The sequence below is a fragment of the Sarcophilus harrisii genome, chromosome 2 (genome assembly GCF_902635505.1).
Source record: "Sarcophilus harrisii chromosome 2, mSarHar1.11, whole genome shotgun sequence".
NCBI classification, from domain to species: Eukaryota; Metazoa; Chordata; class Mammalia; order Dasyuromorphia; family Dasyuridae; genus Sarcophilus; species Sarcophilus harrisii.
This window is the reverse complement of record NC_045427.1, coordinates 605,566,369-605,638,457: the sequence shown is the minus strand read 5'-3', so window position 1 is coordinate 605,638,457 and position 72,089 is coordinate 605,566,369. Positions and strand designations below refer to the sequence as shown.

At 36.0% G+C, this 72,089-nt stretch overlaps 1 protein-coding gene across 1 annotated transcript; it reads left to right on the top strand.

Annotated features, from left to right (window-relative positions):
- Window positions 1-34,073: 34,073 nt before the first annotated feature.
- LOC111718802 (golgin subfamily A member 6-like protein 7) lies at window positions 34,074-42,743 on the top strand. Its single transcript, XM_023495404.2, has 3 exons — window positions 34,074-34,583; window positions 37,715-37,869; window positions 41,335-42,743. Exons 1-3 carry the CDS (start codon window positions 34,538-34,540, stop codon window positions 42,493-42,495), a joined length of 1,362 nt encoding a protein of 453 aa, XP_023351172.1. The 5' UTR covers window positions 34,074-34,537; the 3' UTR covers window positions 42,496-42,743.
- Window positions 42,744-72,089: the final 29,346 nt, after the last annotated feature.

Sequence of the window (72,089 nt, the reverse complement as noted above, 5' to 3'; positions counted from 1 at the left end):
AATAGTTTTTTGGGAGTCTGATTGGTATAGCGCTAAATAAATAGATTAGTTTAGCTTAAAGCCTTTTCTAACCGAGGGGGAGACAGACCCAGAGCAATGACATGACGCGCTGAAGGTCAGTGAGCGAGAAAGCGTCTTCTATGGATGGAACGCGCTCTGCTGTTAGGTCCCGCAACAGGAACAATGAGGGGCTTTCATATATGCCTTTTCTTATTTTAGTGTGCTGATCTTTCAGTTTTGTGCTATTCTCGGGGAGATCAATTATCTAAATGGAAAAAGTCACGAGCAAAAATATCGAAAGATAACCAAAGTACTTGTTAGAATGCCTTCTGTGGGCCAGACACTGTGCTAAACACTGAAAATACAAACAAAAAGAAAAAAAAATATATCCCTCCTATCAAGAAGCTCTCAAGGTAAGACAACATGCAAACAACTATGGACAATGAGGTTTTTGGTCTTTCCTTTCTTTGTCCCACCTACAGGCCTCTGGAACAATTTTATTTATAGATTGAAGAATGAATGACATTTAGGGTTTGTCTTAAAAATTTAAATATATTGTATTCCTGGGTTTCTTTCCTTCCCACTTTCCCCCCTCTTCCTTTTTCTCCAAATGAATTTTGGCATTTTTTTTTCTCTATAAATAAATCTATTGACAGTTTAATTGGTATGGAATGGAATAAATGAATCGATTTAGCAGCATTGTCATTTTTATTGTGTTGCAGCTGCCCAATCATGAGCAATTTATCTCTCCAGTTATTGAGGTCTGTATTTTTGTACTTGTAGTCATGTAGTTCCTGTATATATTGTGGCAGGGTGATTCATACATATTTATATGTTCGATAGTTATTTTAAATTTGATTTCTCTTTCTAGTTCTTCCTGTGGGTTTTATTTGTAATACATGAAAAGAATTTCTATGGGCTCTAAATTTGCTGGTTATTAATTGTTTTAATTCCTTTTACTTGGCTTTCTAGTGTTCTCTAAGTAAATGATCATCTTGTTTCTTCTTTGTTTATGCTTATTCTCTCAATTTCTTTTTCTTGTATTATTGATATAGCTAGCATTCCTAGATAAAACTATTTACCATATTAAGAAAATGTCCATTTAGTCTTGTGCTTTTTAAAAACAGAAATAGATGTATTTTATTAAAATATGTTTCTTCATCTGTTGATATAGAAGAAGAAAGATATGATTTTCTTTGTTTTGCTATTGATACTTTCAGTTATATTTAAAGTTTTCCTAATATTGAACTGACATTGCATTCCTAATAAAATCCTGCCTAGTAGGATTTAAATCTTTTCGATATGATGCTATAGCCACTTTATTAAAATTTTATGCAAGTTTTTTCTGTTAATGTTCACTTGATGTATTTTTCTATAGTGTTTTCTCTCTGCTCTCTCATGAGAGACAAAGGGATGGTTTAGGTATGAAGATTATATTTAAAGCAGCACTAGTTAAACACTAAATTTGATTCTCAGCTATAGTATTTTATGTCTTGGAAATATTTGTCGGTTTTATTGGCATATATAGTTTCTCATAATTTTGTTATTTATTCTTCACTTATAAATTCTCCTTTTTCATTTTTTATGCTGACAACTTGATGTTCTCTTTAAAAATCAGGCTATCTAGCCATTTATTTGTTGTATTTTCTTTTGCAAAAAGAAAATCTTAATTTTGTTTATTAATTTCATTATTTTGTCTTGGCTTTGCTTTCAATCTTTAATCTTTAAATTTTTTTTTTTTGATTTTTGAATTTCTATCTGGTTATTTAGGGTCTTTTTTTTTAGTTGTTGGTCTCCTAGATTTTTTTTTTTTTTTTGTTATACATCAGTTCTATTGATGTTCTTTTTTTTTTTTTTTTTTTTGATGAGAGTATTTAAAGGTATAAAATTTTCCCTAGAATTATTTTGACGTATCCCACAAATTTTAGTATTTTTTTTCTTTCATTGTTGTCATTTTGTTTGATGAAATTATCTATTATTTGATTTGTTCTTTGATCCACTATTTCTTTAGAATTCTTTAGTTCTTGTTTAGCTTTTAATTATTTCTTCAATGATCTTTTAATAAAGGATTTTATTGTATCATGGTCAACAAAATATATATTAAATATTTCTATTTTTTGCACATGTTGATGTTTTGTGTTGTAATATATGTAATTTTTGTAAATATGATTTATATATTCTTTTGTACACCCATTCAGTAATTGCCAGAGTTCTATTATGTCTAACTTTTCTAAAATTCTATTCAACACCTTAACTTCTTTCTTTTTTATCTTTTTCTTAGATCTGTATAAGTTTGAAAGAGGTACTTTGAGACCTCTAATTCTTACTGTCTTACTATATATTTCTTTCTGCCAATCAAATTAACTATTTTATTAAATATTTATTCACTTTTTGTTCCTTACCCCTATTTTTCTTTTTATAAAAATGCTCAATAATAGTAAATGACATTTCTGGTCCACTGCTTTTCTTCTTTTCATCTTGACCAGAAGACAGTTATACTCCAATTACCCTTACGTTATTTTCTTTTACTCCCTCTTTTCCCTTCATAACCCACAGTTCAAATTTGGAGTTAGCTTTCCTTATGATGAATCCTAACGTTATTCTATTCTATTCTTTTTCTTACCTTTATCCTCCTACCCTTTTCCTGTTTTATTTCTGAGTTTAATTTTTCTACATAAAACTCTTTATGTATGTAAGTATATGTCTCATTAACTCTCTTTTGACCAGTTCAGATGAAAAGGACTCAGTTCCTCTACTTCTTCCTCCACATTTGTAAGACTTCTTATACAATTTGAATACATGAGATATTAAATTTCACCTTCTTCCTTTATCTTTTTTCCTCAATATATTCTTTTAACATTTCTTTTTTCTTTCTCTTACGGTAATATCACTCTTAAGACTTCTATCTTTCTAATTTACATTTTCTTGAAGATTTTAGGATATTAGGATTAATGAAAGACACGCATGAACTGATGCTGAATAAAATGAAAAGAACCAGAACAGTTTTTGCAATAGAATCTTTCTAAAGAAAAATAATTTTAAGAACTTGAATGGAGGTTGAATTAAGGTTTTATAAGATAATTTGTTACATTAAACATGTGTGTTTTTATATATACATTTATATAATATGAAACATGTTATATATATCTAGATTGTATATAGATATATGTATAAACTGCTTCCAGGTTTACTAAGAATTTTAGACATAATATCTCATTTGATTCTCAATAATCCTTTGAGGTAAATGTCATAATTATTTCCATTTTACATATGAAGAAATGGAAACTGAGACTAGTTAACTGACATGGCCAAGATCATTCGGTTAGTAAAAGTTTGAGGCCAAATTTGAATTCAGATCTTTCTGACTCCAATTCTGGTAATCTGTCTACTACCCACCAATCAGTCACTTCAGCTCACTGTGACTTTGCAGTTCACAGTACTTTCTAATTTTGGTATTTTTACTCATTTAAATATGCTATTTCCAAATATAAGGTGCACATCAAACTCTGCCAGACTTTCTTTTCCTTTTTCTGTCACAAACTCTGGAATAGGGATTCTTCACCCTTTTGTGATATAATATGACCTTTTGTAACATCTGATGAAGCCTATAGACACCTTCTAAAAATATATTTTTAATTCATAAAATTAAATATGTAGGATTACAAAAGGAACCATTCATATTGAAATTCAATATAAAAAAAAATTTAAGCCCAAATTCTTGAGTCTCAGATAAAGAACTCTATCCTTAGAAGAACTCTATCCATTTTTATAGGAATGAATTTGAACAGGAGCATCTAAATAGCATATTGGAGGGCTGGACCTGAAATCAGATAGGCTTATCTTCCTGTGTTCAAATATAGCCTCAGACACGTACTTGCTGTGTGACTCTGGACAAGTAACTTAACTGTTTGCCTCAATTCTTCATCTGTAAAATGAAGAAAATGGCAAACCACTGCAGTATCTTTGCCAAGAAAATCCCCAACTGAGTTGGACATGACTGGAAAAATGACTGATGGGAGAGTCTTAGAAAATAAGGTATATCAAATGTTTTGCATGTCTTAAACCACTCAATGAATTCCAGTGTTTGCCTTATTATTATTATATATGATTTTCTTTCTTGTTATTTATGTTGTTTTTTATTTTAAGTAAATATCTTTGCTATTGCTTTCTCCGATATGGCCATGCAACAGAGTTATATGTTAGAAAAGCTCCCAGGCTCTGAGTTGCACAAAAATTTTCCACCAAATAGCTATTATAAATCTCAAGGTCATCCTCATATTTCACTATTCTCCATTACATTAAATCATGGTTATCTCCACAACATTTCTGGAATATATTAATTAAATAGTCAAGATGTAGTTTAGAATTTAGTATTGCACTTAGTAAGTATTTTGATACCATGATTTTTAAATCTTAAAGGGGTTTTTGGCAATCTCATGAAATTTATGGGTTTCTTCTTAGAATAATAGTTTAAAATGCAAGTCAAATCAGCAAGCATTTATTAAGCACCTCCTATGTGTCAGCACTGTATTAATGTAGGAAAAAAATTATGGTCTTGTTTGAATCTAGCTCTGTGTTGACTGGGAAACCAGACCTATTGTTTAGGGACCAGATTATATTAATGCTTATACTCAGGACCAAAGTTATGCTAACCAGAAATCTAGATTCAAAGACTGCATGCAAGCAATGTAAGGAGTTTTTTTTACCATTATACGTCTTTAACAACCTACCTGTTTTATCTAAAATCTCCAGCTTGACAAATAATATGGTATTTTCTTATTACTTTGTTCGAATTTTACATAATTTGTAACTTAAGAGGCATCTGGGGTTATGCGAACTATACTCTTTTTTTTTTTTTTTTTTTTTTAAATAATTTGGCTTTCTCTTCTGTTGGATGACTTAATAAGCTTCTTTCTAAATTATTTCAGTTTAGGAATCTTTTGTCTTCAGCTCACAACTATTGGCAGATGTGGAATTTTTTATGATTGACCTGAAAATTTGACCTAGACAAGATAACTTCCTTCCTTCCTTCCTTCCTTCCTTCCTTCCTTCCTTCCTTCCTTTTCCCCCTCCTTCCTTTCTTCTTTTTCTCCTTTCCTCGTTCCCTCCCTTCTTCCTTCCTTCCCTCCCTCCTACCTCCCTTCCTTTCTTTTCTCCTTTCCTTTCTTCCTTTTTCCCTCCTTCCTTCCTTCCTTTTTTCTCTTCTTCCTTCCTTCTTTCCCTCCTTTTCTCCTTCCTTCCTTCCTTCCTCTGCTACCTTGGAATATTTCTAGTGGAAAATGAAGCCAAGCAGAAAGATTAAAAAACTTCAATCTGTTTAAAATTCTAAGGGAAAGCAATGAAGTTTCATAATTGAAATAGTTCTCTCAGCTTTCTATAATCTGATGCTAAACTGCACTAAATGAGGAAGATAATATTTTAGGAAGAAAGAAACAAACAAGCCTGTAAAGAGATAAAGAGAAGGGAAAACCTTTTTTTGGTTTGTAAAATTTTGTGGCATGATAAGCCAATGAGACTAATTTCTAAACTCAAATGTAATATCTTGACTGCAAATCTTCAAGCTGGGCTTTGAAGATTTTTTTGTAATTGCTGAAATATTTCAAGAGCACATAGAAATATGACACTGACGTTTGTAAATCTTTAGAGTGGAGCTAACTTAAAGCAGTGGGTTTTTCTAATTTGGGGTGCTGGGATCTGATGGTCCTTGAGAAAATTGAGATTTTGAAAGACACCATCTGTGATTATAAATCCAGATTTGATCTGTTTGTTATAATATTAAATTATGACATAGTCTTATTTAAAGTAAGATGTGTTTCTTCATTAGGAAAATTGTGGGAGGATTCTGGAAAAATGGTGGAGCAGGTTAGTAAATTTCAAGCTCTTCTGATTTCCCCTACAAATAGAACAAATTTGCATTTCAGGGCAAACATATAGTGATGAAAAATCACCAAGTCTTGGGATAGAACAGGGATCCTTCAGATACAACCTGAGATGATCTGAAGAAAGATCTGGGGCTGGGGATTAATTTGTGTAAGTGCAAATACCTCTGGGCTAGCTCCTGAGAAACACTAGTCGGGAGCCCTGGGGAGAGCTGGGTATGGGTGGAGCCTCCGCAAAGACTTTCACAGACTGGACAGTTTGTGGAGTCTGGGTCTAGTCTGGGAAGCTTAAGGGGACCTCATCTGATTAGTAAAGGCCAGCTCCAATTGTGCTGCAGGGATGCAACCCTGGGCAAGAAAAACCAGCACACCTGTCAGTGCAGAGGGAGTGGGACAAGGATGCTACTGTCTGTGAGCACTTGCTGTGGAGGGGAGCTTGATTTCCAGTTCCTGGTCAGAGAAGGGAGCTGAAATAAATTCAGAGATACCATCTCTTCCTCTCACTATTAGAGGTACTTACACTAGTATCTCTTATTTAAAATAAATAAATAAATAAAGATCTGGCGCAGCAAAAAGAACACTACCATAGAAACTTACTTTGGGAACAGGGAAGACAGGGTTCATTTCCAGAGGAGGACATTGAAGTAAAAAAAAATTCTTCTACCTCAAATAGTAATGTGAAATGGCTCCTTGCCCAGAGAGATTTTATAGAACTCAAAAAATGAACTTAGAAATCAAATGAGAGACATCAAGGAAAAGCTAAAAAAACAAACAAACCATACAAGAAAAACAAGATTATGGAAAAAAAAAAAAGTTAATCAACTAAAAAAGGAGATACAGAGTTTCAAAGATGAAAATAACTCTTTGAAAATTAGAATTGGGCAAAGGGAAGCTTGTGAATCTGTGAAAGAATGGAAAAAAAAATAGAACAGAATGTGAAACATAAGAAAAACAACAGATCTGTAGAACAGATCAAGACAAGAAAATATAAGAATAATTGGATTGCCTGAAACTTGTGACCAAAAAAAGAACCTTGACACAATCATGCAAGAAACAATCCAAGAAAATTGTCCTGCAACTCTGAGATACCACTACACACCTGTCAAGACTGGCTAGAATGACAGGGAAAGATAATGCAGAAGGTTGGAGGGGATGTGGAAAAACAGGGACACTAATACATTGTTGGTGGAATTGTGAATACATCCAGCCATTCTGGAGAGCGATTTGGAACTATGCTCAAAAAGTTATCAAACTGTGCATACCCTTTGATCCAGCAGTGTTACTACTGGGCTTATATCCCAAAGAGATCATAAAGAAGGGAAAGGGACCTGTATGTGCACAAATGTTTGTGGCAGCCCTATTTGTAGTGGCTAAAAACTGGAAACTAAATGGATGCCCATCAATTGGAGAATGGCTGAATAAATTGTGGTATATGAATATTATGCAATATTATTGTTCGGTAAGAAATGACCAACAGGATGATTTCAGAAAGGCCTGGAGAGACTTATATGAACTGATGCTGAGTGAAACGAGCAGGGCCAGGAGATCATTATATACTTCAACAATAATACTATATGATGATCAATTCTGATGGACCTGGCCATCTTCAGCAATGAGATGAATCAAATTAGTTCCAATGGAGCAGTAATGAACCAAACCAGCTATGCCCAGCGAAAGAACTCTGGGAGATGACTAAGAACCATTACATTGAATTCCCAATCCCTATATTTTTGCCCACCTGTATTTTTGATTTCCTTCACAGGCTAATTGTACACTATTTCAGAGTTCATTTCTTTTTGTATAGCAAAATAACAGTTTGGTCATGTATACTTATTGTGTATCTAATTTATACTTTAATATATTTAACATCTACTGGTCATCCTGCCATCTAGGGGAGGGGGTGGGGGGAAGGAGGGGAAAAATTGGAACAAAAGGTTTGGCAATTGTCAATGCTGTAAAATTACCCATACATATAACTTGTAAATAAAAAGCTATTAAAATAATTAATTAATTAAAAAGAAAGAAAGAGAGAAAATTGTCCTGGAGTGATGGAACATGAGGGGAAGGTAGAAATAGGAAAAAATCCAAAGATCACTACTTCAACAAGATCCTTTGTGGAAAACACATAGGAACATTATTACCAAAATTTGAAATCTCCAGATCAAAGAGAAAATTTTGCAAGAAACAAGACAAAAAAATTCAACTATGCTGAAGTTAATTAAAATTGGACATGATTTATCAGCAGCCACAATAAAAGACCACAGGTCCTGAAATCATATCTACCCATAATCAAAAGAACTAGACCTGTGGCCAAAAATATATCTGGCAAAATTATCTATTATATTGAATAAGAAAAATGGACATTCAATGAACTTGCAGATTTTCAGGACTTTCTATCAACCAACTATTAAGAAAATTTATACATATATGTCTATTTTTGTAGACATGCAGAACATTTAACATCTAAGAGCCAATATTTAAGATCATTTTGAAGGAACTCAGCATGGACAAATTGTTTATGTTTTTTTTTTAACTTGGGAAATGTGTTTCCCCCACCCTCTAGGCAATTGAGGTTAAGTGACTTGCCCAGGGTCACACAGCTAGAAACTTAAATATCTGAGGTCGGATTTGAACTCAGGTATTCCTAACTTCAGGGCTGGTGTATAGCATATGTTTAAGATTAACATCAACAATAGGGCAGCTCAAAAGAAAGATTGGGGCAGAGTTAAGGTAAAATTAGTGATTAATCCATAACAAATGAGGTGCAGAGGAAGAATAGACACAAAAGCATTAGAAGGAGAGAAGGGCTTGTAGTTCTGAAAACCTAGTCATATCAGGAAAGGTTTAAATAGGTAACTATGAAGGGTATAGCACCCTCCAAAACTATAAATAAATAAGGGAGGAGGGATAAGTGGACAGGGAAACAAAGGATTTGGGTAAAAGACATTGGGAGGGATCCATGGGTGGGGGGAGGTTAAGGAATAGCAAGGGAAGTTAGGAGCAGAATTAAAGCATAGAGTCAGCAGGGATAGGAAAGATATGCATGTGTATGTATGTATCTATTTATATGTAAATATCTAAACTCTAGCCTGCTTGGGGGTAAGAGGGATGAAAGGGTGAAAAAAGAATAAAGTTTGAAAGATGTGCAGCAGAGAACAATAGAACAGTTTACAAGGGAGTAAAGAAAAAAATGGACACTCATGAATATAATTTCTTCTACTAATATATATACTTTCTTGAACTAGTATTTGTTGTTACATATTTTGAATCCTCTTTGATATTCTATTGGGCACATGACAATGTTCTTTTTTGTTTTGTATTCCTTTTCTGTTTTTCTTTTTTCTTATTCTGTTTTTTAAAATAGAATAAAAAAAAAAAGAAAATTGTAATGTTTGATGTAGACAAATCATTCCTTAGCAGAAAATACACATACTTGGAATTAAGATGATTTAGAAACTAATTTAGAAATTAAGATGTTTAGAAATTGCATGAATAAAAGATAAAACTTAAGTGCTATATGCTGATCTTTCAAATGTGATTAGTGTAGAATACCAAATTAATAGGTGGATAAAATGATTTAATATGTAAAAGGATTCAGACATGCATTCAATAGAATTAATGTTTTCGCCCCCCATTGGCAAAAGGTTTTATGATATGTTTTTAAAATGCATAATATTGTTTATTTTATTTTTAGGCTTCTATTTTTCTTATGTTATAATTTTTGGGAAAATCTTTGTTAAAAAAATTCTGTTAATTACAAAAACAATATCCAGAGAGTAATAAATTGTGTCAGTGGAAAATTAACTCCTTTTTTTGATAAAAATTGTTGTCCTGATGGTTAAAAAAAATCAAGTATTTAATTAAGCATGTTTTGCTTAGATCAAATAACATGACGATAACAACAATAACAACTTAGAATTTGAGTACTACAGAATTTTTGAATATTTGAGTTCTTTAGGACCTTGCCACTTTTTCAGTCCCCTATACCTTCAGCCTTTATGAAATTGTTGTGAAAGAAATTGTTGAAACAATGTTGTGGAGCTCTAAAATAATGAAGGATTTAATGAGAAAATAGGATCTCTCAAAGCTGAAGTAAGGGGGCTTACTAGTCTATTTTGTAAAGTGATTTTTATCCAATAGATTGTTGCTTATGAAAAATTATGAAAGTGCATCTGAAATAGTATGTATCAAAATATCATCTTTGGGCAATTTAGTATCAATAGATTCCAGACTGAAAAAATTTATATGTGTTAGGGGTTAATATTAAATAGCTTCATATATGAATGAAATATATAAATATAATGCATTCTCTGTATGTATATAGTCATAAAAATGTTATTATTTTCTTAATTTCTAATTATTCATTTCTGCTTCAAGATAGATTTAAACTAGAAAGAATATATGAGATCTATTTGTGTCTATTGTTTAACTGCTATTACATCAACATGAAAAAAATAATAATATACCTACACCTAATTTGTGATTAGTGATTTAAGATAAAATCTTTTAAGACTATAACTTGATATTGGTCTGAGTTTTGATTTCAGATATATGGACAATGAATTGTCACTAAGTCAATAATCTACTACTATGAAAGAGAAAGTTCTGAGAATTGTTACAGGTAGATGACTGTGCTCAGCAGGATTGAAGAGATGACCTTACACAAGCAAAATAGGATTCTCTTGAGTCTAACAGGCATATATTGTGGCGTGTGTGTGTGTGTGTGTGTGTGTGTGTATGTGTATGTGTGTAAAATTTTCTAAATTCAAAAAGAAATAAGAGGGCAAGGGGGAATAGGGTGGAAAGGAGAGAATAAGGAAGAGATTTTTGGGAGGGTGGATTGGTTAATGAATAGGAGGGCAAGGTAGTGGGTAGAAGTAAAACAGGAGTGAGGAGAGATAGGAATAAGATGAGAAAGATAGAGAGAAAAAATAGGATAAAGGAAAAATATATAAGTAATTATAACCTACAATGTGAATAGGATGAATTTACTTACAAAATGGAAGTTGATAGCACATTAAACATTTTAATTCAACCAGTATGTTGTTTTCAGGAAATGCTATTGCAATGAAAGATAAACACAAACATAAAATAAAGATCAGGAGTAGAATTTATTATATAAAAAAAGTAGGAGTAGTATTCAGGATTTCAGACAAAGTTAAAGCTAAAATAGATTTAATCAAATGACAAAAAGGGAAACCATACTATGTGTCCGCCATATTATTCAATATTGTTTTAGATAATTTTAAAAAGTAGGCAGTATAAAATAACTAAACACTATATAACAGTATACTTGTCAAAAAACAGACACAGCAACTGTACAAATATTAATACAAAATGCTTTTTATACAAACACATTTAGGTCTAAGTAATTGAAATATTGTTCATAGGTAGGCAAAACCAACATAATAAAAAATTTTGACAACTTTACTTAACTAATCTATTTATGTATTGCCATCTCAATTACTAAATTACTAAAAGTTTTTTATTGAGTCAGAAAAAATAATAAAAAATAGAAAAAATCACAACAAAAAATCACAATTAGAAGAACAAAAGGTCAGTAACTTCAATGAAATCATGGGATAAAAGATGTAAAGGAAGAAGATTCAGTAGTATCACACTTTGAACCATTTTATAAGGTGAGAGTTGAAGGGTAAAATGGATACTTTTTGTTATTTTAAATTAAAATTTTCTTGTATGAATAAAACCTATGCAGCCAAGAATATAAAGAATGCAGAAAAATGGAGGGGGGGGGGTACCTTTCATAGACAACTTGTCAGGTATTTTGTGATTAGATTGGAATATTGCTGTGATCTATGAAATGGATGAACTGCTCAATTTGGGAAAAAACATGGAATGACTTGGACTTATGAAAGAAGATTCTATGCACCTCCGAAGAAATTGTCCTCCAGACAAGTGGAAATAAGCACAGTATAGTGAGACCTATGTGTGTATGATTGTATATGTGTGTGTATATGTGTGTGTTAATAGATATCAATGTATATATATCTATATATATGTATATGTGTTTAGATTTGCATGCGTACTTATATATATGTGTGTGTGTGTATATGTAGATATGTACATATTTCTTTATATTCTTACTTGATTGTAGCCTTCTGGGGGGGAGGAGGTTTTTTAAAAAATTAAAAATGCACAACAGAGAACAAAAGAAAATCTACAGGTTTTATTGAATAGCTTTAAATACTGAATAACTGAATAAAGTTGAATAGCTTTAAAAACAATGTATTATATTTATTATACAGGTTTTCCTGAAATGGAAATTTATTATATCAAATCTTCTCTTATGATCTAGATAGTAACATAGGGAGGAGGACATGACAATTTTTTTTCTTATTTTGTACTTATTTTAAAGTAATTGTTAAAACTTTTTTTTTTAAGAAAAAATTAATTAGATTTGAAGTCTGAAGTAGGGGTAAGAATCAAGCATGATTTAGGTTATAAATCTAGTATATTAAAAGGATGGCAAGGTATCTTTGAAAGAAATAAGGAAATTCTGAGCAGCACAATATTCATGTGTTAGTTCTGTTCTGGACATATCAAATTTGAGTTATCTATAAGACAAATATCCAGGTATTGGATAACACAAAAACTATATTCATGTGTTTATAGTCAGATGTATACTTGTGAGAGTCAGCGATAGAGTGAAAATAATTGGAACTGGTAAATTAAATGACGAGATTATTTAAAAAGTAGTCAAAGAAAGAAAGGCCCCAAACAGAACTTTATTCTTAATGATGTTCCTTTTTAAATAATCATGTTGTTATTCAAACTAAAAGCAATGCAGCCTGAAAAATAAGTGGTTAGAGTTATCAAAAACAGACTTTTTTCCAACTCCATTTTACAAGATATTCCCTATTGTGCCTCCCTCCTCTGCTTTCCTGACTTTCTGTGTTGTTTTCTCTTCTCACGTTAGATTGTAAACTCTTTGAGGGAAGAGACTTTTTTTTTTTTTAAATTAATTTTATCTCTAGGATTTAGCATGGTACCTGGCATATATTAGGTACCATGGAACATAACATGTTTATTGGAGTGGATTGGAGAAATTAATTTCCCCAAACTTAAGGAAGTAAAGATAGAGTGATTCATTGCCTTTTTGGGGAAATTTGTTTGGCCAGTGTCAGTATTCAATTAAAGCAAAAGAAAAGAAAAAGAAGCAACTTGGTACCTCATTTACCTTATCTGTAAAATGAGAGGTTCAAAGTTAGTAACCTCTAAGGTCTTTTCAAGTTTTAAGTAAGATAAAACTATGATATTGCAATCTGGAACACAGAGATCAAAAACAATTTAATAAACGATTATTCAAGTATTTTTCATTTCTAAATTTTGTATTTTTTTGGCATATGAAACTCTATTGTAACTTGTTTTAAAAATGTATATTAAATTTAGCACACTAGTACTATCTGCTTTTTTCTATTAAAATTATTGTTTAGTCATTTCAGATTCTTTGTGACCCCATATGAGGTTTTCTTGGCAAAGATACTAAAATGGTTTACTATTTTGTTTTGTAGCTCACTTTACAGATGAAGAAACTGAGGCAAATAAGGTGAAGTGACTTGCTTAAGATCACATGGCTGTAGTTTGTCTGAGTGTCTGAGGCCAAATTTGAACTCAGGAAGATGAGTATTCTCATACTGAGTTGAGACTTTCCACTATGCCATCTAGTTGTCCTTGTATTCAGGTAGTTACTGTCAAAATCTGCAGAGAGATTAAATAGTTGAGGACTATAGTGTCCTATAAGTGTCACATATATGTAGTATCCTTATAAGCGAAGGCAATTGGATTTGACAAATGAAGGGATCATTGAAAACTGTAGAAATTAATTTTAGTCAATCAGTGAAGTCAGGAACCAGAATGAAGGGACCAAAATGGAGATATCTAGCATAAATGCCTCTTTCTAGGAAGTTGGCAAGAAAAGGGAAAGCTAGAGATGATAGCTTGGAGGGATGAGCAAAGTTAAGCAGGGTAATTTTTTAAATGGAGCAGGAACTGGGGAAAGAGTCAGTATAAGTGGTAGAAGTTGAAGAAAAGAGAGTTTAGAAGAGCAGAATAATTTAAGACAAGTTCTTAAGAAGGAACAAGAGAAATTTGGATAAAATCTTGGAAAGAAGGACTATGTCCTGCTCAAAAACTGGAGTAAAGGAAGAGAGAATGGGTGAATATGTAGGGAAATTTCAAATAAGACTGGGAAAGGTCTCTCCAACAGGTGGATTCAATTTTTAAAGTGGAAGCGAACACCAATTGACAAAAGGAGTGGGTGGAACTAGTTTGTAGCAAAAAAAAAAAAAAAAAAAGACTTAGAATTTAGTATTTAGATTAAATGAAAGGATTTCTGAGTAGGATAACTACTTGAGATTAGAACAGAGCTGTTCTTTAGCAAAAGGAGAGGGTGACTATGCAATTCTAGAATAAAAGCTAAATGGTGGGTTTGATCAAATGTTCAGAATTTGTAGAAACCAAGAATGGAAAGACAAGGAGTGAAGGAAGTAAAGGGTTTAGAAGAATTTATAATTGAATAAGCCACAATTAAGGCAACCATTAGCGGCAAACATTTGCAAACTACCGGTCTTTTACTTATCCCACTACTGGGAGTTCAGAATAAACTCTCAGAAAAAAAACAACAACAACAACAAAAAACTCCTTGCTCTTAAAGTATAGTGAGAAATCTTAAGTTTGTGTTAGGGACCAATCCATTGCCATGGGGAAAAATAGTTCTATTAGCTTTGCTGTAGTAAAAACTGTTCTTTCCAATAGCATGGAGGGAATGAAGTGAAGATGATTTCTTTGAAGAATGTACTTTCAATTTACTGTGATATATTTCCTTGAGATAGCAATGTTAGTGCCTCAGAAACCCAAGCCTGGAAAAGAATAATAAAGACAAATACAGCAATTAAAAGTTTGTAGAACATTTCACCTCCTTTATCTTCCTCAGTTCTGGAAGGTAGAGATAGTAGATAGGCAGATGGGTACTTGGCGATATATCTTCTGGGCATATCAGTTTTGTTAAGTTTATGGAAGCCTCAGATACCTGCTTTTTGGGGGTTGGATCTATTGTCTGGCTCTTCTATTTTGAAACCAAACCTGAACGGGGAGAAGAAATGTAATGATGTCCATTAATATGGAATCAATTTTATTTTTACCTTGTCATAAAAGGGTTAAATACTAGACTGTATGTATGCCAAAGAGATTTTTTAAAAAACAGCAATGAGGAGAGGGGAAGGACCTATTTATTCAAAAATATTTGTAGCAACACTTTGCAAAGGCTAAGAACTAGAAATTTCAGGGATACTCACCAGTTGGGGAATGGCTGAATAAATTGTGATAAATGATTATGATGGGATACCATTGTGTTATAAGACTTCAGTGAACTCAATGATTTAAAAAATGATTAGAAAAAAGGGGGAAATTTACATAATAATTTTGTTGTATATTTGGAAGGACTAAGTTGTTCATCGTGAATTTGCAGTTTCCTGTACAATCTCTTTTATTATATTATGTTATTGAAATGTTTATTTTATTACATAAATTAAAAATAAAGTTAAAAATTACTCTCTCACTGTAAAATTTCCTTTGAATAAAAAACTAAAATAAAAAATATTTATGAGTCACTTAAGAATTGTGTATTAAATTGGGAACAAAAGTCAAATTTGTTCATCTTTTGGAATTGATCGTGTTTGTGTATGCTTGCGCGCACCCGCCCTCACGCAGAGATAAAGTAGTAGAGGGAATTTCTGGAGGGAAAGTGCCTATTAGTGTGATCATGAAGTCTTGTCACTTCCCCCACATCAACCCTCTTCCTTCCACTTCCAGCCTTGTAAAACAAGGCTTCAGAATTGGAGGAATAGGAACTGCTCTTCTGTTTTCAGTAACCTCAGAAATTCCTAGATCCCTTTAAATAATAGGACAAGTTAGCACTTTCTCTGTTACTTAATAGTTTTAACCTCTTATAGCTTTCCTGTTACCAGGCTCATTTAGGTTCTGACCAGTGTTAATTCTGTTATGGTTGTGGTTCAGTCTTTTTCAGTCCTGTCCTATCTTCATGATGATATTAGAAGTTTTTGGTAGATACTGGAGGAGTTTGCCATGTCCTTTTGCAGCTAATTTTACAACTGAGAAAACTGAGGCAAATAGGGTTGAGTGATTTCCCTGGGGCCACAGAGCAAGTTAGTATCTGAGGTCAGATTTGAATCCCTAAAGATGAATCAGTCTGACCCCACCCTTTATCCACAAAGCCACCTAGCTGCCCAGTGTTAACTTTCCTCCAAGAAACTTGTTTCCGTTGTTGGGTGGGGGAGGGGGGTTCAATGAAATTCAAGTTAACACCTATTTTTCCAGAGTGGTAGATAAGAGGCCCACCCCTCCAGGCTCACCTAGGTTTTAGCCCACCACTATACAGTCCTTTGTAGGAGGTACTTATTTCTACATCATTGGTGATCAAACCTTTGAGAATATCACTGAAAATAAAAGAAAGCAGGGCTTTCAGTTTTCGTGGATTGGAATTTGAAGGGACAGTATAAATACCCCAAGTCTCAGTACTAAAATTTTTTAAATTTTAGAATATTTTTACCACTTCAAAATTCCCTCTCTATTTCTGCTCTAGTACACAATACTACCATCTTTGCCTCTTGGGAGGGAAAAAGGTCAATGAATAAATGAATGAGCTAAATCTTTTAATATGTTTATTAAAACCCTTACAGTCAAGTGAGACAATTCCTTTGAGATTTACTGTAAACTGGAATCAATCTCTCTCCTCTTTTGCTTTGTTAATACTCTCCCTTCTCCTAAAATTCCAGGACAAGTTTAGCAGTTTGCATTTTCTAAATCCCAAGAAGAATGCAAAAAGAACTGGTAGTATTATTTGGAAGAGGGTGCTTTCTATCCTTAGGGTTCAAAAGTTCTTTGATTCCACATGCACTGTTCCTTATTTCCTTTCTCTTAAAGGCAATGAGGAGTGAAAAGTTTTCTTGTTTTGTTTTTTTTTTTTCTTTTTTTGGAAGGGAGAAGGGAAACGGTGTCTTGGAGTTGTCAATACATTGTTGAAAGAGCATAAGATGTTGAAAAACATTTTTTTTTAAATGGTTAAAGCAGTCATTGACCTGGATGAATTCCTTTTCCTGGTAAATTAAAAAAGTTATATCTGATTAGTCCAGTTAAGTGAAATACTTTACTGAAATCTTGTGGGAATGATTAACATTGGTTTTTAGAGATATTATATATATATATATGTATTTGCATGGTGTATAGTAATGATACACTGTCTCTTCAGAGGGGAAAAGGGGGCAGAAAGGCTTAAGTGAATGTAGAACTGATTCTAGAGCTAGGAAAATCTGAGTATCTAAAGACTTCCCTCTAAAATATATGGATTGGAGTAGAGAAGGTACCAAACTCAAAACACCAACTAAATAGCAATGTGGAACATGCTAAATTTGGGACTCAGAATGACTCAAGTCCCTACCCTGTTCTTAACACATAGTGGAGTGATGCTGAGAAAGTTACTTCATCTTCCTTTGCTATCTGTAAAATAAGGATAATAAGAGAACCAGAATTTTTCTGAGGATGCCCTGAGGTAATCATGAATATTATGGTAATTTAGTACTAGAACAACTAGTAGAGAGATTGGAATCTAGGAGGTGGAGGTGGAAAGGGAATACATTCCATAGCTAAGGCAAAGCTTGTAAGGGCAAGAAGGCAGGAGGTAAAACATGGAAATAACCTCAGTCTGAAATGGAATTATAGATTTGGAGCTGGAAGAGATCTTAAGGATCATTCAGGTTAATCCCATCATTTTAGAAATGAGAGAACCTATAATTGAACTGATATAATTTGGGATAACTATGCTACAACTGAAGGAAGTCGGAATGAGCACTGAAGAAGCCAAGATCATTGCCACTCAGAAATGCAATGGTGATGGCAGTCATCATGGAGGAAATGGAAAGGAAGGTAGGAGGCTTACCTGCCAATAGTTTTGTCAGGGTTCACTAGGTATAGAGAATATCTGAGCAAAATCACCGGGGTTGAAGAATGGGGGATTGGTTGTTCAACTGAGTGGAGAATGTAGGAGAAAGCTGGACAGGTAGTTTGATTCCATATTGTTTAGGACCTTGAATATCAGATTAAGGAACTTGGTCAGACGATTACTATAGATGGGGGAAATGGAAAGAATTTTAGAGGTCAGCTATTTCTACTCCTTTGTAAATAAAGAAATTGAGGTGAGGATAATTAATTGACTCGCCATCAATATTCACTATTCTTGAATAGTGATTCACTATTCCTCTCTCTTAAAGGCAATGAGTAAATAAAAGTTGGCTGTTTCTTTTCTTTTCTTTTCTTTTCTTTGGAAGGGGGAAGGGAAGAAATAATTAAATTCTTTGCCCACATCAGGTAGAGTATAGTGGATTAATTGGAGTCAGGATGCCTATTTAGGGGGATGCTACAACATGAAAGCCAGAAATAATGAAAATCTAAATTGGCCTAGAAGTAGCAGGAATAGAAAAGAAGGAACAGAGGCAAGGGACACTGTAGGGACCTGAGGACTGACTTTCTGCAATACTTAAGAGTGCAGGAGGAGGAAGAGGTGGAAGCAGTGGGTAAAGATAGGGAGAAAACCATGTTGGGAAAACCAAGGGAGGGAAGATTGAAAAAAAGGCCCAGTTGTGGTCCCCGCTGACTGATCTGATATTATCTCAATCTTTTATTCCTAATTTGATCTAGCAAGTTGAGGAAATGCTCTATTGCTATAAACTAACTCTCCAATTCTTTTCCTTCTTTTCTTTAGATTCTGGTTCTGAGTATACAAGAAGAAAACGTACAGTATTCACTAAAGAACAAGTAGATATATATTCTTAAGTTCCATTTTCAAAATAATCGATATACTGGAACTGAAGAAAGAAAGAAACTTTCAAAGCTTATCAACATTTCTGAGGATCATCTACATGTAAGTCAAAAGAGTTGAAGTCTCTGAGACAGCTAAGTGGCTCAGTGGGTAGAACACTAGGCCTTAAGTCAGGACAACTGAGTTCAAATCTGGTGAGAGACATTTAACTCTTCTTAGCTGTGTCATGTCTCTGTTTTCTGGTATGTGTGTGAGATTCTGGAGTATGTGAAGGAAGGAATCATGACTTAGACAATTTTTTTTTTCTATAGGATAAGAAAAGTCTAGAGAATGAGGCTGCTTCTAGGAAGAATATAAAATCCAATGGGGCCAAGTAGGGTTGGGATCCGAATGTGCCCCATGACAAATTGAAGAACTCCTTGAAGCTTTCTTTTAATCAGATAGAGAAATCTGACAAAAAGAGAAATATGTCTTACCAATTTGTCTGGAAAGTTGAGAGTGACATTTTAAAGAAACAAATCTTTATGATACTCTTTATGATAAGATAAAAATATAATTGAAATCAGGTTAATCATTCCGTTTCTTTTCCCCATTCAGATGTGGTTTCAAAATAGGAGAGCTAGACTAGCTGCATAAGAAAAAAGGCTTGTCTTTGAGACCTCTACCAGCTTAAGACCAAAATGCCCAGAAGATGTATCTCAAGATCCAAGTCTGGAAGAGGATTTCTCTGAGCAAAAATTTTCAACACCCAATAAATCCACCTACCCATTTTGGGCAGGTGACCCTAGTCAGGAACTTGATCCAAGGAGTGGCTGCTCCTTTGAGAGGAGTACAAGTTCAACCACTGAGGCTGCTTATTTGTATGGATATGGCCTTTCCAAAAGCATCCTTCTGTTTCTTCCCAAACCATGGGATCATCAATTGATCTTCAATCTTGTGCCCTTTCCAGGCATGGAAGCTCCAACCAGTGGACATCTTCATTGGCCCTGCAAGGTACCCAAAGGCCAGAGAACTGGCCAGATAACACACACAACTCCCTTTATGGAGGACTATAGCCACCAGTGCATATTCAGAAGCAAGACTTATACCCAAAAGATCACTCACTGTCTTATTGGTGTACACAGGAGTCCCCATATTGGTTGCAACAGCCACTTTCCCAACATCTCCATACCCAACACAATTGCCCCCAACAGTCCTCCTCCCAGCAGTCTCCCCCCACCCTCCAGCAGCAGCCTTCCCCCCTAGCAGCCAGCAGCCCTGCAGTCCTTGATGTCCCAGACCCCTGACTTTTCAGGTACAACAGCTGACCTTATGTCAACATTACTCACAGAAGCATCAAGACCAAACACTGCCACTGTTGGTGAGAAGGGAACAGCAGTCATGTGAATTCCCTGCTTTGAACCAACAAGAACTTCATTGAATGGGTGGATCTAAGAAAATCCATTGGGCTTAGATTCACATTTCTTCTTCCTGAAATTACCTAACTGCTTCCCTCCCTTCCTCCCCTCCAACATTATTTCCACAGGGACATTAGAAATAGATCTGGCTATTTCTCTTCCCTTCTTCCTCTCCACCTCTGTCACAAAAAAAATCTGGTTGTCTTCTAGGAATAACTATCTGCCCTTCTGAGACATTTGGCTGGACAGCTAGCTGACACCAGAGACAATCTAATTGACATCCTGGGGGATCTGAGATACTAAATACCAGGTCCAAGAATTTCAGGTTTCTAGATGTTTGATTGTCTAAGTTAAATGACATCCTCAGTAATGTGAAGAATATGGATCTTGAATTATTTGAAGAATATGAATACCATGGTGTAACAGGCACTAATAAAATCCTTCATCTTGCTTTGTCAGTGTATCCAAAGGACTCCCTATGTGACTTGTTCAACAAAGCAAGGTTATAGGTGGAGAAAGAATTTTAGAAGCTAGATCAGAGGAGTTCCCAGTCTAAGGTGAAGGGACACAAGGAACTTTACCTGATTGAAGAGTAACTTTCATCATGGCCCATAAAGCAAGCTAAGCAGAATGTACTTTGACTGTCATGTCTTTTTCGCTTTTGTATCTATAAATCCTTAGACTATGACATAATAGGCTCCTAACAAATCTTTGTGACCTTAAGTCGACTGTCTTCCAGTCTACCTTCAAGCCTTCTTCCTCAGATTTAGAGTAAAGAGAATTGGGGGGTAAGGTCGGGGTGAGCACCCTATTAAAAGAATTTCTCTCCCTTGACTTTATGCCTGTTATGGTGGCTGGTCACAGGTGAGCAGAACTTGGTGAGCCTGGATTTCTTGCTTTCTGGCCCCAGATGCCTCTTCTATTTCTTTACATGAGCAAGGAGACAAGACCATCATCGTGAGGTGAATGGTCTTAGCCTTTGGAGCAGCCTCATAACTGCAGAATCAGAGATCCTATATTCTGATTATTCCTTGGCCAACAGGCCATGGTTTCTGCAACAACTTTTCAGAGGAGATGGTTTCTTTCTCCTAAAGGAAAAATACTAAAAACTAAAATGCAATCCAAACATTGAAACTACTTTCTGGTGCAGACAACCTCCTGGTAGATGGTAAGAGTAAAATGTTCATTACAACCAATAACTATGGAGCAAGTTCCATGCACAAAGCACTAAAATATTCAGTGGTCTTGGGGAGTTTACAACCTAACAAGTCAGTCACCATTTATGATGCCCTTTTTCTCTTGTAGTCAAGCAGAGGACAGCTCATCCCAATGGATGACTGCCCTTTAAATATTGGAAGTCAGTTCTCATGGTATCCCTTCCCCAAGTCTTCTCATCTACAGGTTGGACATTCAAAAATTTTCCAACAATTTTCCTAGGGTTAAATCTTTAATCTTAATCTTCAATTTAATTCAATAAGCATTTATTAAGCACCTATTATATCACAAATATTATGCTAAGGCTTTTGGGAGATAGACAAAAGGCCAAAATGGCTCTTTCTCTTTAGGAGTTCCATAAGAGAAGAGTGGAGTGGAAAATAAATGAGAAACTGGTAATACTTAAGTTTGGATTTAATGGTGAGGATACTAAGAAATATCTGGAGAGATAGGGTGGATAAAGCCAAATGAAGAGCTTAAGATGCTAGTTTGTATTTTTACTTAAGAACAAGGGAGGGTGTCTGAAGATTGGAAAATAGGATACTGATAGTCTTAGGAAGATGTTGCTCTATGAAAGATGTAAAAAGAAAAGATAACAAGCAAGGAGACCTATTGGGAGGCTGAAGAGATTCTTATAGCTATTTTAACTTTAAGACAAGTAATATCATTTATCTAAGCAATATCCATCTGCAATTCTGGTTATCTTTTCTATTTGTTGTGAAATCTGCTTTGGCTTTTTTCTCTATGCTCCCATATCAATCTTTGGGTTAGAAGGTGCTCTTTTTTTTTCACCTCTGCTGAATTTAAGGAATTTCTTTTTAAAGTGTTCCTTTTTCAAAACAATTTTGAATTTCAAATTCTCTGTCTTGACACCCTTTCTCAGCCATTGAGAAGGAAGTAAAATGGTACCATTATGACTGGGAAGCCATGCAAACATTTCCATATTAACCATGTTTCAAGAAAAAAAAATAATATGGGAAATTCTTTCCATGTGCAATCATCAGTTCTTTTTCTGAATGTGGATTACATTTTTCATCATGGATTTTTTGGAATTGTCCTGGATCATTGATTTGATCAGAGCAGCTAAGCCTTTCACAATAGACTGTAGTTCTATTATTGTTTTGTATTGTTCTGTTTTTGTATTGTATTGCTGTTCTATTGTTTTATACAATGTACTGAACATACAAAGCTGCTGCTTTCTGCTCACTTCACTTTGCATCATTACATATAAATCTTCCCAGGTTTTTCTGAAACCATCCTGTTTGTCATTTCTCCTTCCCCCTTTAATAAGACATTACAGCACACAACTGAGCCTCTCAGTGTGTCTGTTAATAGGCGGCAGAGTCTATAAAAGAGTGGAAACAAATTTACTATTAACCCACTCCCTTCAGCAACTGATGTCTATTTATAAATGAAAAAAAAAAATCCTTCCTTAATATATTTTATTTGGCCTTTTGAAGATATTGTAACAATTAGTTCTGTTATTGAATCTTTGAATTACAAAAATATTTTGTTAGGGCTCTGAAATTTTAAGATTTTCCCCTACTGAAAATTTAACACACAATCAAAAAAAAAAAAAAAAAAAGAGTTAGCTAATAGAACAACTTCTGAGAATTGTCTGAGAATTAAAGGTTTATTCAAAATAAATTGATCTATTTTTCCTATTATATTGATACAGTTTTAGATGTGCTTCTTTAGCTTCTTATAACAAAGTGAATACAAACCTTTTATTAAAAAATTATAGATCTGATGGAAGTGGATTTCTTTGACAAAGAGATCTAACTCAGTTTCAATTGATCAAGGATGGACAGAAGCAGCTACACCCAACGAAAGAACACTGGGAAATGAATGTAAACTGCTTGCATTTTTGTTTTTCTTCCCAGGTTATTTATATCTTCTGAATTCAATTCTCCCTGCCCCACAAGAGAACCGTTCAGTTCTGCACACATATATTGTATCTAGGATATACTGTAACCTATTCAACATGTATAGGACTGCTTGCCATCTGGGGGAGGGGATGGAGAGAGGGAGGGGAAAAATCGGAACAGAAGTGAGTGCAAGAGATAATGTAAAAAATTACCCTGGCATGGGTTCTGTCAATAAAAAGTTATTTTTAAAAAGATCTTGAAAAAGTTGACTATAAAATAAATAAGGTTTGTGAGACTAAAAAATAAAAATAAAGATAAAAAAATTATACAATTAGTAAGGCAACTGAAAGAGAAACTGAAATTTAAAGATAACCAATTTTAAATGAAAAAATTCATTAAACATTGAAAAAACATATGATCAGAATACTTTATTTGTCATTTCTTATAGCACAATAGTATTTCATCACAATCACATACCACAACTTGTTCAGCTTTTCTATCCCAGGTTCTTAACTATTTTAGTATTATGGTTTAATATAATAGATTCCTTTAGTAGTCTTCTAAAGCCTATAAGAATAATTATTTTAAATCATTTCAATAAAATCTAAATTTCTTGAATAAGTAAGTGAAGATCATTATTTTCTTCCCACTCCCATTCATGCTCCACCGTGAAATTTCAGACCTTTTGGGGGTCTATGGATCTCAAGGTAAACAGTTTCTAAAGAAGAACAAGGGAGAAAGTTCCATACTCCACTTCTGTTTCCTAGCACCAGAAATTCACACAGATTACTCAATAGAAAGAATATTCCTTGAGGCTAAGAACTGTTTCTTTATTTCTGGCTACGTATAACCAGTTCTAGATTTATCAGGATTTATAATCCTTCCTTACCCCCAACTTGTCAGAACCAAATTATGGTCCGTTCCTGGAAGTTCCCACTCACCAGAGCTGTAACCCTACCCTGCTTTACTCCCCTGATTGCTGGAGCCCTATAAGAATCCCTGGAATTAGCAGTGTTACTACTGGGATTATATCCCAAAGAGATTATAAAGAAGGGAAAGGGACCTGTATGTGCACGAATGTTTGTGGCAGCCCTTTTTGTAGTGGCTAGAAACTGGAAACTGAATGGATGTCCATCAGTTGGAGAATGGCTGAATAAATTGTGGTATATGAAAATTATGGAATATTACTGTTCTGTAAGAAATGACCAACAGGATGATTTCAGAAAGGCCTGGAGAGACTTACACGAACTGATGCTAAGTGAAATGAGCAGGACCAGGAGATCATTATATACTTCAACAACAATACTAGATGATGACCAGTTCTGATGGATCAGGCCATCCTCAGCAACGAGATCAACCAAATCATTTCTAATGGAGCAGTAATGAACTGAACTAGCTATACCCAGAAAAAGAACTCTGGGAGATGACTAAAAACCATTACATTGAATTCCCAGTCCCTATATTTATGCACACCTGCATCTTTGATTTCCTTCACAAGCTAATTGTACAATAATTCAGAGTCTGATTCTTTTTGTACAGCAAAATAATGTTTTGGTCATGTATACTTATTGTGTATCTAAGTTATATTTTAATATATTTAACATCTACTGGTCATCCTGCCATTTAGGGGAGGGGGTGGGGGGGGGTAAGAGGTGAAAAATTGGAACAAGAGGTTTGGCAATTGTTAATGCTGTAAAGTTACCCATGTATATATCCTGTAAATAAAAGGCTATTAAAAAAAAAAAAAAAAAAAAAAAAAAAAAAAAGAATCCCTGGAATTCTTCACTTGCTGCTGGATGCTTTGAGACACTAATCCAATTCAGCCGTTGGGGGTAACATGGATCCTGTTTTTCCCACAGCACAATTTTTCTCTCTCAAATAAAATTTAAAAAACTCTATCTTGCCTCAATATCTCCGGCATTACAGTTCAGTCTCTTAAACAGACTATTTGTGCAACTCTGGTTAAGTCACTTTTCAGAGTTCTAAGATAACTTTTATAAATATAGCAGATAAACTGCTATAAGATAACAGTTTGATGGGGAAGGAAAAGGAAGTGCCAACTGGCATTGATAGAGGAAGCTCCTTTATCCAGGAGTTCTTGATTCCAGTGAAGTCACAGGTTCCTTCCATATCACTAGGTCAAAGATGAGTTCCTTAGGTTAAAGGGATCATTTCTTCAAGGCAAAAGCCATTCCCTGTCCCCTCAGCAGTGAACCCAAGACTGTGAGCACTTACTAAATGCTAATTGACTGACTTACTACTGTGTCCCTACACTAGGTTTCAGGGATCCAAGGACAAAACCAATTTCCCTCTGTAATTGTTTAGTAAATTCATTGTATTTACTGGTGTAGGAGTTTTGTCTGAACTCCACCTCTCCTCCCAGTTCTACTTCCAGAAGAATAGAACCTTCCCAAGTGCAGGCTAATTTTTTTTAGCACACAAAAATGTCAGTTACTTTGATCATACTTAACAATCAATAACTTTGTGTTGAATTAAATAGAGTGGGAGGAAGAACTCTCAACTCCAAGGAACTCCTATTCTCTTGTGAGAAAGGTGGAGAAAACACTGATTAATATATACAAAGTTCTGGAGAAAATAAAGGGAGGTGGGGCTTCACCAGTGAAAACAAGCCATAGAATTATTTCAAGAGAAGGCTGTGTGGAAAAACTTATGTGAACTGATGGCAAAGTTAAGTGAACAGAACCAGAAGGGCATTATATATAGTAAAAGCAAGATTATATAATGATCAGCTGTGATGGGTTTGGCTCTTCATAACAATGCAGTGGTCCAAGAAAATTCCAATAAACTTGGGATGGAAAATGCCATCTTCATCCCTAGAGAGAATTATGGAGATTGCATGTGGATTGAAGCACAGTATTTTCACCTTTTTGTTTGCTTTTTCTTTCTCATGATTTGTATATATGTGTGTGTGTGTCTAAAAAGTAAAGGAAAATAGAAACAACAATAACAACAAAAAAAGAAGGCTGCATACTCTCTGATTTTTAGATAGGGTCTTTGATGTCTGTTCAAAAAAGATGGACCCCAACACACCTCCAGAGGACAGGAAGCCTTCTTGTGTTAAGTGAAATGTCTTTGTTTCTGTGAGTTCTTTGTTCCCATTTGTGGGTTTTGGATGGTGTTCCAGAGTTTGCATGAATATCCTTGTGTTGCATTACTTCCAATGATACAATCATTTCTGGGTAGTTTTAAGATATTTGCCCACTGAGCCGGAACCTGGAGTTGGGAGGGGGATTTGAGTGACTCTGGAAACCCCCTCTTTGTTGCTGAGCTGCCAAGGTCCAGTGTCTGGAGAGTATTGAGATTGAGGAGCCTGGTTAAGGATGGAAGGGATTCCCTTACTTGTCAATGAGTTCCCACTTCTTTTAGCTTAAAAAAAAAAAAAAAAAAAAAAAAAAAAAAAAAAAGAGAAGTAATCTGAAACACTGGATAGTAGGGACAGCACTGGCTGTGCAGAGGCCTTGTGTTTGCCAGTTTGTTTCCACTGGTTGCAAGGTTGTTGTTTGATCTTCATTCTGGACATCAGGGAGGTGATAACATGATGTTGAGAGCCACAGATAGTGAGGAACCATAGGCGAAGCATAAAACCCTTTAGTCCAGTAAGGAACCCTGCTGATGTGTCTGGTTTGGCTCCCCATCTCCCCTAAGGGCATCTCAGCCTTCCTGAAAAATCAGGAGACATGACAACTTTGGGGGCATGTACTTTGTATCCTGAGAGTATAGTTCAGTGACTTGTAAGTAGTAATTGGCACTGTTCTAAATCTTTGTTAATGTTTGAAAACATGGTATTTTAGAAAAATGATTTTTGGGAAGGCCCTTGTGTTGGGTGCCCCTCTCAGCACCACCTGGCAAAGGGGAAGATTATGGCAGAGCTCTTACAGGCCAAAATCTACACTCTAACCTTGTAGCTTCATACCAATCTTTTATCCTTACTCTGGTCTTCAGGTAATAGGCTACCCAAGGCTAGGAGAATCCCACTCCTCCAGTTCTGAGCCAGCAGCCCCCCATCAGGTAGAGGAAGAGATAGATCCTAGTGCTTCTCCCAGCCAGGAAACTGGAGAAACTGAGGGTCTTCTTAGCCTACCAGACTCATGATGGTTATTTGAGTTCAGCCACATCACCCTGGATGAGCTGCAGATGAACTTTGAACTCTCTCTAAAATGTGGTGCTTACCTACAGGATTGGAGACCTCTGCTTTGCTCCAGCAGGCTTGCCAAATAATTGATTTGACTTCAATTATACTAGGAGTCTGTGCTATTATAATATCCCACAAGGCTGTGGGAGCCTCTTTTGCTATGAGACCATTAATGCTGTTGGGCATCTCTGAGGCCAATCTCTTTTTTTCATATTTCTTATTACTCAGAGACAGAATAATTTTAGGTGGAAATTACAAACGGGGATCAAAGAAAAAAACTTTTATCATTACCCATTTCCCTAAATTTATATTAGAGAAAGGGATCTATGAAAAAAAGTCTCCAATTTGGAAGATAAATTTCACCATACTTGCCCCCTGTAGTAGTATTGTCAGTACACTGGTTGTACCAGTGCTTCATTGGTACCAAATGTTCCATTATTTATCTGGGTGCCAGCAGCAACAGTTCCCTTGACCTGGACCCAGGAGCACTGGTAAAGCCAATGCTAAGTGAGGAGAGGATGTTCTCCCCCCAAATACCTGAGTCTGGAGAATGGAAAGCCCTGGAAGATGAGGGGGAATACCACTAGTGGTGGTCAATGAGCTCATGTTGACCATTGAAGACTTTGCAGACATATCCAAGCCTGAGACTAACCTGTTGTCAGACAGTGCTACAGAGAATGAGATTCCAGGCTAAAGGGGCCATCTTGGGGTTATTGAATCCTCTATCATAAGAGACTCACTGACACCAAAGACCAGTCAGTGTGTACAGCTCTGCCTGGTTGCTTGCAGAACAATTTCTCTCCACCATCTATCCTGAATATCCAAAAAGTACATTGCTAAACTTGCATATGGTCCAATATGCGAAAGACACTGGCCTTCATCAAAGATGGACAGGTTCAGAATCTATTTCTGAACATTACTAATCCACTCAGGCTTCCTGGAAATTGTCTTCTATTTAAGGACACTTGTCTAAGGAGAAAACCATTTCATGGACCAGCTAATGGAGTATCGCATCAAGCAGAGTGTCCTTTACTTCACATAGGCCTGTGGGTATATCATCATCTGTTACTTCCATAAGCCAGGTTTCTCCAAGGATATCAAGGTTTCCAGCAGTTCCTGCCTGGTTCAAATCAAGGGTCAGGAAAGAGACATGCCGATAAAGAATGGCAGAATTCTCCGTAGGAGCTTCTCTTATCAAAAAGAAAGAGAAATTAATCATGAAACAATGGAAACAGGTTCAGATTAGAAAAGTGGTTCCAGGATTCAGCTGCTTCAAGGAGAGAATAAGGCAGATTCTGGTGGAACATCCCAGAAATGGGATAGGAGCCCTTGGGGAAGGAGAAGATGAAGGAATGAAAAAGGATCCTGATCAGTTCTAGATAAGCCTCAAAATCCTGCTCAGATCATCCACCCAATGCCTATGAGGAAGGCAGAGGCTCCAGATTATTGGCAGGTTCTTCTCTTCTCTACAGACCAGAAGATGATGACAGTGTTCCCTAAGCAGGCAATAGGGGATTCAACACTTACTTGTGCCAGTCCTTCTGATCTGAATCTGACCACTGGCTACAGATGGTTCTGGAGGAGAAAGTGAAGCTGATGCCCTTGTACAACCTGCCTTCACTCAAGTCCAATTTACTTGCATGTCATATTGTCCAGATCTGCTCATGGGAGAACTTCAGTGCCAATCCAAGCCCTGATTCTGGATGAGGTGTGAAGAGACGGGACTCAGGGGGATAGTCAAGCAGGAGCCTGTTTATTCAAAGAAATCCTCAGCCTTATATACACTATGCTTATGTAATACACCTACATGATTAAAGGGTACTGCACATGTGGGACCATATAAACAATTTGCTATTGTGTGCAGATATTTCCTTGTCATGTTAGTATAACTTTGCTTAAAGTCCAACGTTGTCATGTCTCCTGATTTTTCAGGAGAGCTGAGATGCCCTTAGGAGAGATGGGGAGCCAAACCAAACACATCTGCAGGGTTCCTTACTGGACTAAAGGGTTTTATGCTTCGCCTATGGTTCCCCACTATCTGTGGCCCTCAACATCATGTTATCGCCTCCCTGATGTCCAGAATGAAGATCAAACAACAACCTTGCAACCAGTGGAAACAAACTGGCAAACACAAGGCCTCTGCACAGCCAGTGCTGTCCCTACTATCCAGTGTTTCAGATTACTTCTCTTTTTTTTTTTTTTTTTTTTTTTTAAAGCTAAAAGAAGTGGGAACTCATTGACAAGGAAGGGAATCCCTTCCATCCTTAACCAGGCTCCTCAATCTCAATACTCCCCAGACACTGGACTTTGGCAGCTCAGCAACAAAGAGGGGGTTTCCAGAGTCACTCAAATCCCCCTCCCAACTCCAGATTCAGGCTCTGTGGGCAAATATCCCATTTTCCTCAGAATTTTCCACCAGAATCCCTTAGGCCTATGGCCCTGTATTGTGAATGCCCTTCTCTCCTCCTCCTTAGCTCTCTAAAATTGGAAAATTAGGATAGTAAAAATATAGGAAAATCAGTTAGTTAGTAAACTTGCAATCCTTTCTCCTAAACTACAGCAATGTCCTTGTTTGAAGAAGAGGATGGAATACCAGTTTTCAGCCCAGTTGCAGGAACCATAGGCATAGGGCTTTCCACTACTCCATGGTTAATCCATTCACACACAGCCTTTACACCCACCTTAAGCTCTGGGTATTGATCTTTGGGGCCCAAAGACTAATTGTTGTATTGGTGTGTTGGGAAGGCTAGGGATAGTTGAGAATATCAGGTTGGAGATTATAGGTAGGAAGCCCAGCCCCCTTCTCTTCATTGTCCTCTCCAGCCATTTTATTCTCTTTTTCCTTGCAGGGCTTCCTTTCCTTTTGTGTGGAATGGAGAGATAAAGTGGATTTACTTTAATTTAGGAATGATAAAGCTCTGAAATTGTTTTGTTGTATCTATAAAAAGGAAATTGTCACATTGGTCTGTATAGATGAAACATTAATTTTCTTGAGTGATTTTTTTTTTTTAAATTCATGTCTTGGGAAAGGTATATGCTATTGCTCCATAAGTAAGAAGAGTTTATTGTGATATTGTTGGAAAAAATAACATTAGGGATTTTTTTCTGCTTTTATTTTTGCACATAATGCAGATTCTGGTTTTATTCAAGGACCTGGACAGATGCTGATATAAAAATACAAAAAATCCCTCAGCTTAATTACAATTAGTAAAAACCCAAAGGGAAACTCAGGTGGGAGCAGGGAGAAAGGTTCCAAGGAAAGGTTTGAAGGACCCTCTGGGGGCACAAGGCAAACCTTAAGTATTGCTGTTACTATGAGATCTGGGAGCCAGTAGGGTGCATAGTTATTGTCCTGCTGGGTAACCTCAAATTAAGGAGGTTAAGTCGAGGGTAAGGGGACTCACTTCCTCAGGAATTTGCTCAGCTTTTGGATCTTGTCTAGTAGGTCAGAGATGAAGGGAGGTCTCAAGGAGGTTTGTAAAAGTCAACCAACAGCTCCTTGATGAGGGTAGCCCAAGTGCCCATCCAAGAGCCCAGGAGCTCATCTAGATTGATCTCCAGCTCAGGGACTTCTTCCAGGCAGATGGGAGAGGCCAGTGAGCTGCTCTAGGAACCACGCCTCCAGGTTAAGGCGCAATTGCAGTTCCTTGCAGTCATGCTTGACCATGACCTTGCTTGGAAGTAGATGCAAGGACTGGGGGCTGGACCACCAAGCCCTCACCCCAGGGGCAGCACCACTGCTCCCCAATCTTCCTCAAATTTGTTTTTCAAAGATTCTGGAACCGACTAAGAAGTTGGGTAGCTCTTACTGTTAGAAAGACCCCAAACTCAATTTCAAGTGTATTGAAAGAGAGAGATTGAAAAATAGAGCTTTCGCTTCTCATGAGAAACAGGCACCATCCTCCCCCCTCCAAAGAGTGCACAGTTCCAGAAGGCAGAGAAAGCTGTTCCAGATTAGTCGCTTCCCACTTTAATTTGGCCAGAGGAACAGTTCCTGGGACAACGTCGGAACGCCCTCTTTTCTAGCTTTGTCTTCCTGCTCCTCTCTGGGCGGAGAAGATATGTATGAGTCTCATTAGCAAGTGGTAAAGAAAAGCCTTCTCCAGGTTATTGATCCCGGCAGATTTAAGTCAGTGTTAAGTCTAGACATCCCTCCCCCTCCCCCTTCGCCCGCCCCATCAGAATTCTCTGTCTCAGAGCTCATTGTCAAAGATACTTATTAGCTTACAGTATTACCTGACAAACGTACAACATTCTGTGGAAATTTAGCTTTTCAGCATTTCTCGGCTCAAGATTTCTGAGGAATTGAATTTCAATTTTTCTATAGAAATTTAATACATTTGTTTCTCACTTCCTTAGATAAGAAAAAAGCAAAAGTTCCAAGCAATATAGAACTTCAGGAAGACTCGGGTAATTAAAATCTTGCATCTGAAACATACCGGTTGTATATGCGGGGAAATTGCAATTGAATCTTGACCTATGGGGGAGGGGGAAAGGGGCTAGAATGTGAATAGTTCCAAAAAGACCTCAGACTCTTCTAGCTATGTGACCAGCAAGAAATGAATGATGGCGGATGGAGGCTGAGCTTGACACTTTTGAGTTCAATGACACCACTTTGGACCGAGAGTACACTTTAGCAAATGGCATATGTTGATCCAAATCAGTTCCAATTGTTAAGTAATGAAGAGAACCAGCTACACCTAGCGAAAGAACAATGGGAAATGAATGTGGACCACAACATAGCATTTCCTCTCCTGTTATTATCTGCTTGCATTTTTGTTTTCCTTCTCAGGTTATTTTTACCTTATTTTTAAATCCGATTTTCCTTGTGCAGCAAGATAACTGCATAACTATGCATACATATATTGTATTTAACTAGGGGAGGGGATGGGGGGAAGAAAAGGTCAATGCTGGAAAATTACCCACGCATTTTTCTTGTAAATAAAAAGCTATAATAATTTTTTTTTTAATGGCATCTTTGTTGGCCAGACTGAGAGCTGCCAACAAGCTGCACTCACCCAGTCCTCAAATGGAAAAGCTGGTCTCTATCACAGACTATTTATGCAATTCTGGTCAAGTCTCTCTCAAGCCTTTGCGAAATACTATGAGCAAGTTGAGAGAAGTGAGAGAAGAAGGGAGGGGCAAACTTGTATTGCTAGAGGGAGCTTCCCCACCCAAGAGTTCCAGATTTCAGTGAAGTCACAGGTCCCATCCCTATCCTCCAGCAAGAGGGATCATTCTTTCAGGGTAAAAGTACCCAGCAGTTAGCCCCAGGACCTGGCACACTCTAGGAACTTTAAAAAATTTTCTTAATTGAATGTTTGTGTGCTCACTAGGTTTTAGAGATCAAAGAACAAAGCCAAAGTTTACTTTTAAAAAAATTATTTTCTCCACTTACGTGTAAAAACGTCATTTTGTTTTGGTTATACATGTACATTTAGAAATATTTCTTTATGAATCATGTTGGAAGAGAAAAATCAGAAAGAAGGGGAAAAATCATGAGAAAAAAAACAGAAGAAAAAAAAAAAGGAGGGAGGAACGAACATAGGATGTGTTTATTTACATTTACTCTCCATGGTTCTCTCTCTGGATGCAGATGGATAGGAAATTTAATTGTTTTATGGGAGAAAAGATTCTAAACATTGTAAATATTTATTAAATTCTCACTTAAGAATAGTGTATTTTATTGAAATGGGAACAAACGCCAAAGTTGCTTATATTCCCTTGGAAGTCAGTTGGGGGAAAATGCAAAGAGAAATTTCAGGAGGTCGAGAGCCTTGCTATCTTGGGGCCATCAGCTTGGGGTCTAGGGATATTGAAACTGAGGGAAGCCTTGTCTTTTTCTCACATCAGCCTTTTTCATTTGGCTGCCAACCTTAAAAGACAGAGCTTCAGAATCGCAGGGCATAGGACCGGACTTGTGAATTCATTGATCTGGGCAACCCCCAGATAAAGAAATTCTAACTCATAAAACAAGTTAACAAGTTCTGTGTACTTTATAGTTTGTAAACTCTGAGGACAAATGACCAAAGAGGACTTGTGAATTCATTGATCTAGGCAACCCCCAGATGAAGAAATTCTAACTCATAAGACAAGTTAACAAGTTCTATGTACTTTATAGTTTGTAAACTCTGAAGACAAATGACCAAAAAGGACTTGTGAATTCATTGATCTGGGCAACCCCCGGATAAAGAAATTCTAACATAAGACAAGTTAACAAGTTCTGTGTACTTTATGGTTTGTAAACTCTGAAGAGAAATGACCAAAGAATTACAGAAGTTATGCAATTGTTGTTAACCCTGAAAACATCAAAAAGCTCACACAGGTTATCATAACCATAGTGAATTGTGAAAAATAGAATAAAAACAGCAAACAGTGGTGATAAGCAAAAAGCTTTCTTTATTCTGTTGGAAGAGGGAAACTATACACATGCATCTGGATCTTCTTTAAGAAAAGACACAGTTTAGTGTTGCCAAACCTTGATACATACAACAATGGCTACAAAGTGAGTTATGGCCTTGAAAATAAGGGGATACAGCAACAATGAATCAAGTTTTCATTCATATCAGGGCTTCATGACTGGAATATGGTTCCTGCAGTTGCTTGTTTGAGCTTAAGGAACCTCTTAGGGTTGGTATGGAAACATTTCTGGGATTTTGCTGCAGCCGAGTTCTTAAAGAGAGAAGCTCACAGCAGAGGTCTTGAGGGTCTGAGTTCTGGAAAACAGGGTGTCTCCTAATAGTAAAAGAGAGGAGTTAAAAAGAAAGGGGTGTTCTTAACATGGGCATCTTGATAAGTATTAGCTTCTTATAGTCTTCCTGTTACCAAGTTTATTTAGATTTTTTTGGCCAATTCGGACTTTTCTTCTAGCAAATCGTTGTTGGGTGGGGGTGTGTGTGGGGGTGGGTTTACAACTGAAATCCAAGTTAACACCTAATTTTTCTGAGTACATAGATGAGACCCCGCCCTTTTCTCACCAGCCTTGGTTTAGGCCCACCTAGCAACGCTTTCTACTCATTCCTATATAAATGGTGAACTTGCTTTCACAAAGCATTCCAGAAAATAAAAGGCAAGGCTTCCATGGGTTGGAGCTACAGTATAAATATTTGAAGCCTTAGTGCCATTACTTCCTACCATTTGGATCTTCTGATTTTTTTGACCTTCCAGGAAAGATGACCGATAATTCACCACCAAAGGAGAAGAAGCAGGATTCTTGTAGTAAGTGGCATTGCTCTTTGCTCTCGAAACTTGGCTGTTTAGTTGTTTTTCTCTGGGGGTGGTGGGAAAGTTTCTATCTGGTGTTTCTATGGTTTGAATGAATTTAAACTTCATTCCTTCAGTTGAGGGGATAGGTTCTGGGTTAGTTTTAAAAGATCTTTATTAGTTCAAATTTCCCCTCAGTTTCTGCTCCAATACACAGTACCACGGCTTAAGTCTTAGGGGCAAAAAAAGCGATTGAAGTTATGGATGAGCTAAGTCTCTTACTAAATGTATTGAAATCCTGTAAAGTTGATTGTGAAACTTTATGTTGAGATTTTCTATAAAAGAAAAAAAAAAAAAAACAGATGAGATTTTTGGAGAAGGGTGCCTTTCTAAACTTAGGGTTGACCTCAGTGTCTTGCAGTTGGTAATAAACGCATTGTTGAATGAGTATAAGTGATGCTTGAAAATATGTTTTAAAAAAGATTGTGAAAGCATTCTTTATCGACAAGAAACTAAACCTGAATAGTTTTCCTGGTGTCTTAAAAAGATTATATCCTGTTACTTTAGTTCAGTGGAATATTTTGCCCCAGTCTTGTGCGATGGGTCAACATAAAAACAATTAGGTAATTAGGTAAACTGATTAGGTAAGGTACAATTTTTTGAGGGGGGAAAAGGAGAATGCTCAGTGGATACAGAGCTGGTTTCAGATCGAGAAATACCTGAATAATTAAAGACTTGTGTCTGAAACATATGCTCTTCTAAACAAAAATCAACTAGGTGGGTCCTTGGATTTGGGGGTCAGGAAAACCCGAAATCCTACTCTATCTCTTACATTTAATAAAGTGCTTTGTGAACCTTAAGTTAGTTATATCGATACATATATGTTATAAGAATTTATTAATGTTATTGATAGATTTTCCTCAGGAATTTTCTATACATCAATGTAGTCACAGATATGTGACTGTGTGTGTATGTTTCTACTTTTAATAATGGAGTGGTTTGTTAAAGAGAAATTTCAAAGTGTCCTTAAATAATTTAAAAGCACCAAATTGTATTTATCTGTATTTCCACATCAATCTAACACAATGAAGTGGGGATTTAATAAATGTGGGATGTAGAAGCTAGTTCAAGTTTGAGGCAAACCAGGCATCACTAGGAAAAAATCTGCTCTTGGAATCCTGAGACCTGAGTTCCAGTTCTGTCTTTGATATAGCCTGGTTGTGCAATACTGAACAAGTTTGTAATCTCTCACAATTCTAGAGAAGGTCTCCTGGGAAAATTTTGGTTGATTGTGGTTTTATAGTTGAACTTGTGTGATTTAAACCAGTAGAAGGAGGAAGAGTAGGAGGCAAGTAGAGGAACAGAACCTCCATCTTGACACCTCCAGGCATTTGCGGCAGGCTTCTCAATTCCGCAATCTCTTTTCAAGCACCTCCACCCTGTGGCTAAGTTCCTGAAAGGACACAGATAAATACATCTCGAGTCCTTTAAACTATATACCTAAGGGCTATTCAGTTCTATAAGTATCATGCCCCTGTTCTGAACAAGGTACTGTAAACGAAGGTACTGTAAACTAAACCCTGTAAACTAAGACAAAGTGTCCCTCCCTTCTCTGGAGAGCCAATGTAAAAGTCAGACATATATTTAGACAGAAAAGATCGAAGAATCAATTGAATGAACACCTCTCTTTTAATCAAAAAAAAAAAAAAACAAAAAAAAAACTGAGGCTTGGAAAGGGGAAACATCCCCTCCCCCAAGTAGAAAGTAGAAGAGACTGTTCTGCATCTGAGCACCTTTGATTCCAGAACCAAGTTGTACCCATGAATCCATATTCCAAGCACACCAAAGTAAATACAAAATATGTCAAGAGATAGAAAAATTAAGGGGTGTAAGAATGCAGCAGTATAGCAAGAAAGGCTTTGGGGAAGAGACGAGGTCTCTAAGCTGTCCTTGGAAAGTAGGCAGGGGGTCTAGAAAATGGATGGAAACAGAATGCAGGAAACAGAAGAGGAAAGCTTGTGTAAGGGCAAGGAGACAGGAGGTATAACATGTGGAAAGAACCTCAATCTGAAATGGGACCATTGGTCTGGAACTGGAACAACCCTTTAAGGTATATCCAAGCCAATCCCATTTTTAGAAATTTTAGAATTGAGAGGACCTATGTTAGAATTGATAAGTGATACAATATGGCATAAATAAGACAAAACTGAAGGAGAGGGGAAGTGAGAATTGGGGAAGAGAAGGTCATTGCCAACCAGGAAGGGGCAGGTGCATGAGGCAGTCACCCTGGAGGAGGTAGAAAGGAGGGAAGAATGATAACTGCCAAGAGGAGGGGAAGGGAATTCCAGACGCAGAGAATGCCTGAGCAAAGTCAAAGGGGAAAGAGGGGGAAGAAGAGGGGGAGAGGGTAGTATCAGACTGGCTGCTCAATCTGAATGAAGAAAGTAAGAGAAAGCTGGATAGGTAGTTGGCTCCAAATTATTTAGGGTCTTGAACAGCAGATTAAAGAATCTGACGAAAAAATCAGCACAGATGAGAAATGGAAAAAAATTCAGAGATCAACTATTCCCATACCTTTGTACAGATGAGGAAACAGGCCAGGGTATTTGATTTATTTGGGAGTAGATTCAAAGGTCTTTTGACTACAAGTTTACTAGTCCTTCTCTCTCCCTGTAGGAAAAAAAAAAAGTGAATGAAAGGAGTGTGATTTGGTGGGGTTTGGGTGGAGAGATAAGGATGATCTCTTTAAATTCTATTTTGCCAGTATCAACCTGGGTGTGCTGGGTAATTGTAGAGCCAGGCTTTCTATTAGGAGTATACTGCAATAGGAAAGCCAGAAGTAATGAAAAATTGAATTGGCCTAGAAGGAAAGGGAATAGAAAAGTAGGAACAGAGACAAGGGAGGCTGTAGAGACCTGAAAACACACTTTCTGGAATGCTCAGAGTGAAGGGAGAGGAAGGACGGTTGGGAGAAAATCATGTTAGGGAAACCAAATGATAGAGGATTAGAAAAAGCCCAGTTTTATACACTGCTCCAGAAAACCTGATCTGTCAAAGTCTCCAAGTCTTTTATATCAAATACTATCTAGTAATGGCAAGAAATGCTCCTCTCATTCTCTAAATTCTTTTCTCCCTTTTTCCCATAGAAAAAGCTTCTGGCTCAATGAGAAGAAAAAGAACAGTATTTACGAAAGAACAACTCAGTATACTTATTCAGTATTTTGAAAAAAACCCCTATCCTGGCATAAGTGAAAGAGAAGAACTTGCCAGGCAGCTTAATACAGAGGAGTCAAGAATACAGGTGAGTTGAGAGCTGATACCTCCATGTAACATGGGTACTTCTGTATGTAGTTTAAAGTTATGCTATAGATGGCAAGAAGACATCCTACATTGCCACTCCTTTCCACACACTAAGTCAGTAGGTTAATATCCATTTGGGCACCTTCAATAGATCTTTTTTACAATTCTTCATTGTCAAATGGAGGCAACTCTTAACTTCCTTTTTATTTCTTTAAGGAATTACAGTAGGTAATGAGGAAATCAAATGATCACTTTTTGCAGATGATATGATGGTGTACTTGGAGAACCCTAGAGAATCAACTAAAAAAATATTAGAAATAATCCACAACTTTAGCAAAGTTGCAAGATACTAAATAAATCCACATAAATCAGCAGCATTTTTATATATCACTAACAAAATCCAACAGCAAGAGATACAAAGAGAAATTCCATTTAAAATAACTGTGGATAGTATAAAATATTTGGGAATCTATCTGACAAGGGAAAGTCGAGAACTATATAAACAAAACTACAAAATACTTTCCACACAAATAAAGTCAGATCTAAATAATTTGAAAAACATCAAGTGCTCTTGGAAAGGTATATAATAAATATAATATATAATAAAATATAATATAAGCGAATATAATAAAGATGACAATACTACCTAAACTAATCTATTTAGTGCTACACCAATCAAACTCCTAAGAATCTATTTTACTGACTTAGAAAAAATAACAAAATTCATCCGGAAGAACAAAAGGTCAAGAATTTCAAGAGAATTATTGCTTTTCTTTATTTCCCAACACTGCCTCCTACCCTCTATAAATGGAGTTTTCCCTGATAGCAAGGGACAATTAAAACTAAAATCATTGACACTTGTGATAGCATAAATTTCCTGTAATTCATAACTCTTGCCCAAGAATAGAGAAGTTTATTCTCTTGAGTCTTCATCGCTCAGTATTTGTCCCAGCCTCATTCTGAGTTCTGATGATTTTTGTTGTTTCTCTAGTTCCCTGAAATCTTTTTTTTCTTTTAATAGTATTTTATTTTTCCAAATACATGCAAATCCAATAGAAGTTAAACATGTCTAATTCTTCCAAACATATTTCCATATTCCAACTTCTTTATAATGTTTCTTATAGTGCAATACAACTTCATTTAATTCTTCTGCCACCAATTTCTGGAAATCCTTTGCTCCATAGGCTGATCTTCAAAGGATCCCAGCTTTAGGGTGAGAAGACAATTCAAAGATCATCTAATCTGACTTTGTTCACCTTATAAAGTGAAATGGACAAAAGATTGACCCCTCCTCAGTCCTGGGTCAGGGGGGCCTCAGGCTTATAGGAAAATGTTGCTTAAACTAAATTAAGGGAAGTGTTTTACAAAGTGCTCGCTCAATTATGTTCAGACAGAATGCTTGCTTAACAATGTCAGACATCCTGTAAGCCCCCTATTTTTCCCCTTGTAAGTGGAAAATCCGAGTCATTGTAACCTCAAGGCTGAACAAGGATGCTTATAAGTCTGTCTCTACTCCTGTTCCGGATGGAACTCTAGCGAGAGATCCGGCCACTGGTAAATAAACGCTCTCTAAATTACAGGTGTAATTGGCTGTCTTGAATTTTATTGCCTGGGTTATCTCAAAAGAACTGGGAAGAGAACTGAGGCTTAGACAAGTCAAAGTAACTTACCCAGGTGATAGAGCTAGAACATGTCAGAACTAGGATTTGAAGCCAGGTTCTACACACATCTTTCTTTCTTTTTTTTTTTTTTTAAATAGCCTTTTATTTACAGGATATATGCATGGGTAACTTTACAGCATTAACAATTACCAAACCTTTTGTTCCAATTTTTCACCTCTTACCCCCCCACCCCCTACCCTAGATGGCAGGATGACCAATAGACACATCTTTCTTTATAATGTAAAGGGTTGGTTCTACATTTTGAAGATGTATCTGAAGAAGTGTGGATAGGGGTAAAGAATAGGATACATTTTTAGGGAGCTAAAAGTTGGAGAATGGAGGTGCTTCCAGAGGGAAGGTAGAGCCCAGTGGGACCTATGAGGGAAGAGGGGATACATGAAGGCATAGGGAGTACTAACATATCTTGGACAGGAAGAAGGAACAGCCAAAGAAATTTTATTTTTCTGAGTTTAAGAAACAGAGCAAATTATGTGTTTGCACATTTTACTTGGTACTTATACACTATCTTATTTAATTACCACAAAGGACAGCATTTGAGGAAACTAAGATCTAAAGAGGACTTGACTCCCATTAATGTTGGCCCTTGAGTAAATGCTATTCCATATTCCTGATCTCCTATCAATACTGCCATTTCTCCAGTGTTCTGCATTGCTAAGGAAAGACAGTATTTTCTTTTTTTGGAAAGCCATAACTAAGTAGGTTGAGGAGCTCTCCTTTCCCAGTCCAATTCTTACACTGTAGATCGAAAACAGTTTTCTTTTTGCTTCCCCAGCTATGTATCTTCAGCTAGTCCAAAGATCAAATGAACTCTTACAGACTAGGCAAATGTCCCTAAGGGGGAGGCCATAGAACCTCAGCACCAAGCCTGGCACATAGTATATCTTATCAACTTTTCCTGTCAAGAGCAATACCAGTTTAGTTATTTTAATTTATTTTATTATAGTTTTTTATTTACAAAACATATGTTTGGGAATTTTTTCAACATTGACTCTTGTAAAACCTTGTCTTCCAAAATTTCCCCTCCTTCCCCTCTCTCCTCCTCTAGATGACAGGTAGTCCAATACATGTTAATATGTTAAATCCAATATATGTATACATATCCATAGTGATCTTGCTGCACAAGAAAAATTGGATCAAGAAGGAAAAAACAAAACAAAACACTTGAGAAAGAAAATAAAAATGCAAGTAAACAACAGAAAGAGAGGAAATGCTATGTTGTGGTCCACTCAGTTCTCATAGTCCTCTCTCTGGGGGTAGATGGCTCTCTTCGTTACTGATCAATTGGAACTGGTTTGAATCATCTTCTTGTTGGAAAGAGCCACATCCATCAGAATTGATCATCATATAATATTGTTGTCATGTATAATGATCTCCTGATTCTGCTCATTTCACTTAGCATCAGTTCATATAAGTCTCCAGGCCTCTCTGAAATCATCCTGCTGTTCATTTTTTACAGAACAATAATATTTCATAGCATTCCTATACCATAACTTATTTAGCCATTCTCCAACTGATGGGCATCTACTCAAGTTTCCAGTTTCTTGCCACTACAAAGAAGGCTGCCACAAACATTTTTGCGCATGTGGGTTCCTTTCCCTCCTCTAAGATCTCTGGGATATAAATCTAGTAGAAACACTGCTGGATCAAAGGATATGCACAGTTTGATAGCTCTTTGGGCATAGTTCCAAATGAGCAATATCAGTTTAAAGAAACACAAGCACAAAGAAAAAAATAAAACTGGGAGCAATTTAATAAAAATCATTCCATTTCTTCTCCCCATTTAGGTTTGGTTTCAAAATAGAAGAGCCAGACAACAGCAAAAGCGGGCTTTTCTGGCTTCCGTCTACTCAAGAAAACTGAAGGGAAAGGAAAATTTGCAAACCATGAAGCTGTCAACCGAATTTCAGTCTTGTGTTCGTCCCAGGTCAATGTCCCAGGAAAGCTCCACTCACTGTCCACCTTCTTGGTCCTTGCCAGAGAACTATGGAGCACAAAATTCCTTTTATGTAGGAATGAAGTCACCACTCCAAGCACAGGAGCAAGGCTGGGCAAAGAGACAGTTGCATTCAACCCATCACCCACTGCCTTTTCAATGTGCACAGGAGCCCTCATCTCAGCTGCAGCAACTTTACCCTCAACAGTCACCAGCTCTACAGCCCTACCTCCCCCAAGCCCCTATCTCCCAGAGACAGCAACTCGCTTCTTCTCTGCCCCAGTCACCACAGGTATGTCAAAGACAGATACAGCCACTGCTGAAGAGTGAAGAGCAACTAGGTGGATTTCTGACTGTCAAGCAAGAACATCTGGATGCTTCCCAGGAACATTTGGGTGCCCAGCAAGGAGATCTGGGTGCCCAGCAAGGACATCTGGCTGCTTCCCAGGGATGTCTGGGTGCCCAGCAAGGACATCTGGCTGCTTCCCAGGGATGTCTGGGTGCCCAGCAAGGACATCTGGCTGCTTCCCAGGGACGCCTGGGTGCCCAGCAAGGACATCTGGCTGCTTCCCAGGGACGTCTGGGTACCCAGCAAGGACACCTGGCTGCTTCCCAGGGACATCTGGGTGCCCAGCAAGGACACCTGGCTGTTTCCCAGGGACATCTGGGTGCCCAGCAAGGACACCTGGCTGTTTCCCAGGGACAGCTGGGTGCCCAACAAGGACACCAGCCTGCTTCCCAGGGACATCTGGGTGCCCAGCAAGGACACCTGGCTGTTTCCCAGGGACAGCTGGGTGCCCAGCAAGGATATCTGACTGCTTCCCAGGGACAGCTGGGTGCCCAGAGAGGACATCTGACTGCTTCCCAGGGACATCTGGGTGCCCAACAAGGACATTGGGATACTTCCCTAGGACATCAGGCTGCTTCTGGGGAACACTCAGATCTCCTCCTGGGAGATCTGCTTGATATCTTGGGAGGTATGGCAGAGACACAAGATCCTAGGCGTGTCTAGATGCATAGTTTGTGCTAACAGATGAATTTTCAAATAATTTAAAAATAGGATTCTTTACCACTATGTATTTTATTGTTACCACAATAAAATCCTTCATCTTCCTTATCAGCAATAGTAGCTAAGTGCTTACTCTGTGAAACTTAACAATTATGATCTCATTTGATTCCCACAACAATCCTTGGAGGTAAAAGCTAGTCCTATCCTTTTACAGAAAAGGAAACTGAGTCAAAGGGTGGGAAAGTTACTTGCTTAGGATCACACAGTTAATAAGTGCACAAAATCATATTTGAACTGGGGTCTTGCTGACTCCAGGCCCAGTACTTTATCCATTGGGTCACCTACCCCGTTTTTCAGGAGTAAATGTAGTATATAGGTGTTTGATCCGTGTCCAGGACCAAGCTGAATAGTGGGACAAGGTTTTGATATGTTTGGGGTTTTGGTTATTTGCTTTCTGTTCTGTAGGAGCAGTGTTCATTTCAGGGTTAGTCTGGGACTTCAGCAAACAACCTCCCACCTTCACTCTAAGGTTTGACCTGCTTTTGAAAGAGAATTCTCCAGAAACATCCATTTACCAATCAATACAATGACAGAATGGTATCCATCTTTTAACTACCTAGGGCCAAGGACTCAAATCATGATGTACTGGGAAAGAGATAGAGAGAGAAAATAAAGAAAGTAGATGTTAGAAATTTAAAAGCAACAGAAGAAAAGGTACAGAAAAGACCTCAGTATTTTGGCATGGACCATTCACCATGTCCAAGTTCACGCTCTTTCCCCTTCCCCCCTCTTCCCTTTCCCTCCACAATACTGTTGAAAAAGCAAGACTGGACAATTAGAATGCTCAAATTATCACCCTAGGATAATGGGGTATATCTTAAGACCTGTTTATCCAGGCCTTTGTTAAAAGTCAATACAAGATAAAAGAGGAAAAGAATCCGGATGTGGGGGAAAAAAATGTTTATAGCAACTTTTTGTAGTGTCAAGGATTTGGAAACTGAGGGAATGCTCCTTGGTGAATGATTAAATTATGGTATATGAATGTAATGGATTACTATTATTCCATGAGAAATGATGAGCAGGCTGAATTTCAGAAAAGCCTGGAAAGACTTATATGAACTGACACTGAATGAAGTGAGAAGAACCTGGAGAATATTTGTACACAATAACAGCAAGATTATGCAATGATTAACTATGATAGACTTAGTTCTTAATGCATTGATATAGGACAGTTCCAAAAGAGTTTGGATGGAAAATGCCATTTGCATCCAGTGAGAACTATGGAGACTGTGGATCAAAGAATGGTATTTCCACCTTTGCTTTCTCTTTCTCATTTTTTTCCCCTTTTGGGTCTTATGTTTTCTTGCACAGCATGACAAATATGGAAACATGTTTACAAGGATTTGGCAGGGATTTTGGCAAGGATTTTGACCTGCCTATATATATATTTAGCCTATATAAGATTGATTGCTGTTTTGGGGAGGGGAAGTGAGGGAGGGAGGAAGAAAGAATTTGGAAAACAAAATCTAACAGAAATGAATGTTAAACTATCTTCACATGTATTTGAAAAAATAAAATACTATTCAGAAAAAAAGGAAAAGAACATGGAAGGGAATCGGGGGCGGGGGGGGAACAGTGAAACAATTTTAAAAGTATGCAGTTTTTAAATGCCAAGATAAAAAATAATGTCAATGAAGGACATAACTAATATGGGAATATTTTGACCAACTTCATCTATATAATCTATATTAAATTGCTTGCCTTTGTAAGGAGGGGAAAAACATAAGGGAGAGAGAATTTGGAACTTAAGATTTTATTTTATTTTTTATTGATAACTTTTATTTTCAAAATACATGCAAAGATAGTTTTCAACATTCACCTTTATAAAACCTTGTGCTCCAAATTTTTCTCCCTCCCATTCCCCATCCACTTCCCCTAGAGAGCAAGCAACCCAATATAGGTTAAACATGTGCAATTCTTCCAAACATTTCCATATTTATCATACTACACAAGAAAAATCAGATCAAAAAGGGGGGGGGGGCAAGCAAACAATAAAAAAAGGTGAAAATACCAGATTGTGATCTGCACTCAATCCCCATAGTCCTCTCTCTAGATGCAGATGACTTTATCACAAGTCTTTTGGAATTGTCCTGAATCACCTCATTGTTGAAAAGAGCCAAGTCCATCACAGTTGGATCATCACATAATCTTTTTACTGTGTGCCACGTTCTTTTGGTTCTACTCACTTCACTCAGCATCAATTCATGTAAATCTCTCCAGGCCTTTCTGAAATTAGCCTGCTAATCATTTATTATAGAACAATGATATTCCATTACATTCATATGCCATAATTTTTTTCAGCCATTCTGCAACTGATGGACATCCATTTACTTTCCAATTCCTTGCCACTAAAAAAAGGGCTGCTACAAACATTTTTGCACAGTAGTCCTCCTTCCCTTTTTTATGATCTCTTTGGGATACAAACCAAGTAGATATACTTCTGGATCAAAGGATATGAACATTTTGATAGCCCTTTGGGCATAGTTACAGATTGCTCTCCAGAATAGTTGTATCAGTTCACAACTCCACCAACAATGTATTAGTGTCCTAGTTTTCCTACATTCCCTCCAACATTTATCATTATCTTTTTCTGTCAGTCAATATGAGAGATATGTAGTGGTACCTCAGAGTTGTCTTAATTTGCATTTCCCTAATCAATAGTGATTTAGAGTATTTTTTCATATGACAAGAAATGGCTTCATCTGAAAATTGATCATATCCTTTGGCCGTTTATCAATTGGAGAATGGCTTGTATTGTTATGAATCAATTATATATTTTAGAAATGAAATCTTTACAGAGCCCTTGGATGTAAAATTCCACCTTCCTCCTAGTTTTGTTTCCCTTTTAATTTTAATGTTGGCTGTTTTGCTTGTACAAAACTTTTAAATTTAATATAATTTAAATTGTCTATTTTACATTTCATAATGTGCTCTAGTTCTTCTTTGACCTTCCTTTTTCATGGATCTGAAAGATAGACTATCCCTTGTTCTCCTAATTGGCTTTATGTGTAAATTATAAACCCATTTTGATCTTATCTTGATATAGGGTGTTAGGTGTTGGTCAGTGCCTATTTTCTACCATACTTTTTTTTTCCAATTTTTCCAGCAATTTTTGTCAAATAGTGAATTCTTATCCCAGAAGCTGGAGTTTGGGGGCTTATCAAACTAGATTACTATAGTCATCGACTATTGTGTCTTGTAAAGCTAACTTATTCCACTGATCCATTGACTATTGTGTCTTGTAAGGCTAACTTATTCCAATAACTTTTTATTTACCAAACACATGCGTAGGTAATTTTTAAGTGACTTGCCCAGGATCACACAGCCAGTAAATGTCTAAAGCTGCATTTGAACTCAAGTCTTCCTGACTCTAGACCCAGTGCTCCATCTCTTGAGGAAAATAAACACGTTAAATCATTGAATAATCATTATTACTCTATACTGCATCTTAGTCTATATTTTAAAAACTTCATTTCTCAGCTTAGCTCAAAAGGACATCTCTCCCAGTCTAAACTAACTGCATGAGTGAGGAATCTGATCAGTTTATCACCCCTTTAAAGTGGGACCATTACTGCTGTTTTCTTGTAAACAGAAGAACCAGCTTGGGATGGGTCCATCCCCAGACGATGGTTCTCTGGTCTTGCCTTTTTTTTCACCAAAGACAGGAGTAATTTGATCTCCAAAGGGAAGGTTAAGGGGAAAGATCATTCCTGTTTGGGGTGATTATTAGTGGTAATTGTGTCTCGTAAAACAACTGGCATTCCTTTAATTGTCAGAAAGACAGGTTATCAGCCACACCTGAAAGCCAACCTACTTTCTTCAGCTGCAGCTGATCTAAAGGATTTTTTTACTACATAATCTCTACCCCCTTTCAGGTCTCAATAAATATTATTTCAGACCCAGGTGTTTGTTGGCCTAACTGAAGACAATTTTAGTAACAGTTATGTTACCTGGAAAAATTACCTCAGTTTACCTTTATTGTATTGTTACTGGCCACACCATTGCACCAATAGTGGAGAAATACAAAGTAACATCAAAGGAGAGTGTCTTGCCATCTTATGGGCATCAGTTAAGAGTCTTCAACTGATTGAATCCTTGCCGTTTGCAACTTAGGATTTTTTTCATTTTATTATTTTTTGGGGGACCAGTTCTCATTATTCAGTTTTTAGCCTTGAAAAAGGATGTCTCAGAATTGTAAATATAAGGATTGATTTGGGAATTCATTGATCTATGATACTCCCAGATGAAAAAGTTCCTTCTCCCATAAGTGAGTACCTTCCTTTGAATTTTTAGTTTTTATTTCTTATAATCTCTCTGTTATCAGGCTTACTTTTGTTGTTATTTAGATAAAAATCAACTGTAAAAAATATATATATATATAAAACTCATGAGCTCCACATAAAGATGGTAAAGTTTGTGACTTATTGGGTATGTTGAAGTTGATGCAAGTCAAAGTTAATGGAGTTTTCCTGAAGACTTTGATACAAAACTCTACCTTTCTCTGCCATAATGTTGATTATTAACACAAGTAGTAGGCAATAGACTTTTAGTATGTATGTATGTGTATACATATTTTTCATAGTATATTTAATTGTATATTTTCCAATTACATTGAAATGCTTTTCAATATTCATTTTTGTAAGAGTTTGAGTTCCAAATTATTTTTTCTCTCTCCCTCCTTCTCTTGTCATCACCCTCCCCAAGCTAGCTAGTATACATTCATTTTAACATATTTCCTTATGAGTCACATTGACAAAGAAAAATCGGAACAAAAGGGAAAAGACATGAAAGATAAAACTAAATCAAAACGAAAAAATGGTGACTATAGTATGCTTTGATCCACATTCAGTCTCTACAGTTTTTTTTTTTTTCTAGATGTGGATGGTATTTCCCATCCATAGTTTGTTGGAATTGTCTTGGATCACTGTATTGCTGAGTAGAGTTAAGGCTATCATAGTTATTCACCACATAATCTTGCTATTAGTGTGTACAATATTTTCTTGGTTTTACAAGCATCAGTTTATGTAAGTCTTTCCAGGTTTTTTTCATCATTTATATGTTATAAAATAACAATATTCCATTATATCCATATATTAAAACTTATTCAGACATTCCCCAATTGATGGGCAGCCACTCAAGTTCCAATTCCTCACCACCACAAAAAGAGCTGCTACAAACATTTTTCACATATGGATCTTTCCCCCTCTCTTATGATCTCTTTAGGATACAGACCCAGTAGTGGCACTGCTGGCTGGCTCAAAGGATATGCACAATTTTAAAACTCTTTGGGCATACTTTCAAATTGCTTTCCAGAGTGGTTGGATTATTTCACAGCTCCAACAATTCATTAGCATCTCAGTTTTACCATTTATTATCATCTTTTCCTGTCATTTTAACCAATTTGATAGGAGTGAGGTGGTGTATGTGTATATATTACTTCCTTAAGTATTTTAAATTTATTTTTCCCTTCATTTGTTTGTCAGTCAGTAAGCCCCTATCCCAATAGAAAACAAGCCAACACTTCCCTATCCATGCATATTTGAGGCTTATTGATGATTAGTAGATTTAATTGTTGTTCTTGCTTTAGAAAGAACTAATTCCTCTTAATCATAGTCCAAGGTAGTCTTTATTGGATGAAGGCCAGGGAGTTAAATTGGCAAAATTCATCATTTGCATGATGTAAAAGAAATCAAAGGAGAAAAAAAATGTTACATTAATGGTCATTGCACATCAAGAGAAAAAAATAGTTTCATTGAAAGGGAAAAGTGGTAATTATACAAGATTTTAACTCCTGGAGCGAATCAGTCAAGAAAGTAAAAGAAGGCTGCGCTTTGGAGTCTTATCAATTTGTGGGTGAGGTGTGTCTTTAAGAGCTGTGAAAGCTGTATAGAGGAATTATCTCCAGAAAGTGAAAGTAGTCATGGTTCTTGGTTTCTATTGGTTGCCACATTGAAGGGCAAAGAGTAGAAATATCTGGAATTCTTTCAATGGGACATCACCTCCCATCACCTGATTTTATTAATTTGCTGAAAAATGAATATAGCCCAGTTATCAGGGAAGAATAAGAAGTTCCATTTTGTAAGATAGATGACTTCTCTCTAGGGTTGTTTGACCAGTGTCCCCACCAGGACTGTAGAACAAGTAGAACAATTACTTTCATTCCTCTTGGTAGGACATGATTTATAGGTTAGTTTTAGATGGTGAGTTTTTTTTGTTTTTTTGTTTTTGTTTTTTGTTTTTTGGCGGGGGAGAGAGTATGGTTGGGTGGGAAGTCTTTATTTTCTAGTTGGAATTTCCTCCAGCTTTTGTTTTAAGAGAGAGCCTTTGTTGGGGATGGGGGCAAAAGATGTAACTAAATTCATGAGCCAAGTTCCCTATTATTTATTATGAAAATAATCCATTGAGATATATCGTGGACTGGAGTCTCTCTTCTCTTACCTCCAAATTAACCAGGATATGCTTTTCAGTATGTATGGCCAGAGGAGAATACAAAGTTACAGAGGAAAAGTCTGATTGGGATGAGGGTATTATTTTTGTTTTATTTTTGGAGAATGGGGTCACCTTGTATATTTGGTATCTAGCTCAGGGATTTATAGTTAGTAATTTTTGATAAATGCTTGCTGAATGGATTTAAGTTGGTTCTTGGATAGCACACTGTTTGCCTTTTCAATGCATAAGGGAAGACCTAGAGGAAAGAAAAAAATTTGAAACTTAAAAAAAAAAAATCAAATGAAGAGAAATGCAAATTAAAACAACTCTGAGGTACCATCCCTACTTTTCAGATTGGTTAAGATGACAGGTGTAGGGAGCTAGGTAGGTGTAAGTCCTTTGGAAGACCGAAGCAAGATGAGGTCACTTGGAGGACTTTAGGGGAAATGGAAAGGCTTGTTCCACAGCTGGTGATCTATATCAGCATTCCCTTGAATTATTTACTCCCATAACTGGGAGGGTACTTTATCTAGTTAATAGAGAGCCTTCTAAAAGAAAAAAAACAAAAAACAAAAAACAAAACAAAACAAAAAACCAGGATGCATCTTGATTAAGAGAAAAAGGAAATATCACAGCCTTGGTTATACTCTCTGTGGTTTTCTGGCAATTTTATAATAACAGAGGGGGAAAAAATGCTTATGATGGAGTATAAAAGGGAAATAAAAGGGAATCTGTAAGAAATAAAGTCAGTTCTATGCTTATTGCCTTCCTTTATTGTTTTTAAAACATAGTTCAAGTGAGAGGCAGCTCACTATTAGGGACTAAAGATCTGTCCTTGGAGTTAGAAGATCTTAGGTCAGGTTCTACTAATGATATAGCCCAGTTATGTGCCCTGAAGTAGTCTTTGAATCTGTCTGAGCTCTAGGAAAATTACCCTGGATTTCCTGAGGGAAGTATTTTGATTGGTATTTTGTAGTTGATCTAGTGATTTGATCAAGGGAGGGATCTGCCCACTCAGCCCAGCAAAGAAAGAGGAGGAGACTCCAGGGGCAGCTGCCTGTCAACATTTGTTTCAGGCTTTTCAATTCTGCAGACTTTTCTTGGGTATCTCCGCCTTGGGGCTAAGTTTCAGAGGGACACAGATGAATATATCAGGTTCTTTTAAGCTATATACCTAAGGCTATTCTATTCCATAAAGTACCATGGCCCTGTTCTGTACAGGTGCTTTGTTAAATAATCTAACTAAAACAAAGTGTCCCTCCTGTGAACTCCCATTGTTAAAGTCAGGTTCATACATTTAGAGCCGAAGGGATCTGAGATGCTGTTGAGTGCACTCCCTTCATTTGATCAGGGAAGAAACTAAAACCTAAAGAGGGTAACCTACTCAGGTAGGATGTGACATGGACTGGTCTACACCTGAACTCCTCTGATTCCAGAACCAGGTTGTACCCATGAAGCCATGCTTCAAAGATACAGAGGTGCTTTAAGTGAATGTTTGGTTCTATATAGTTTCTAACCACTGAGGTGACTTCCAGCTGGATAGCTATTAAAATTCCTGCCTACTTCATTGTTTTGTATCCTAATTTTTTTTTTTCAGAACTTAAGTACCAAGAAAATGGGCAAATGAGAAGGTTGAACATGATTAGATCTATCTTAGGATAGCTTGCTTTTCTTTTCTAATATCCTAAATTCCACTTGTAGTTTTCTATCTTAGGATAGCTTGCTTTTCTTTTCTAATATCCTAAATTCCACTTGTAGTTTTCAAAGTGGATGTGATTGTATTTTCAGCCCTTCTTCTGTTCTCAACTTTGAAAAATACCTTTATGACTTTTCTTTTTCATATATTTAATTCCATCCCTTCCCACTATTCCCATGCTCCCTGTTCTCACATGGAAAGACAAAAAGAAAAACCAAGTCCTTAAAATAAATATGAGTGGTGAATGCACACAAATTCTCACATTGGATATATCTGAAAAGATCTGCTTACTCTACACCTTGTGTCCAGAAAGGGACAGCATGCTCTATCAATTCTCTAGAATCCTAGCATGAGATCTGAACCTTTCAAAGTTGTTTTCCTTTTCAAAGTTGCAGCAGTAGTTCTGGATCTGCTAACTTCACTCTGCATCATTTCACAAAGGTCTTCCAGGCTTTTGAAAATTGCTCGTTTTGTAATTTTTGGGGGGTATAAATAGGATTCTATTTATATACTCCAATTTGATTGGCCTCTTCCCAGTTGATGGACACCCCTTCAGTCTCTAAGTTTTGGGTACTACAAAAAGAGTGGAAGTAAATATTTGTTGGATATATAGGTTCTTTCCTTCCTTGTTGGGGGCAGCTGAGTGACCCAATGGCTAGAGCTCTGTGATCCTAAGTCCTTTCCCTCTTTGATTTCTTTGGGACATAGGACTACTAGTAGTAATGCTGGAGATAGAGAAAGCATACTTTAACGATTTGGAACCATAGTTTCATCTTGTTTTCCAGATTCACTGGAGCCACTCTCGGCTCTCCCAACAGTGTATTACTGTTCTTGTTCGCCAGCACCTACTCCAACATTTATTTTCTTTTTCTATCCTTGCACAAGTGTATGTGTTTATAGGCCCGCTTAGAGTCGGTTTAGTTTGCATTTTTAAAAATTTTAGTGATTTAGTAATTTTTTAATACTAACCCTAATAGAAAATAGATGCCCTAGGTCATAATGTGAAACTACTCTTGGGAAAGTTGTCAAATGGGACACTGGGTTGGCTGAAGGAGAAGCTCAGACTGCCATCTAGTGGATCTGGCTCTCTTTAACATGAATTTGACCTTTGCTTTTGGACCACCATAGCATTATCCACATTTAGAACTGCTTTTGCTCTTACAAAGAATTTCATTTCAGATTCTCAAAAATCCAACATTTCTTGCCTCTTCTTTTTGTTTCAGATGCAGCTTCCTTTCATGCCCACAAAACCAAAAAGATCGATTGTATCATGTTTTCCTCTTGGAATAAATTTGTGGGTTCCTATTGCAGTGAGATGTTCTTAGAACAATGTAAAACACTTAAATTTTTGTTTGTTTGTTTTAATGTAGGTTTCTTGAGGTCGGAGACTACTACAGACTTGTCTTTGTATTTGTAGCCAGAATGCCTCATCTATCTCAGAAGTCTGTTGAGCTCTGACTGGTTCCAATCAGGTGTCCACATGGGAGAGGCCACAGAACTCCAGCACAGAGCCTGGTACATAGTAGTCACTTTGAAGATATTCCCCAAATTCAGTCCATTTAAGGATCTCCTTTGTGCCAGTGATTGTGATCAGTGTTGAGGATTCAAAGAGAGGAGTGAATGGTCCTTTCCCCGAAGGACCCAATATTTGACCAGGGAGATAACTTAAACACATGTCATAGCAATATAAAGTCATTCCAGAGAAAGGACAGGAGATGGCAGCTGGAGCAGAGAGGCTCAGAAAAGGTCTCTTAGGAGGGACATTTGGACTGATTGTAAAACAAAAACAAAAAACTAAGAGGGCAATGAAGATGTTTATTGAAGTATTTCCCCCCCCCTTGAGGCAATTGAGGTTAAGTGACTTGCCCAGGGTCATATAGCTAGACGTATTAAGTGTCTGAGATTAGATTTGAACTCAGGTCATTCTGACTTTAGGGCTGGTACTTTGTCTGTTGCGTCACCTAGCTGCCCTTTATTAAAGTACTTTTAAAACTTTTCCTTTTTGATTTCCTCAGTAATTCAATTGAAGGATCATATTAAAAGTACCAACTATGTGCTGAGCAATATGTAACACCCTATAAATACTCATAGCAGACTAAAAGCAGTGAGATAGTATCTCCTCTTGAAGAGGAAAAAAAGTTGGGAAGTGCCCCTTGAAAAATGGTTCTTTGTTTCCTTTTTTCCCTTCCTTTTTTTTTTTTTTTTTTTTTTTTTTAAATTTAAATTTATTTATTTATTTGCTGAGGCAATTAGGGTTAAGTAACTTGCCAGGGTCATACAACTAGAGGTGTTAAATGTCTGAGATCAGATTTGAACTCGGGTCATCCTGACTTCAGGGCTGGTGTTTTCCCTTTCTTTTGCTTTCTTGCTTCCTTCCTTCCTTTTCCTTGTGATTTTCTTTTAAATCTGAGAAAGAAATCTGTCAAAAGGAGAAATGTCACACTATTTTGTCTTGTCAAATCAAGACCAATGACACTTTACAGAAACAAAAACTTATCCCTTTTTATAAGAAAGAATAAGTAAAGTTGAGGTCAAGTTAATGAATATCATTACATTTCTTCCTCTCCTATTTAGGTCTGATTTCAAAACCAAAGAACTAGACAAACACTGAGGAAAACAGAAGCACTCAGAAAACTGAATCTATACGTTAAATTCTCAAAGAGGATGTCTGCTCCAGCCAGTGAGCATCTTCCTGGGCCCTGAAGGGCCCAAAACAAGTAACAGAGAACTATGGTGCATGAACCTTCTTTTATGGCAGAATAAAGTCAATATTGCATTGTCAACAACAGGGATAGAAAACAAGATAGTTGCATTTATGGTATCATTTAGTAACTTTTCAATGTGCACAGGAGCCCCCATGTCAGCTGTTGTAGTCAAGTCCCCAGAAGTCTTGCCCCCAGAAGCCAATCTCCCAGCCTTCAGTTTAATCTCATCCCAGGGTCACTCACCATAGGAGTAGCAGTATGACCATCCTCCTCATTGGTGAGAGAGGAAAAGCAGGCAAATGAGCTAACCTCTTCTTTTAACCAGGAAGAACTGTAGCCCATAAGTCTATCCAAAATCAGTAACCTACTTGGGTCTCCTTGTTTCTCCCCAGACAGATATGAATGAGTCCCTGAGTGCTGGATTGGAGCAACTCAATGATCTAGATCAGAGATATCGGAGGGACAATCTACAATCCAATTTAGGGGAGCTTTTAAAAATTTAATTGGGAACTATTTAACAAAATACATAAAAATGCAATGAAATATAGAGAATTTTAGTCTATGGCTTTCTAAGTTCATGTGCACCTGCAGTAAAAAGCAGGTGTCCTTTGCAGGGACCTCTTTTCTATTGGAGTTTGATAATAGCAGCCTAAGTGATTTACTGGATATAGGAAAGGGCGAATTTCCTGCTTTAGTATTATAAAATAGTAGATACATACTACTTTTCATGTTTTTTACATGAATTCCCAATTCATTCATCTCTTTTTTGTTTTATGAATGTTCTGAGATTTGAATTCTCCTATAAAGATTGATTTGATTAAATTAAAAATTTTTAATTATCTTTTCTTATTGTTTTTATTTTCTTTGATGAAATCACCCATTTCCCCCCCTATAATTTGTTCTTTGACTTACCAATTGCTTATGATGAAATTTAGTCTCCAATTAAATTTAATTCTGTCTTGAGATACCATTTACTTAATATTATTTTTTTTGCATTATGGTCAATAAATAGCATTCTTAATATTTCTGCTTTTTTGCATTTGTTGTGATGTTATTATGTCCTAATATATGATCAGCTTTTGCAAAGATATACTTACTATACATCTAATCACTAGAGATTTAAAAAAAAATTTTAATTTAAAAATGTTTAATTTTTTTTAAATTTTCTAAAATTTCATTAAGCTCTTTAATGTCTTTCTTCCTAATTTTTATTTTTAATTTATCTAAATCTGAAAGCAGAGCATGGAGCTGCTCACCTATTATGATTTTACTATTTTCTCCTGTAAGTGTAGTTTTACTTGTTTAGATGCTCTGTCATTAAATGCATGTTACACGTGCAAACTAACACACATACACATAAAGAGAGAGGTATTCGCTGTCTATAATGCCTTTAAGCATGGTGTCGTTTCTCTACTTATCTCTATAAAGTCTATTTTTACTTTTTAATTTTACCTAAAACATGATCCCTTCTGGTTCAAGCCTTATATTTTAGCCTTCTGTTTCCTATTTCCATTTCAACTGTATTTCTTGGAAACAACATAATATTGGGTTCTGTTTTCTAATCCACTTTATGAGTTCATCCCATTTACATTCAGATTTATGACAGTTAATTATTCCTGTCCTTCCATCTTATCCCATCTTTTTCTTTACCTTATTCCCCTCTTCCTCTTTATAAAACAGAATGTGTGCGCAATAGTGATAGGTGATTTTCCACTCCATGTTCTTATTATTTTTTCTCCTTATAATCCTCATTTAAGTATTTACTCTTAGAAATTAAAGTTTTTTTCCTACTTAGAACTAATCCCTTTCTTAATCTATTTTGCTTCTGAAGCTTCCCTCCCCTCTCACTATTGCCTCTGTTTATCTATTGATATTAATGCATAATAAAAATACCCTAGGCCTTTTGTTTGTCTTATTTAACGCTCTCTATGGCTCTTGAGGACATTTGGGTTCCAAAAGACCACTTGTATCTTTTCCTCCTATTAGAATGAAAATACTTCAGAGTATATTTCCCTCCAGTTGTGCCAATATATTTACTTGTTTCTCCTGACTCCTGTGTTATTATTTTAGAGATTCTTTTCATTAGGAATGTTTAAAAGTCCTCTATTTCATTTAAGATTTGTTTTTCTTATTATTTATAATTTTACCAGATGAATTATATTTGACTTTATTTTTTGCTTTCTGCAATATCTTCTTCCAAAGTCTTCCATTCATTATGATTGTAGCTGCCTGAGTGTTTCTTGGTTAAAAACTTGGTTTTTAAGTTGTATTTCTGGCTACTTATAGATTTTTTTTCTTTAAACTGGAAGCTATGGATCAACACTATGATGTTGGGAGATTTCATTTTAGCATTTCTTTCATCACATGACTAGTGGATTGTTTCTACTTTCATTTTGACCTCTGCCCATAATGGATTCAGGGAGTTTTCATTTGTGATTTCCTAAAATATGTATGCAGATATTTAAAAAAAAAACATTAATTTTGATATAGTATAATGATTCTTAGTTTTCTTTCCTTAATCTGTTTTGTACTTCAGTTGTTTTTGATACATGATACTGTTTATCTTCTTCTATTTTTAATGTTTTATTCTTGTTTATATTTTAATGTTTATATTTCTTGTTGATTTCTGGTTCAAATTAAGTCCATTCTAATTTTTTTTTTGTCCATTATAATTTTTAAGGGATTCTCTTTTTTGGATAAGAATTACATCTCTTCCATGAAGCTTTTTATTCTTTATCTAATTCTTTTCTATGACTTTCATTTCATTTAGAATTATACCTTTTCTAATAGATCTCATTACACTCTTCCTCCAGGCTTTTGTCCTACACATCCCCAGCTCTCTGGAGTATCTTTGTCACCAGGTTCTTCTGTTCATTCCTATTTCCAGCTCTAGTTTTTGAACTGAGACTTTTTGCCAGAACGAAGCTCTTTCTGCTTTTGCCCTTTTGCTTGGAACACTGGACCCCAATTTAGGGCTGATGTATATCATCTGAAGTCCAGCCACTGGCCCTCTCTTTTGTTGGTATCTAATGTGCACAAGGAACTGCAAAGTATCAGGTTGGTCTCTCTCCTCAGGAAGAGAATCCTAGTTTCTTCAGGGATTGCTATAGTCAGATTGCTGTAAACCTCATGTATTATGTACTATTGCCTTCTCGGTAGGAGCATTGTTTCTTTGGTCTTCAGGTCTGGTTCTCAAAGTTCCCCAAGTTCTTAACTAATCTTGACTTCCTTATGAGAGGTTTTCAGCTATTGGATTACCTTGGAATTTCCTGGCTGGAGCACTTCTGAGATTATCAGAACTGGGAGATTTTCATGAACTGTATTTATGTAACCCTGGTTCCTTTGGTTTGCCACTTTTTTGCCTATAAATTTTTAATCAACCTGTTTTGGTGATCTAGGTTCTATGAAGTTACTATAATTTCTCTCCTTTTCTTAATTTTTCTTAATATTCGCAGGTCTATGAAGTTACTTACTATAATTTCTCTCCTTTTCTTAACATTTAAGAATCTTTTTTGTGGAGGGATTCTACATTACCCCCATCTTCCTGGTGAAAATTGGTTTGTTCTAATACTCATTTTGCCATCTTGACTAGAAGTGTCCTTGGAAATCTGATTTCACCTGGACTACACAATCTATATGCAGCTGAGTGGAAAGTATATTGACAAGGGTTGAGGCTTGAAGAAGGGAGACTAAGCAGCAGGTTGTTGCAATGGTCCACAACTAAGGTGATAAGTTCCTGCACCAGGGTGGTGCCAGTGTCAGATGTAAGAACGGGATGTATGAGAGATGTAAGGAAGATAGATGAGGAAAGAGGAAAGAGTCAAAGATAACATCTAGTTAGCAAATATATGTTGTATGCAAAAACACAATGTCAAAAGGAAATCAATTATATTTCAATCCTATTTTCCAAGTAATTTCTTAAGATTCCAAATTCAAGGAACCCACGTTAAAAACCTCTGAATAAATGCTTCTTGGTTGATTGGTATGAGCACTAACATTTCTAAGGTACCAACTCAGATGATACCCTAATTTCGAAGACAGGATCTAGATTCTCTCTTGGAACAAAGGCCATCAGCATTGCAAAGGGGATTGAAGACAAGGAAAATATACATGTTGGCTTAGAAAGAATAGAGGAGAAAGGAGTTATAGAATTGCTGGTCATGTCCCTAAACTTCTCTGTACAATTATTCAATGAGTGTCTAATAAAAATCATTTAAATATATACAAGTAATTACCCCAGTGGCATGACATATCATTTTTGCTTATCTACCAGATAATTACTATTATCTATCTAAATTATTTAGATATCTAGATTATCTATCTAAATACTATTATCTACCATAAATACTATTACTACAAGTGAATCTCACCCTGGTTATGGCCCTACCATAGACAAATAATTAGCCTTGAGGACTAAAGGAAAGGTAAGAGCCAAACATGAATGCAATGATAAATGTGCTTGGCTAAAAGGATAACAGTGCCCTCTTGAAGTAGAGAAGTTTGGAGGAGTGCCATATTCAAAGTTCTATTTCAGACATATCAGATTTGAGTTGTCCATGAGACATTCAAATAGAAATGTCAAGGCATCATTTAAAAATTTGCAACACTTATGGCTGCATGTACACTTTGAAAGTCATGTAGACATAATTGCAATGGGTAAATAAACTGGTGAAATTGCTGAGTAGACAAAGAAGGGGAGGATGAAAATGGAATCTTATTTTTAATAAGATTCATTCAAAATGTCTATAATCACTTGGAGAACTTAGAACTAAATTTTTTTTATTAAAAAAAATTAGTTTTTTTTCATTAAATTAAATTTATTAAAAAAATTAGTTTTTTTCATTAAATTAAATTTATTTAAAAATTAGTTTTTTATTCAATTAAATTTATTTTAAAAATTAGTTTTTTTTCATTAAATTAAATTTATTTAAAAAATTAGTTTTTTTTTAATAAAAAAAAAATTAGTTCCAAGTTCTCCAAGTGAATCTTTATTTCTCTCTCTCTCTCTCTCTCTCTCCTCTTCCTCCTTATCCTCCTTCTCTTTCTTCTCCTCCTCCTCCTCCTCCTCTCTCTCCCTGCCCTTCTTTCTCTCCCCCACCTCTCTGTATCTCTCTACTATTTATCCCCATTTTATCCTCATAAGAACCCTGGGATCTAGATGTTATTATCCCCATTTTACAGATGAGGGAACTGAGATAGAAATCAAATGTCTTGCCCAAGGGAAGAAACGTGGATTAACTTGTGTCTGAATTTGAACTCTGGTCTTCTCAACACAACGACCTAGGTTCTGCCTATAGTGCCACCCAGAGGTCTCTTTAGACAACTCAGAATGTCTGGTCACAATTTTTCCTATACAGTCTCAGAGGATTCCAGTTGAGAGAGAGATTAAAATGACTTGGGCAGAGGAAGAGACAAAAAAATATAGGAATCCTTCTGTGAGAGTCCTAAGTGAGATTGCTGCTGCATCTGAGTGACACTGTTAAAAGTTTAATCTAAAAAGAACAGAGGTAAAAGTTTAATCTAAGAAGAATTTCTGAGTTGCAACAGTGTCCATTTGAGATCAGATAACATAACTTTCTGGAAGAACTATCCATGGAGCAGGAAAGGGTGAGATTTATTGCATTTTGGAACTTTCAAATGGAGGTAAAGGTGATTCAATGTTGAAGAATAGTTGGGACCAAAAGAAGAAAAGAGCATGAGATCAAGGGATTGAATGGTAGAGGAGTATTTATAGAGAAATGACTAAAATAGAGGTTCAGAGAGGAAATTGAGGGTTATGGAGGTCAATGGTGGTTTTAATGAGGGAAAATCAATCGTTTTCAGAGCAGAGGAAGAAAGAGTAGGGAACATGATTGGAGGGTTGATTTTTCAGAGTTTAAAATTGTGGAAAAAAAGTAATTGTATGAGATAATAAAAATGTGCAAAGGGATGAAGATTCTAGGAATCGAGGATAATGAACCAGGAAGCCAACGTAGCTGAAAAGATAGTGATTGAAGTGCCCAAATACATGGGCAAATCTTAAGGTAGAGAGGAAGGTAACTGAGAACCAGGAATTGAACTCCTTAAGGAAGGAGACAGAATGACTAGGAAGCTCGTAGATTTATTTTGTTGGCTTGTTTTGTTTGTTTATTTGTTTGTTTTTAAAACTTTATGAAGGATAGTGCATAGGATATGGAGACATCCAGGAAACTTCCAAGAAGAAGAGGTTGTTAAGAGATGGGGACAAAAGGAAGACCAAAACTGCACTGATGCAATGTGAAGTAAGCAGAACCAGGAGAACACTGTATACAGTCACAGCAACATTGTTTGATGATCAACTATGATAAACTCAGTTCTTCTCAGCAAAACAATGATCCAAGACTTATGATCCAATGATCCAAAAGATTTATGATGAAAAATGCTACTTAGAGAAAGAACTGATGGAGTAATTAATGTAAATTGAAGTAAACTATTTTCATATTCTTTATTTTTTTCCCCTCTTGTTCTGTTTCTTCTTTTATCATATGACAAACATGGAAATATTTTTTATGTGATTGTACATACTGAATCTGAATCAAATTGTTTATTGTCTTAGGAAGGAAAGCAGTAAGAAAATTTGAAACTTAGTTTTATATTAAAAATTAATGTTTAAAATTGTCTTTACATGTAACTGGAAAAAAAGAACTATTACTTTTTTAAAAATTGATTTTTTTCCCATGGAGGCAACCATAAACATTTTTTTAAAAATTATTTTATTTTTAAAAATTTCTTCAACATTAACCCTTGCAAAACCTTGTGTTCCAATTTCCCCCCTCCTTCTCCCACCTCTTCCCCTAGATGGCAAGTAGTTCAAAATATGTTAAAAATGGTAGAAATATATGTTAAATCCAATGTATGCATACATATTTGTACAATTATCTTGAGCACCCATAAACTCTTGAAAATTATGGCCATAGAGTTCTTGAGCTAGAAACTTCTACCACATTGGAGAAAGGTTTGGAAAATTATTGTGGATTTGTCATTCAGGGAACCAAGTAAATAAATTGTGAAGAGACTAATTTCCATTATGTTCAACCAACAGTAAAATGCTCTGGTCTTGGTGATCTAATTTCTTCTTCTTTTAAAGAAATGATAGAGACAGCTAGGTGGAACAGTAAATATAACATTGGTCCTAGAGTCATGAGAATCTGAGTTTAAATCAGGCTTGAGACCCTAGACAGTAGCTGTCTGACCTTGGGCAAGTCACTCAACTCCTATTGCCTTAACATAAAAAAAAGAAATTATAAACCTAACACATGCAAAGAAAAATGGCATTACACATATCAGATAATGATGATTAAACAAAGTTTCCAATCTTGATTATATATAGCTTTGCTTTTCCTTTGACATATGTAATAATTTCAATATATTATTTTCAAAGACCTCTTGGTCATCTATTTTCTTCAAAATTCTCTACTATTTACTTCTATGAATTTTTGTGGTCAACTTTTAATTTAGTATTTTATTTTTCCCTAGTTATTTATGAAAAAAAATTCTAAACACTCCTTCCTTAGCCCCCACCCCCAATTAAAAGGCAAGCAATTTAATATAGATTATACATATGTATCATGAAAAACATTTCCACAATAGTCATATAGTTTAAAAAAAACAAACTAAAAAGCAAATTTAAGAAAAATAAAGTAAAAAAAAAAAATTCTTTCTCTGGGGATGGATGGCATTTTCAGCCCTAAGTCCTTCAGAGTTGTCTTGCATTATTGTATTGATGAGAATAACTAAGTCATTTATAGCTGATCATCTTACCATATTGCTGTTATTTTGTGTTCAGTACATTTCAATTTGCATCAACTCATGGAAGTTTTTCTGGATTTTTCTGAGAGTAACCTATTCATCATTTCTTATAGTATAACAGTATTCCATCATAATCACTAACCACAATTTGTTCAACCATTCCTCAAATGATGAACATTCCTTCAATTTCTAATTCTTTGCCCTCAGAAAAGAGCTAGTATAAATATATTATTATTTTCCCCACTTTTCAGACTGAGATAAAACTTAACAGTTGTTTGATGTGTATTTCTATTATTCAGAACACTTTTTTTTTCATGTAATTATTGAATACTTTGAAGTTTTTTTTGAAGATGTTTGTTCATATCCTTTGATAATTTGCCTACTCTGAAATGACTATTTATCTTATGTATTTTTGATAAGCATTTGGTATCCAAGACATATAAATAATTATCAGAGAATTTTGATACAAATATTTTCCCTCCATTCTACCATTTCTTATTCTAGATATATTAATGTTGTCTGTATGAAAGCTTGTTAGTTCTTCCCTCTCTCCCTCCCCTCCCTTCCTTCCATCCTTCCTTTCCCACTCTTTTTCTTCCTTCCCTCCCTCCTTTACCTCCTTCCCTTCTTTTCTTCCTTTCCCTCTTTCCTTTCCTCCCTCCCCTCCCTTCCTTCCTTCCCTCCCTTCTTCCTTTCCCTTTCTTCTCTCCCTTCCCTCATTCCTTTCTCTACCTCCCTTCCTTTCTTCCTTCTCTCCCTTCCCTCCTTGGACCTGAGTTCAAATCTGATCTCACACTTGATACTTACTAGATGTTTGATCCTGGTCAAGTCACTCAACCCTAATTATCTCCCATCCTTCCTGCCCTCTCCTCTCCCTGAAAAAAAAAAATTGTACACAATAATCCCCAGAAATCTATCATATTTAACTTTTCTAACATTTCTAAAATTCTAAAATGTCCTTAATATATTTCTTCCAAAAATCTGTAAAAGCTAAAGGCAGTACAATGAGTTTCCCAATGAGAGTTTTATTGTCCATTAACTGTAAATCAATGACTATTTACTTTAAGTATTTAGACATTATGTAATTAAATTCATGTTTGACATATGCATAAACAGATATACATATGTACAGACTGATATTAGTCTCGTGTCTTTGATGCTTTTAAGCATAATAATATTTTAATATATTTTCCCTATTTCTTTTTTAACAAGTCTATATTTACAACTGACTGGTCTGAGCTCATGAATGCTATTCTTATCTCCTTTAGATCACCTGAAACATACACATTCTGTTCTAGTCCCTTATTATATAATTTTCTGAGAATACTTTTGTCAAAAGCATTTCTTATAAACAAGATGCTGTTAGATTCTAATTTCTAATACATCCTTTTATTCTTTCCATTTTACAAGTGAGTTTATAAGACCTGAAAGAAATTATTAATCCCAGAATGACTTTTAGAATCAGAAGCATTATTAGATTGCTAAATTATACCATAAGATACAAAATTCTTCAAGTTTTAATCATTCAACATGGCCAATAAGTCATTGATCTGATTGTATATAACATCTGGCATCTCAGCAGTCACATGTCCTTGAGGGAAAGGCAGATCTCTTGGAATGTCATCTATATCCAGGTCTCCTGGGTGGGCAGGCAAACAATCATCAGGGAGAAGCATTGGAGAGTCAAGCTCAATGGTTTTCTTGGATAGATTGATGGGCCGAAGTTCTGGCTGGTTAAAAAGAGGGAACAATTCATTTGGCTGCTCTTCCCCCCTCATCAATGGAGGTGACTGTGTTGGACTTTGATGTTCCTGTGGTGACTGATAAAGAAATGAGGTCAGCTGCTGGAAGGTGGGAGTCTGTGGCCCTGAGGATAGGAGGACCAGTGGCTGCTGGGAGTATGGTTGTTGGTGGCCTGATTGCTGGGAGTATGGCTGCTGCTGCTGACAGGGGAACTCCTGAGCACATTGAAAAGTTAGTGGATGATAGTGTGAGTACAACTGTTTTATTGTCCATCCTTGCTGCTGCTGATGTAATGGGGGCTTCACTCCTCCAAAAGAGGAAGTGTGTGAGCCATGGTTCTCTGGCCTTTGTGTTTCCTGGTGGGGCCAGGAAGATGCCCACTGGTTGGAGCTTCTCTGGGACACTGGGCAATAAGGTTGAAGTTCAGTCAATGGCCTCATGGTTTCAGAGGAGACAAACTGAAGGCTTTGGGAATTGTTATATCCTGAGCAAGCAGCCTTAGTGGTTGAAGCCACACTCCTCCTCTCTATGGAGCAGCTCCTCCTTAAGCCACCTTTCTGACTAGGCTTACCTGGTCCTGAGCATGAGTCAGATTTGGTTGCAGTTGGTAGTGGAAACTCATTCTTGGGGAGCTCATGCTTATGGTGGTTTTCTTTGGGTAACTGACTTGGAGATGATTTTCCTGGGAGCATCCATTTTCTTGAGTTTGTTGAAGCCAGAGCTGTCCATTTTTTCTGTTGTGCTGATTGTCTAGCTCTTCGGTTTTGAAACCAAACCTAAGTAAGGAGTGGAAGAAACATGATGTCCATTAACCTGACCTCAAAATTAGTTTTTCATTACAAAAGGTGTATGGTTTTTGTTTCTTTAAACTGGTATTGATCTTAACTTAACAGGACAAGTGGATAAGACATTTTCTTTTTTGGCAGATCTCTATTGGTTGAAAGAATTTCAAGGAGACATACACATAAAAAACCACCTCCAAAGTATTTCATTTCTTAAGGACCACATTCCTATTTTCTTTTCCTCTCCAGGTAGACAATCTATCTTTCAGTATATTAGGAGTATTCCCAGGATTATTGCACACTGTCCAGCATTCAGTAGGTACTTATTAAATGATCTTTCAGTAAAGTTACTGAGAAAATGGAAACTGAAAATCTTTAAATATTTTAGCCAACATTTTTATTGTCCTCCTAGCTTTCTTCCAAGTTCAGTCCAAATATTTCTTCCTAGGAGTCTTTTTCTGAGTCTTTCTATTGCACCTGTTATCAGTTTACCTACTTCAAATCTATGAAAATGAGAGCCATTTCCCTGTAGGTAAATATGGTCCAAAGAAATGAAAAGAAAATAGGTACATTAATGAATTGTGCCTGGAGTGGTTATCTGGGTCCACCATTCTCAAGAACGAACTGGAACTATGCCGAAAGGGATGTCTAACTTTGTGTATTCTTTGGGTTTAAAAATACTATTACTAAGTCTGTCAACAAAGAGTTCAAAGAAAAAGGAAATGGATTGATATGTACAAAAATATTTGTAGCAGCTCTTTCTGTGGTGGCAAAAAAAAAATGGAAATTGAGGGATGCCCATCAATTGGAATGACTGAGCTAGTTGTGATATGTGAATGTGATGGAAAACTGAGCTATAAGAAATGAGAAATGTGATGGTTTTAGAAAAAAAGGGGGGAACAAGCACATTGAAGTATAATTTTCCAATTTTTTGGTGATATAGCTAATATGGAAATATATTTTGTATGACTTCACAAGAACATTTGATATCACATTGTTTGCCTTTCAGTAGGTGAAAAAGTAGAAGGGAAGGAGAGAGGCTTGAACTCAAAATTTGAAAAGAAAATAATTTTTAAAAAATTCAGAACTTTAAAAGATAAATAGGCACTTTTCAAGGAAACCCAATATATTAATAAATATATGTTAAAATCCCAGCTAAAATAGCATCTTCTACATAATGAAGTCTTTCCTCTTTTCTCTTAGTTTTTTTTTTTTTTTTTTTAAGTGATTTGTTCAAAGTTATACAGGAAGAAACTGAACATGTTGCTCATCAGGGAATGGGTAAATAGTTGTAATGTTTTTGTATTATCCTACTTGTGTCCTAGGAAATGACAAAACAAGTAATTTCAGAAAAAAAAAACCTGGGAAAACCTGTATGAATCGAGGAAGAATGAAGTAAGTAGAGTCAGGGCAAGCGATAAAATTTTATAAAGGAAAAAAAAAAAACTTTGAAAGATTTGAAAGCCCAGTTCAATGTAATGATTATCTAGAATTCAACACATGGCTTCTTAAACTTTTTCCTTTGATGATCCCTTTTCCCCTCAGAAATTTTTACTCAAACCCAGGTATATAGGCATATAAAATAGGTATGCAAATCAAACACTTTCTGATAATAAATCATAATTTCATGACTCTCAAATTCAGATATGATTGTGACCCACAATTTAAGAGGCTTTACGCTAGAGGATGGAGAAAACATGCTGCCCACCTCTTGACAGAACTGATTGACTCAAGGTACAGAATAAGTCATACATTTTCAAGATATAGCTAATGAGGAGATCTGTTTTACTTCATTCATTATTCATATTTGTTTCAGACTTTTTCTTTTTTCCTTTTCCACCTGTGGGAATAGGAGGATAGTGAGAAAGGGAGGTGAAATAAGAGAGGACATGAACAGGAAAAAAAGGGTCACTGAGATATTTTAAAAGAAAAACACAAAAAACAAAGACTGGAAAGAAGCACAGATTAGCAGGTTTACTTTGAAAGCTTTAAGTTGGACTGAAGATAATTTTTATAAGAAAAAAGTATGTTGTATATTAGAAAGATCTGAAGTTCTAATGTGAAATCCTCTTTATATATGTGAATGCTCATTTTACTAGTATTTTAAGTTCCAAATGAAAATTAAAGCCCAAAACATTGGGGCAAAGTCCATTGACTGGAGAATTAATGAATAAGCTGTGCATGTAAATGCTAGTTAACATGGTACTATAAGAAATATTATGAAGAATTCAAAGAAACCTGAAAAACATCAAAAGACATCATAAGTCCGATTAATTTCAGGAAAGATTGAATTGAGAAAACACGAAAAAGTATATTTCCTTTTTCTTGGTCAAGAGATGGTTTACTTCTAAAGGAGCCATATGTTATCTATATATGGTCAATATATCAATTTCTTTTGCTTGATTGTCTTTTGTTACCAAGAAAGGTCCCTGTTAACAGGAACAAAAGGTTCAGCATTTTTATACATCACCAGCAAAATTCAACAGCAAGAGATACAAAGAGAAATTCCACTCAAAATAACCGTTGATAGCATAAAATATTTGGGAATCTATCTACCAAAGGAAAATCATGAATTATATGAGCAAAATTATAAAACGCTTTCCATAAAATATTAAGTGCTCTTGGATAGCCAAGTGACTATATAATAAAGATGACAATACTCCCTAAACTAATCTATTTATTTAGTGCTATACCAATCAGACTCCCAAGAAACTATTTTAATGATCTAGAAAAAATAACAACAAAATTCATATAGAAGAATAAAAGGTCAAGAATCTCAAGGGAATTAATGAAAATAAAATCAAATGAAGGTGGCCTAGATGTACCTGATCTAAAACTATATTATAAAGCAGCAGTCACCAAAACCATTTGGTATTGGCTAAGAAATAGATTAGTTGATCAGTGGAATAGATTAGGTTCATAAGACAAAATAGTCAATAACTATAGCAATGTAGTGTTTGACAAACCCAAAGATCCCAACTTTTGGGATAAGGATTCATTATTTGACAAAAACTGCTGGGAAAACTGAAAATTAGTATGGCAGAAATTAGGCATGGACCCACACTTAACACCGTATACCAAGATAAGATCAAAATGGATCCATGATTTAGGCGTAAAGAATGAGATTATAAATAAATTAGAGGAACATAGGATAGTTTATCTCTCAGACTTGTGGAGGAAGAAAGAATTTGTGACCAAAGATAAACTAGAGATCATTATTGATCACAAAATAGCAAATTTTGATTATATCAAATTAAAAAGCGTTTGTACAAACAAAACTAATGCAAATAAGATTAGAAGGGAAGCAACAAACTGGGAAAACATTTTCACAGTTAAAGTTTCTGATAAAGGCCTCATTTCCAAAATATATAGAGAATTGACTCTAATTTATAAGAAATCAAGCCATTCTCTAATTGATAAATGGTCAAAGGATATGAACAGACAAGTTTCAGATGATGAAATTGAAACTATTTCCACTCGTATGAGCATTCCAAATCACTATTGATCAGAGAAATGAAAATTAAGACAACTCTGAGATACCACTACCCACCTGTCAGATTGGCTAAGATGACAGGAAAAGATAATGATGATTGTTGGAGGGGATGCGGGAAAACTGGGACACTGATATATTGTTGGTAGAGTTGTGAATGAATCCAACATTTCTGGAGAGCAATCTGGAATTATGCCCAAAAAGTTATCAAACTGTGCATACCCTTTGATCCAGCAGTGTTACTAGTGGGCTTATATACCAAAGAGATACTAAAGGGAAAGGGTATGTGCCAAAATGTTTGTGGCAGCCCTGTTTGTAGTGGCTAGAAACTGGAAAATGAATGGATCCCCATCAACTGGAGAATGGTTGGGTAAATTGTGGTATATGAATGTTATGGAATATTATTGTTCTGTAAGAAATGACCAGCAGGATTAATACAGAGAGGCCTGGAGAGACTTACAGGAGATCATTATATACTTCAACAGTGATACTGTATGAGGATGTATTCTGATGGAAGTGGATTTCTTCGACAAAAAAAGAAGATCTAACTCAGTTTCAATTGATCAATGATAGACAGAAGTAGCTATACCCAAAGAAAGAACACTGGCAAATGAATGTAAACTGTTAGCATTTTTGTTTTTCTTCCCAGGTTATTTTTACCTTCTGAATCCAATTCTCCCTGTGCAAAAGAGAACTGTTCAGTTCTGCACACATATATTGTATCTAGGATATGCTATGACATATTTAACATGTATAGGATTGCTTGCCATCTGGGAGAGGGGGTGGAGGGAGGGAGGGGAAAAGTTGGAACAGAAGTAAGTGCAAGGGATAATGTTGTAAAAAAAAAAAAAAAAAAAAAATTACCCAGGCATGTCAATAAAAAGTTATAATTATTAAAAAAAAAAAAAAAAGACTTTTAAGAGATGATTATATACATGATTTTATGGGTGTAGAGAATACGTATTAAATTCTCTACCAATGCAGATTTTCAACTGTTCCTCGCTTTACAATCTTAGTGGATTATCTGGGGTAATAAGAGGTAAAATTAGTCCCTCAGAATTAGACAGCTAGATTATCATAGGAAGGACTTGAAACTTGTTCTTGTTGATGCTGAGACTACTCAGTTTACTTTACCTCACTGGTAAAAGGGTGTTTTTAAAATGCTAATTTGATTTTCATTATTCCTGAGAAGTGTTTTAAATTATTCTTAGCTATTTTCCCCAATACATTCTTTCTACTTCAACATGTGAGAAAATATCTCCTGGGAAAGAGAATCAGGTGGCGCTATATATAGGCTTAAGGATATTTTTGTCTTTATCTGTGATTTGGTTTTATGAGAAAATGTTTGTAAACTATTTTGTAACTCTTAAAACATTGTATAAATGCCAGTTGTTGTTGTTAATCATTCTTGTCAAACTTCACATAGAAATGGTTCTGGAATTGTTGATATCGTGTTACTATTAATTTATATTTAATGTTCAGGGGACCATTGCAAGGTGGATAATATGATTCATCATCATCTTCATTAAATGGCTCTGAGACAATTTGCTATACTGATTTTGTTCTTTTTTCTCTTATACTTTATATTCTTATATTCTAAGCACTATTATACATATGCATAAAATAAATTAAAATTTTTAGTTTAATATCTGTAAAAAAAAAACAAAACAAAACAAAACCCAAACAAACAAGAGGTGCTACTGTTCAATGATGATGACTTTTTATTATTAATAAACTATTACTTCAAAAAAAGGAAACTTAGGATCCCTAACAAACCACAGTGAGGGATGTAAGTTAAGACATTAGCGGAGGTACTCAAATTTCTATTAATTTATTAATTTGATGTATAGAAAAGAGAGGCAAGGTGATATAATTTTGTGATTATACACATAGACACACACACACAAACATACGGAGAGATAGGGAGATGCACAGAGAAAAGGGAATAGATACAGAGGGATTGATGACAAAGACAAAGAAGAACAAGTTCTCAAGGTACCTGTATTCTAGACTCATCAATAGTGATCTTCCCTGAAAGTTCTTCTCTTTCTTCTATACCAGGATATGGGTTCCTTTGGAAATAGCTGATAAGAATTCTAAGTTGTTCTTTGTTAAATACTGCACGCTTTCTTCTAATGGATGAGACAGAAGTCCGTACTAAAAGAAAGGGAGGAAAAAATTTGGAAAGTTAGTTTATTAGAAATAGGATCATTTCTTTCCTTATTAGTTCAAATTCAGAATAAATGTCTTTGAACTTTATCACATCAGTCTCTTTGGAACACTGGATACAACAATGCCTTTTTCAACTTTCCCTTCCTTGGTTTCCCTAACTTGGTTTTCTTCCAACATCTCTTTAAGCAAATTCTTAACCCAGATCCCACCTTTTCTTCCTCTTTTTCCTCCTTCACTCTGACTAGTCCAGGAGGTTTGTCCTTAGGTTTCTACAGTGTCCATGGCATCTGTTTTCACTTTTCATTCCCACTACTTCTAGACCAATCAAATTTTTCATGACTTCTGGCTTTCCTATGATAATACCATCATAAATAGACACCTTACATTCATACCAATCCAATATACTTGGTAACTAAAAGAATAAATTATTATAGCCATCCCCAAACCCACACCTCTCCCCCCGCCAAAAAAAAAAAACCATTTACTCATGGATTACAATGGGAAGAAGTCAAACATTTTAATAAGGCTGACTCCTAACATGTGGTATAGTTTGACACCGAGTACCCAGAAGCAAAACTATTAATCAGGTCTTCCTGGCTCTGGGACCAAATTTATATAAAACAAGCCATATTACCAGTTTTTTACTCTTCTTTCCAGAGATATGTATGTGTGTATATATATATATATATATATATATATATATAGAGAGAGAGAGAGAGAGAGAGAGAGAGAGAGAGAGAGAGCGCTATCTGCAATGATTTGTAGTCTTTGAAAAATTATGTTGGTCTGTCCCACAAAATTATAGTAAGGTATTCCCACATAAATAGAGTAACACTGTGTAACCATTTAAAATATAGTATAATATAGTTTACATATTAGAGCAAAAGGCAGTACTACTTCTTTCTTTCTTTTTTGCTGAGTCAACTGGGGTTGTCTAAGGCCATATTTGAACTCAGGGCCTCTTGATTTCAGGGCTGGTGCTCTATCCACTACACCATCTAGCTGCCCCCTGTATTTCTGCTTTAACCATCTTCCCCCCTCCCCTCATTATTAAGGCATGTTACCAAGCATCAAGTTCAACCATCAGCAACTACTTACAAAAGACAGAAAGACAACAAGGATATAAACTACTCTCTTCAAAATCACCACCCCCTTAACCAGTTCCTTTCCTTTAGGAATTTGCATTCTAATTTCTAATTTACTATATGGAATTCCAATATTGCTGATAGAATATGCAAAATGATAAACATATCCTGAAAAATTTGGAGTAGGGAGAGTGTTAAAAAGGCAGAAGAGAGGAGAGTTTAATTCAAGTTCACAAGAAATCTCAAAGTATCATTTCATAATTAAATGCACAGGGTTGGATTTTACCTAACAAGGGACCTAATTCATTCATTCATTCGTTGATCAGTTTTTCAGTAACCACTGACTTGGTGCAGTGGACTGGAACAGGAGCTCTGGGAAATTTGAACTAGTAAATATCTTCTAAAACTAACTTAAGAACTATCCCCTCAACTGAAGTACAAATTTATTCAAAATCTGGAAACTCTGGAAACACCAAAAAGACGCCAACAAATTATCATCATAGAAAAGTAACCAAACTTCATTAAGCCCATATGGAACAAAGAGCTCTTTACTTACCAGAAGAATCTGGCTTCCTCCCTTTAGGTGGTGAATTGGTGTCCATCTTTGTCCAAGAGTCAGAAGAGTGGATCCAAATAGTAGAAAGTAAGGGAGAATCACCTTTATGCCTTATTTATGCTCCTTCCTTTCAAGTCCCAACCAACAGAAACCAAGAACCCCTGCTGCCTTTTATTTTCGGGAATTGCTCCTAGAAGGCAAGTTCACTATTTATGTATAGGTGTGGATTATGTAAATTAGACATCCTTAAAGTAAGTGTGGTGGGGAAGGTTGGAACCTTTTATCTAAGCACTCAGTGAAAGTAACTGTTGGGCTTCAATTGCTAAATTAGGTTTTAGTTTCAGTTCATTCATCCAAAAACTGAAACAATTTTCCTGCCAGGAAAGCTTGATCGGCCAAAATGACCTAAATAAGCCTAGTAACAAGCAAGCTCTAAGATGAAGCTAGAATTATAAGGCACAGAAAAGGTGCCCACTTGGCTTTCTTCACAAGAAGAAGCTTTTCAGCTGGGAATTCCCTAAATTAATGAATTCACAAATCCAGTCCCGATCCTTATAATTCTGAAACTTTGTTTTATAAAGCTGGAGGCTGAATGAAGACCATTGCTGTGGAAAAACAACGAGGCTTCAATTAGTTTAAAATGCACCAGACTCTTAGCTGATCTCACAAATATAGTAAGACACTCTCCATCCTGAAATTTCTCTTCACTCCCCCTTATCTTTGCATTGTCTTCCAAATCACTTCCAAGAGAGTGTGTGCAATCTTGACTTTTGTTCCCAGATCAATATAATGATAATTTTTTAATTCAAGCTTTTTATTTACAAAACATATGCAAGGATAATTTTTCAACATTAACCCTTGCAAAACCTTCTGTTCCAAATTTTCCCTCTTTCCCTCCTTTCCCCCACCCCCTCTCCTAGATGGCAGGTAGTCCAATACATGTTAAATATGTTAAAATATATGTCAAATCCAATATATGTATATATATTTATACAGTTATACAGTTGTCTTGCTGCACAAGAAAAATCGGATCAAGAAGGGAAAAAAAACTGAGAAAGAAAACAAAATTCAAACAACAGAAAATGAAAATGCTGTATTGTGGTCCACACTCA

What these genes read in the sequence shown, in the direction of transcription:
- LOC111718802 (XM_023495404.2), top strand. Translation starts at nt 34,538, where the DNA reads ATGACCGATAATTCACCACCAAAGGAGAAGAAGCAGGATTCTTGTA. An exon ending in GAAGAAGCAGGATTCTTGTA is followed by an intron (nt 34,584 to 37,714) that starts GTAAGTGGCATT and finishes TTTTTCCCATAG; the next exon opens with AAAAAGCTTCTGGCTCAATG. An exon ending in CAGAGGAGTCAAGAATACAG is followed by an intron (nt 37,870 to 41,334) that starts GTGAGTTGAGAG and finishes CTCCCCATTTAG; the next exon opens with GTTTGGTTTCAAAATAGAAG.